The following is a 72,089-nucleotide window of genomic DNA, read 5'->3' as shown; positions in this document are numbered from 1 at the left end:
GGATTGGTGAAGAGGCTGTTCCGAGCTGCATCACAACCTTCACACCTATCACAGGTCTGGAGGTTCATAAAGCTGGCCTTTGTTTGTTACACTGAGTATCAGACTCGAGGGGATTGTTCTGGGAAGCCAGTGTGTGTCATTTAATCTGGTAGGTTGGGCAATAGATAGAGGACAATGTGTTTTAAAGCCAGGATAATAGCAGTTCTTTGCAAAGCTCCATTTAAAAAAGAGTCTACAGAGACATTTAATTACTTTCAACAGATACAGGACATGAAGCCTGTTCTCAAGGCTTTATTCCACATGGATTTCTTCCTGCTTAATTTATTCTGGATTAAGCTAAACAATGGCTTACTCTGAATGAGAACATCTTTGTATAAATAAATCAGGAATAAGAAATAGCTGTGTGTAGAGACAAGCCCATGGGTCCCATCTGTGACCCAACAATACACCTCTAGCTGGTCTTCTTCTCCTGGATATCATCCTGACCTGTTCCTTGTTTTTATTTGGAATTCAGCTCTCAGTGCATCAGCCTGGGGAGTGTGCCATGCTCTCAAGGAGCTCTGCTTAAGATGAAGGGATTTGGAGGACCACAGCCCTGGACATTTCTGGAAGAATGCACAGCTTTGCTCACAGCAGATATTTTTTATTCCTCTAATGCTTCATTGTCGTACAAACCCCTGTTTCGCTGGGAAGATGGTGAAAGTTAAGCAAGACAAAGCCCAGCTTGCATTCAGCTGGCACTTCAGTTTAACCAAAAAGTGAATTGTGCACCCTCTGCTCCCACTGTGATTTGAGAATTAATTCAACAAACACCAAGCAAGAAAGGAGTCAGGTCTCATGACAGAACACGGAAAGATCTCACCCGAGAGAATTTCAATTACTTACATGCTTACAAAAGGGCTAGGCCTAAATAAAATTAGCATTTAAGGTGCTTAGAGGACTGGCTTCCCAGGCTCTGAGCTTTTTCTTGATGCAGTGTAGGAAGGCTGGAAAAGGACACCAGAAGAGCTCGTCTTCAAGAAGCAGAAGAAGAAGCTAGCAAGGGAATTCCAGAGCAGTCAGGTCACTGAATAAAAATGAATAAATAAATAAACGGATTCATTAACCAATTAAAAATTTAAAATATCCTAACAGTTGGCCAAGCTGATGAACAACAGTCAGTACTAGGTTTATTGGGAACAAATCTCGTGCAAGCAACCTAATTTATCTTTTTTTGTGGCAAGGTAACCAGTCTCATGTAATCCCTCCTCTCCTGTGTGTGTATGTTAGCAGGGGCATCACAGAGGAACTGTGCTTATTCTGCTTCATTGTCTTGCAGTATTTCCCAGTCCTTTCAGAGAACAGGATTCAATCCAGTGCTTCAGCTTGGTCTTTTTGGAATTAAATGCTTCTAAAGGGTTGCTTGGCACGAGTGAACTCAACCAACCCGGTGCTTCAGCAGGTCACAGGGCACCTTTGTCCTGTAAGTTAGAGCTAAAACATTTTGCTTCTACATTCTGTGAACAGAAAACAGCAGGCAACCAGCTAATAGCATTAAAGTTTATATAAACCAGCACTAACTTGAAAAACTATTAACCAAAAATCGATCTATTTATCCAGTCTGCAAATACTTAGCTGCGCTGGGTTTTTTCCTACACAGATGGTGCAATATTGCAGCTGGGTTGAGGCAACCCAAAGCTCTGGAGGAGGCTGCCATCCCCTTCTTGTGCTCCTGTCCACACGGCTGGGTTTGCACTCACGTGGTTGAGCAGCAACTGAATCAGCTCAGTGATCTCACTTGAAAAAAACTTCCCTGGTTAGCTTCCAGCCAGATCAGAAAGCTGGCCTGGCTTGCCAGGTGCTCCTGAATGTCAACAGCACGGCAGGCGAGTGGGCTGGGAGGAAACTGCCTCCACAAGGTGGTGAAAGGGGCAGGCTGGGCTGGAGAAGATGCTGGAGCTCCTTGCTGCTCTCACTTAAAGCACCCTCACCAAGCATGGAGAAGTGTGGAGATGGAAATGAGCAGTGTGGAGATGGGGAATTCTGAAAGCAGCTTTTACCGAGGAGCATTTTTCAAAAAAAGCAAGGTGCAGATAATCCTACTGAAGTCAATGACACGCTGGAGCAGGAGTGCTCTGGATGAGTTTTTGTGAGTTCAGATCTGAAGGTTATGGCAGCTCTGCCTGCCCAGTACCCCAAGAGTCAGTTCCTTTATAAATTGGTTTGAATGCACAAAAGTTAAACCAGGAATAAAAGGCAGGAGGAGGACTGTGAGAACCCCGGGCTTGGTCTGGGGTCTCGTGTGGTGGTAAAGTTTTTCTTTTAACTTGTGCTTTTAAAGAAAAACTTTGTAGCATTTTGTTGTTTGGTCTCAAGGCAGTTTATTGCTAGTTATTTAAAAGATTGTTTTTTTGGGCTGTGGCTGTTTGGTTAGCGGCTCAGGCAGAGGCACGCACACTCTTGACACCCTCTCTGTCTGCTGTCTTCTTTTTATTTTTCCTTGCTGTTATTTTTTATATGATATATTACGTGTTTTATGTTTACAGTTTTCCCTTAATACTTACTATTTATGTTACAAGGTGCTTTTCTACTCTAAACTAATCTATAAGTGCCAGCATCACTAAGAACATGGAGGTAAGGAAGAAGAAGGAGGAAGAACAGGATCAGCCCACTTTCCTCCATCTTAGAACTTCTGACCCCCATGTACAAAGTAAAAACCCCCCTGTACAAGTGTTAAACCCCCCTATACAATACTAAAAAAATTTCTCCTCTGTTTTGTAACTACTTTTACTATACTATCCAACCTTTTGTGACTGCTTGTTCCACCTCCAAAACTGGTAACTCATTTCATGGCTCAAACTCAAAATCACAGCTGTTTCCAGCTGCCTGCCAGGGTCTAAAATGCTTCTGACCAGGGCCTGGAACCTCTAAAAATGTCTGAGGGACATTTGGAGCTCCAACAGAGGACCACACTTGGGCCTTCATCAGAGTGGTTTTAATGCTCGTAATATCTGCACAAATGAAAGCACAGGTTAATAAAAACCTTGTGGCTTCCTTGTAAAGATGAGAACTCTTCTTCAGAGGCAGAGAACTGAGGCACAGCATCATTTGCTGCAGATCACACAATCTCCTTGCTGTAGACAATAACAGAACAAACTCTGGATTTGATGTGATCTAGTAAGAAAATTACTGCTTTGGGGCTTTAGGTAGGCACTGCACATGGCTTTCAACAGGCCTTATTTCATGGAATTATATGCTAAAAACCATACCAGGGCAACCACTCCTCTCCCAGACACCAAATTTTAAAGCCTGTGCAAAATAATAGCACTGCTTAGTGAACCAGCTTTGAGATTCTTTTCTCCCAGAGACAAATACTGTGGTTTTTCTCTACTGCTTTCTTAGAAACTACTGAATTATCTTTGCTAATTTTCTTCCTCTAACAGAATAATAAATAATAAAATAATAAAATAAAAAATAATAAAAAAGCCCTACAGTGTCCTGGGGTAGGGACAAAGCCTAAACCAGGGCGTTCATGAACCTAACTGAGAAGTATTCAACCCAATTTTTACATGCACCGTGTTATCAGTTCTGTTAATGATGGAGAGCCTATACAATGGGAAAAAAATAGTAATTAAAAAAAATTAATCATATTTGCATTAACAGCAAATGACTAACACAGTTGTTTTTGTTGTATTTGGGAGAAGAATGCCTAGTTTTAAATTTTAATTCTTAAACCTCTGAGAACAGAAAATGCTTTCTGCATGATTTCTTCCAGCTCAGTCTTGCTCTGCTTGGCAGCCACGCTCATTTTTCAGGTACATTTTTTTGGTACATTTTTCCAGGTACATTTTTTGGGTACATGTATCAGGCATATTTTTCAGGGTTTTGTTTTTTTTTTGGCACATGTTTCAGGCACAGTTTTTTGGCACATTTATCCGGGTACATTTTTCAGGTACATTTTTCCAGGTACATTTCTCAGGTACATTTTTTGGGTACATTTTTTCAGCTACATATTTCTGGTACATTTTTCAAGTACATTTTTTGGGTACATTTCTCAGGTACATTTTTTTGGCTACATTTTTCAGGTACATTTTTGGGGTACACTATTCAGGTACATTTTTCAGATACATTTTTTTGGGGCACATTTTTCAGGTATCTTTTTTTGGTACATTTTTGAGGTACATTTTTTGGGTACATTTTTTCCAGGTGCATTTTTCAGGTACATTTTTCTATGTACATTTCTCAGATACATTATTTAGGTACATTTTCCGGGTACATTTTTTCGAGTATATTTTTTTGGTACCTGCTTTTGGGTACATTTTTCCAGGTACATTTCTCAGTTACATTGTTTGGGTATATTTTTCAGGTACATTTTTTCAGCTACATATTTCTGGTACATTTTTCAAGTACATCTTTTGCATACATTTTTTGGCTACATCTTTTGGGTACATTTTTCAGGTACATTTTTCCGGGTACATTTCTCAGGTACATTTTTTTGGCTCCATTTTTCAGATACATTTTTCAGATACATTTTTTGGGCACATTTTTCTGGTATCTTTTTTTGATACATTTCTCAGGTACATTTTTTTGGTACATTTTTCAGGTACATTTTTTCGGGTATATCTTTCAGGTACATCTTTCAGGTACATTTTTTAGGGTACATTTTTTCAGATACATCTTTCAGGTACATTTTTCCAGGTACATTTCTCAGGTACATTATTTGGGTACATTTTTCAGCTACATTTTTCCAATATAATTCTCAGGTACATTATTCAGGTATATTTTTCAGCTACATTTTTGGAGTATATTGTTCAGGTACATTTTTTTGGTACTTTTTTTTCTTTGGGTACATTTTTCCAGGTGCATTTCTCAGGTACATTATTCGGGAACATATTTCAGCTACATTATTTCAGCTACATCTTTCAGCTACATTTTCCTGGTACGTTTTTCCAGGTACATTTTTCAGGTACATTTTTTCAGCTATATATTTCTGGTACAGTTTTCAAGTACATCTTTCGGGTACATTTCTCAGGTACATTTTTGGGGTACATTTTTCAGATACATTTTTCAGGTACATTTCTCAGATACATTTTCAGGTACATTTTTTCAGCTACAATTTTCTGGTATATTTTTCCAGGTACATCTTTCAGGTACATTTTTTCAGGTACATTTCTCAGATACATTATTTAGGTACGTTTTCCAGGTACATTTTTTCGGGTATATTTTTTTGGTACCTTCTTTTGGGTATATTTTTCAGGTACATTTTTTGGGTACATTTTCCTGGGTACATTTTTCAGGTACATTTTTTCTGTTACATATTTCGGGTACATTTTTCAGGTACATTTTTTCGGGTAGGTCTTTCAGGTGCATTTCTTGGCTACATCTTTTGGGTATGTTTTTCAGGTACATATTTTGGGTACATCTTTTGGTACATTTTTCCAGGTACATTTCTCAGGTACATTTTTTTGGCTACATTTTTCAGATACATTTTTTTGGGCACATTTTTCTGGTATCTTTTTTTTGGTACATTTTTCCAGGTATATTTTTTAGCTAGATTTTTTCCAGATACATTTTTCCAGGTACATTTCTCAGGTACATTATTTGGGTACATTTTTCAGCTACATTTTTCCAATACAATTCTCAGGTACATTATTCAGGTATATTTTTCAGCTACATTTTTGGAGTATATTTTCAGGTAGAATTTTTTGGTACTTTTTTTTTTTGGGTACATTTTTCCAGGTACAATTCTCAGGTACATTATTCAGGAACATTTTTCAGCTACATTATTTCGGCTACATCTTTCAGCTATATTTTCCTGGTACATTTTTTCCAGGTATATTTTTCAGGTACATTTTTTCGGGTATATCTTTTGGGTACATCTTTCAGGCACATTTTTTCAGGTATGTCATTCAGGTACATCTTTCAGGTACATCTTTTGGATACCCATTTTTTCCAGGCACCACCTCCATGGGCATGGTCAGAAGGGCTCTTTGGCAGCACCTCCTGCCTTTCCGAGCTCAGGGCTGAAATCCAGGAGCGAGTTCCAGCGGGATGCTGTGCCAGACACCGCGCTGCTTTTCCAGCCAGCTCCTTCCTTATCTGATGCTCGTCCAGAACTGGTCCCGGTGACTCAGGGCCACCTCATCCAGGAGCTGTTTTGCAGGCTGGATCCCACAAATCCTGGCAAATGATGCCTGGTTCCTGGTGGAGCCGCCTCCTCCTGGATGGAGGGGATGTCGGACCAAGAGATTTGCGTGGGTGCCTCCCCTATGGGGCAGCACTTCACACTCTAAATCAACTTCAGATCATTCCCCAAATTAGGCACGACTGTTGGAACTCAAAATGTCTCTCAGACATTTTTAGAGGTTCCAGGCCTTGGTCAGAAGCATTTTAGACCCCGGCAGGCAGCTGGAAACAGCTGGGATTTTGAGTTTGAACCATGGAATGAGTTACCAACTTTGGAGGTGGAACAAGCAGTCACAAAGGGTTAGATAGTACAGTAAAAGTAGTTACAGAGTAGAGGGGGAAATTTTTTAGTATTGTACAGGGGGGATTTAACACTTGTACAGGGGGGTTTTTTACTTTGTACATGGGGGTCAGAAGTTCTAAGATGGAGGAAAGTGGGCTGATCCTGTTCTTCCTCCTTCTTCTTCCTTGCCTCCATGTTCTTGGTGATGTTGGCACTCACAGATTGGTTTAGAGTAGAAAAGCACCTTGTAATATAGGTAGTAGGTATTGGGGAATAACTGTAAACATGTTATATGTAATATATCATATAAAAGAGAGCAGCAGCCCTGGGCAGGGGGAGAAGAAGAAGACACAGACAGAGAGGATGTCAGGGTGTGTGTGTGCCTCTACCCAGGCTGCTGACCAAGCAGCCGCAGCCAGAGAAGAAAATCTTTTAGATAACTCACAATAAACTGCCTTGAGACCGAACAACAAGAGGCTGTGGAGTTTTTCTTTGGAAGCACGGCTTGGAGGAGAGACTTTACCACCACACAAGACCCCAGAGCAAGCCCGGGTCAAAATTCTACTCTCCAAACCCAAATGGGTTCACTCACAGCCGTTTCAGCACAAAAAAAAAAAAAAAAAGTTAAAATTTGCTATCAAAATCAAGGTGGGGAAAAAAAGGCACACCTGTTCACCAAAATGCTTTTGAATGGGTATTTTTTTTTGTACAATCACACCAGCATCTTGGGGTGCTAATAATCTTAACAAAATATTATTTCATAATCTTAACAAAATAATATTTTGTTAAGATTATGAAATAATATTTTGTTAAGATGATGAAAGATTATTTTGTTAAAGTTATTAGCATTCTAATATCCTAAAATATTCGTAACAAATTATTATTAAAATCTTAACAGAAGATTATTAAACTTTGCGCATAAGATTATTAAAAATGCTAACATAAAAATTGAAAAAAACACGTTGAAATTATCTTAACAAAATATTATTAAAATACTGGCATAATATTATTAAAATTATAGCATAGGACTATTTAAAATATTAACATAACATTTAAAAAACGCTGAAATAATATTAGGAAAAGATAATTTTAAAATTATATTATTAAAAATATCATTAAAATCTTAACAAAATATTATTAAAATTTTAACTTAAGATTATTGAAAATATTAACATAAAATTTGAAAACACCCTGAAATTCATCATTGCTATCTGTTTTTGTCTATTAGAAACATGGGTGTTAGCAAAACCTCTGTATACAAACTAATACAATACTGTAAATTCTAAAAGTGATTACTGACCAAAAAAAGAAAAAAAAGTGTGTAACTTTTATCTTTGCAAACCCCTTGTGTGAATGCAAACTCTGTAAATAATAATGAAATCAGCCAGGTACCTAAGCAATAGTGGAATAAAACTTTATAGAGTGTCATTAAGCAGAATAACCAAGAGCAATTATTTTTAAAAATTATTTTTTAAAACAGCTCTCTATTAATAACTTATCACCTCATTTAGTCTGACCCCAAATTTGATTTTGCCTTAAAAAAAAATTCATTTAATAGGCTTACAGGAAGAGGTGGGAATTTTGGACTTTCAAGCTGTATTCTTGCTTGCATTCAGCTGCACAGCACAAGTACAAACCAAATAAAGCCGTGTTTTTATTTGCCATGAGAAACCCTGAATAGCTTTGGTGTAAATTAACCTTGGTACCTGCACTGAAGGCATGGGGAGTAAAAAGTGAGATATTGGATTAGAGACTGCAGGTGAGCTGCTGTAAAAACCTGGGAAAGGCTCCTGTATGTTCTGGCTGACTAAATCTTTCCATAATAAAGGATTTTTTCCCTGGGAAGGGTTAACACCTCTGCTCTTTGATATTTAGCAGGGGAAATCCCAGAGGCTATAGAGGTACCACATTGCCCAGGGAAAAGTGAGTCAGTTCTACCTGCCCAGGAAAGTCTTCAGAATTCTGCCTGCCTGATTCAGACAGATTAAAATCAGCCTGACACCCACGTGTGTCTGGCCTTCCCCCCCTGCACAGATGCTCAAGTGCCCTTGAAACATCATTTTACAGCCCAGCATATTTAATGAGATTAAAACCTGAGCACGGAGATCTCAGCTGCCTGCAAAGCAGGAGCAGCCATGGGAGGAGATTTTTACATACGCCCCTTTATTGTGATTAAATTTGTGACAGGGCTTATAAATTCCTTTGCAATATTTCCATCTCTAAATAACTCCTGAAATAGTTTTAAAATCACTAAATAAAGCTAAGAAACCTGCCAAAATTTTAATATTCTTTTATACACCTCACAAGCTGTTATCTAATTTCTAATAAATAACACAATGGGCTAATAAAAAATGGGATTTTTACCTACCAACTCAAACTCTTTGTCTCCTGCATTGGCTCAACACTCTCTGCATGGTTTTAATAAATGAATGAACACATATACATGCTATATGAATATACAGAACTTAAAAGCTTCTTCTCAAAAAGGCCATAAATGAACATAAATGAATGTGCATGGCATTGTGTTGATCTGGCATATATTCTCTAAGCACACCAAAATAATTTAACAAGAAAGCTGAGAAAACAAAATATTTTATATGAGATTTGACAAGGATAAAAGTGAAAACTTTAAAACTTGCCTTGTTTAAGAAAGCAAACCTCTTCCAAAGAGTAAAAAACTCATCTTTTTTCATAGTAAAAATCCAATAAAAGGATGTTTTGCTAGAAATATATCTGAATTCCCGAGCCCAGTTCAATTCCATCTCTGCCAAAACTGTTTTAATTTGATCAGAACTTATTTGTCACCATCTAGAGATCCTGCCCCAAACCTTGGCTGCATCCAAACTCCAGTGACTTTCATTGTCATCTTTATATCTAAGGGGAAAAAAATGAAAATAACAAAAACACAAGCTACAAACATAGTGTTTGCAGCAGAAAATAAGAATAACATCCAATTACATTGCCAAAACTGATAATGTCAGCAATTAAAAGATGAATTAAGTTGTTGTTTGCTATGTGGCACTCAAACAAAAGACACCTTCTGTGATGGAACACCTGCAAGAGAATTCCAGTAAGGAATTTTTATCAAATATGCAGCATGTAAGAGAAAATAGGAGATACATATTCATAACAATATTTTATTTGTTGGATTTTCTTGTCCCAAAGTGCAGGGAACAGATTGTTTATACTGCAGAAGCTGTTCATGTATTTCTGTACTCTATTCCATGGATACAACTTGCAGGGCTAAAAAATTTCTTCTAAAAACACCAGTGACAAGATTTTCACAGTTGTAAAAGCTATAAAAGCAAAAAAGTCCTTTATATTTCATAGTTAAACCATCTTGTGTTTTACTACCATGATGAAAAACCCTAAAGAAAAGTAGTAAATTGTTTCACATTCAGAATGTCTAAAATGGAACCAAACTTTAGAAAACTTTAAATTCATTATCTGGATCTCTGAATCAGAATGTTTTAGACAAAATACTTTATGGTCTCAGCAAGAATCAGCTGAAATACCTGAAATGAGAATGGCTGCTGAGTTTATGAACTTTTTGAAAATGTTGGGTCAGTGAATTACTCCAGGAGAAATGTTTTGATCGATAATGTAATTTATATTTCAGAATTACTCTTGGAAAGGAAGACTTTTAGAGTCATAGAAGGCTTGCAAATATATATGACAAAAAAATCAATCCCCTGTTGAAAAGGGGGAAACCACACTAAATAGCTGAAGAAGTTTTGAAGTAGCTTCCTAAAATATTTCAAGTTTATGGCTGTTAGAACTTGTCTGATTAAGGAACCCCAGTGAATGTGGAAATTCTCTGCACTGGCCATTGCTACTGCAGATCTCCAGGAGCAGGGTGGGAGCAGATCCCACTAAAATATATTTATTTTACAGCACAGGAGTGATCACAGCTCAGGAAGCTGAAGAAACAGGCAGCAAGCATGCATAAATTGCAGCAGCCCAAACTGGATTTGAATGTGTGACCAGCTCACATGATGAAGTTTCCCTATTTTCAGGTAACATATTAGTTCTAAGTATGGAGTACCAATCTAGAGAGCTGATGTCGGATTTTAATCCCTGAAATAGTTTGCTGTTGACATTGGAATTGGCACGTGTTTTTTTTTTTCCTTAAAAAAAAAAAAGGAGATGGGAGGAGGTTGGCCAGAGTTCAAGACTCTGAGAATTCAAACTGCATGTACCCACAGCAAGCACTCAAAAGGAGGAACCAGGTACTTGCATAACACTTCCAAGAGTCTTAGAAATGTGTGCAAATAAATGCTGGATTTGATGCAAAAATAAAATATTTCATTAATTCACACGAAACCAAACGCACATCAATTTGAAACTTCAGCCTCATTTAGAGAAATATATTTTATATATTTCTCTAAATAATAAAAATATAAAATATACTTTCTATAAATAAATTTTATTATTTTAAAATATATTTTATCCTGCTGTTTAGTACGCTCAGCACATGCAGTCTCTGGCAGTGCTGTCTCAAAGGTGGTGAAGTCCATGAAATAAAACCACATCCTCCAACATCACAGCTGCAGGCACCTGAATCACCGTGTGTTTCAACATGTTTATGTAGATCAGAGGCACTCTGAAAACTGAAAACAAGGTAAAACAAATAACAGATATAATAGTACAGAGGAGTAGCCTTGTGGTTAATGTTTAGGACTGGGAGGTAGAAATTTTTGGCTCTCACAAGGACAAGTGAAAGTGGAATATTGTAAATTGCTCCTCTGCCTCAGTTTTTCCACCCGTGGAAAGGGGATAATACAGAATTCTCTTTGATGTGCTCTTAATTTCTTTTTCCATTCCTTCTTTCTTCCCACACATCCACACCATGCCCAAATCCAGGTTATTTTTCCACAGCTATCACCCTTTCTTTATATTCATACAGAGAAAATTCTTGTCCATTACCAATCATCCTCTTTGGTTTAGAAATTCCAGTTATTTCCTTCTATCCACGCACAATGTGAACTGAAAAGTACTTAAATATTGATGCATTTTGCCCCATTTCCAGCATCCAAAACTGAGACCTCATTTTCTCAGGAAAAGTTAAAATAATGTACTAGTGCATAAATGTGCAACTTGGTTTATTACATCACCATGCCACGAGCCTCAAATTTTCTTGCCTGCTGTCACAGAGGTGACAATGGAATTCTGGTGTCAAAATTGGATGTGTAAAATAATAGAGAGAAAAAACATACTTCTTGTTCTTTATCACAGCTTCACCAGGATTTGGTCTTCTACATGACCAAAAAAAAAAAAAAAAAAAAAAGAAAAAAGAAAAAATAAAATGTCAGTTTAAAATTATAATTAATATAATATAATATAATATAATATAATATAATATAATATAATATAATATAATATAATATAATATTTGATATGATATAATGTAACATAATATAAATTTGATGTGATATAATGTAATATATACTATACAATATAACATAACATAATATACCATAACATAAGATAACATAATATTGTATTATATTAGATGTTATTATATAATATATTATATACATTATATATTTATGTATAATTATATATAAAATATATTATATAATTTATATATATGATATTATATTATATATTGTATATTTTATATTATATATTTATATTATATATTCTATTATATATCATTATATAATATATAGTATATATTATATTATTAATAATTATTAAATTACTATTATATTATAAAATTAATAATTATATTATAATACACTTGGAAATAAAATATACAGAGAAAGAAGGAGATCAAAATGAAATGCAGATCCAATAGAGAGGGCAGAGAAATAATGGTTCATTTACAGTGTTTCAGGTTACTTCCAAAAAATAGATGGTAAGATCATGTTTCACCCTCTAGGCCCTCCCAAAAAGGATGATTATTTTTTCCCCATCCCCCAGTGGGATTTATTTCCTGCAGGCACAGCTGTGCCCAGGCTTTATAGGAACTTTAAAAGCTGGCTTTTATAGGAACTTGGAACTTTTCATTGTTTTACAATCAGCCCACTGCGTTACAAATAAAAAACCAGTCATGTTGTCTCAAAAAAAAAAAAAAAAAAAAAAAAAAAAAGAAATATAATGCATTGCAATATTCCAGAATCACTCCCTGCACAGGTATTTTTCCTCATACCTTGTCTCAGACCAGGAATTTTGTTTTGCTTTTCTCCCTAACGTAAATAGCTTGGTGTGGAAAACCTGTCTGGAATAACTGAATCTGCCAAACCGTGTCAGTGGATTCAGCAGGCTTTTGGAATGGGAGCAGCCAATTTACTCAGTTGTCTGCCATGTAAATATGTCCACGTAGGGAGCGATTTCAGAATATCTACAACATTTACATTCACATCACAGCTTATTTCAGAATAATTTCCTATAGGTTAGCAAGCTCTTTACGAGGGAATTTCAGTATTTATCAGCGTGATGTTATGCAATAGGAATATGGGGATGTCATGTCTGCACTGGCACTCTGCAGCAACACGCAGACGTGAATTCTGCTGCCAGAATTGCTAAAGAAAGCTGAATCATGACCCAGGGACCTAACTGGCTGCAGCACCTGAATGGATTCAGGTTGTGCCTGAGCAGCTTGGGACCCTGGGATGCCTCCCAGCTCCATCAGCCAAATTCTCTCACTGGGACATGACACAGGTTCCCATCAGCCTTGTTCCTACTCCAGCCACCTTGAGATTTTCCTTGCCTGTACAGCCAGAATTATCAGAATACAAAGACAGCCAAGCACACTGTGCAATTCAGTTTTAATCACAGCCAGAGTACCCAGATACAAATAATTCAGTTAGCCACGTGCTTTATTTAATATATCCTATCTTAATGTGTTATGCTTTAATTAAAACAAAAAAAACCCAGCATATTTAAACAGCTTCATTAGTTAATAACACAAAAATAAAAATCTCAATTTGGATTTATTGCCAATCTCTTTTCAAAAGCACCTTCAGTCGAATCTAATGAAATGCAGCGTCTAAGCATCAATGTGTGGAGTTGTAGTCAGTGAAAAATCACGTTTCCTTAAGAATGCAGCTGGCAAGCAGAATCTCCCCTGACGGAGCAAGTCTGCACAAAGCTCTCTGTGTGTTTGTACAACCTGAATGTCCCCGGGTCTGCCTGCATGGCTGGAATATTCCCGTTCCCAAGGCACAGAGCCACATTTCCTGCGTGTCCCACAGCAATGGCCCGGCTTTCCTCCTGCTCTGATGCGGGATTCTTTCCCAGCGAGTCATCGCTGCCTTGTGGGAATCTCCGGGAGCCTAGGGAGGCTGTGGTCAGCTCAGGGAAGGACCGGGCTGTGTGAGTGAGCCTGAGCAGCTGGAACACACCTTGGGCTTTCACCCAGCCCCGCCTCCTGAAAGCAAATTGTTATAAATGGGCGTTTATTCAGCCAGATTAAAAATAAAAAATCATTTTATTAGCGGTCAATATTCTATCTAGCCAGCCACAAGGAAAGAACAGAGCCGAGCCCGGGCATCGACCCTGGGTGTGCAACAAGGAGTCAGCCTCAGCAGAGGTTTCCCCTATGCCCACACACCTCCATCCTGGCACAAGTGGGTTTTATAGGGAAAATTCCGCCTGAGGCCAAGATTTCAGCAATCAGTCTTTTCTTCTATTCAGAGTCTATAGGTTAATAAGATTTTCTTTTTTTGGTGATGAGGAGGAATAATTCAGTGTCCAGAGTAAGTGAATCCCTGATGAGATTTTATGGGAAGGCTGCATTCACATGGATCTGTCTGAGGACTTCCATGAGATCCATCTTGGGCCGTTTGTGCGATGATCAGCACCGATGATCAACACCTGGATTCCCGATGGTGAACACCTGGATTCCTGATGGTCAACACCTGGATTCCCAATGATCAACACCTGGAGTCCCAATGGTCAACACCTGGATTCCCAATGGTCAACACCTGGATTCCAGCCATGGCCCATCTCCTGGCCCAGCCACATCCTTTTACTTGTAAATCAGCTTCCAATATACACCCAGGCTCGCCTGCAAAGGGGGGAACTAATACAAATGGGCATAATCTAACAAGTATCCAATATTCCATATTTCATACAAGGAATGGCGCAAATTATATTTACAACAGAGGTTCAGGAGGGGAATAAACATCTGCAAGAGAGAAAAGCCCCTTGAACTTTATGGTTTGAAGGCACAACAAATGGAATTTCCATGCCTCACAGTTCTTACTTTTCCAGCATTTGTAACACAGTTACAAATGTAATTAGGTTCATATATCAATTTTCTTAGCTGATATAACAGTGCTTGTAACTCTGTAGTTTATCTGACCTGTAGTTTATCTAACCTTGAGAAAAGTATGTTTTATTTTAACTTACCATGTTTCCTCATGTGATCTTGTAGCAGCCTTTCATTGGCAGAATGTTTCTGACCGTTCTGTCAAGCAAATTTTTTTTCTGAATTTAACAGGAATTATTTAGCGGCAATACAAATAACTTTTGAAAGATTTATTAATTAATAACATTATTAATTAAGCTGCCAGTTTTGTTAATATAGTCATATATCATTGAGACAGTTTCAATATTCTTTTTCACTACTAATTCAGTTTAGAGGATTGTTTATCAGTAAGCAAATATCCTAAACAGAATAATTACCTGCTCAAAAAACCAACAAATTTGAAATTTGTGATATTATGTCAATGCACCCACTTCCTATCACCAAAACATCCACAAATCCTAAATATATTCCAAGCACTTAAAACCAGAGCAAAACCACCACCCGTCCCTCCCTTTTTAGCTTGCAGGAAAGCACACCAAGTAATACACATTTGGTTGAGGTAGGGAGTGTTCTGGTGAAGAAAATACTCACCAAACACACAGAAGCAAGAGAATTTCTGTGCTTCATGAGCACAACAACCCTCCTGAAGCAAACTCTGCTGTCATGCAATCGGCTTCTATGCAAGGAGAAACATTTATTGAATTACCCATGCACATTAAATGAAAATCATAAAAATATAAACAGAAATGAGAGCATAACCCCCTGCTGTTTTCTGAAACTTGATTCTGTGCATGATAAAAATACTCAAAAATGTTGTTGACCATCCCTTCACAAGTAGGACATGCTACAATTTTTTGTTTTGTGGGCGTTCTCCACCTCCAGCTAACCCTACACCTTCCTTTAAATACACCTAAACAACCTGAACCAACCAACCAAAAGAAAAAGCTGCACATGAGGACTGTGCTTTCTTCTGCAGAAGCAGAAGAAGTTGCATGCTTATGTCTGACTGTTATATTTTTAGAAATACATGACCTACTTCTTTAAAAAGTAAAATTCTTGTTGGCAGTGTTGCAAAGAGCACAGGACATTTAACCCTGCAAATGTCCATGGCATAGGGCTGTATCCAGACAGTTCTGGAATATCTCCAGTCTTCATAGTCTCTGGAGCATCAGGGTGATGGGGCAGTGAATAAATGTCAGCTGTACATCTCCAGAACTCCACTTACTGACTCTTTTTGTTTAAATCTTTTCACTTTCTGTCTTTATATTTAAGTTCACATAGTGGTTAACCACAAGCGATCAGCAAGCCACCAGATAATCTTTGCATTTAAAAAGCTCTGTCCTCAGATCTCCTGAGCTCAGGAGCTCTCTGATACTGTGGACACAATGCAATTTTAACAGCAGAAGGAGAAAGCTCTGACTGTTGACATGTGACAAGGGGAAAATCCCAAGTGGTTTTATGTTTAGGTGTAAATAGAGTTAAAAAACTGCATTCAGGGGAAAACTTCACACATATGTAAAGGAATATCCTATCCTCCCATGCAAGGAGCAGCCACAGGTGCCTCCCATCTACCTAACAAGGGTGACAGCTGTGCAGAAATCTCCCTTTTTAGAAAGGTGAAATCACAGCCTGCACCCAATCAAAGACTTAAGAATCAAAAGGACTAAATACAAATTCAAGAAGAGGAGGCAGGGAAAGAAAATATTCTTGATGATAAGAACTAAAATGACACTTTGGATATCTTTAGGTCTCAGAAACGAATACATAAAATTCATTTGCCAAACAGGACTTGTCTGGCTCATGTAACCAAGCGGGTGCACAGCAAGTCCATTTCTGCTCTTCATCAGGACGTTCTCTCAAGAAGAACAAGAATATAAAACCTTGATCACAGCCCACATCCACTCCAGTGCATGGAATTTCCTGGCACAGAGTTCTGAGCCACAGATTCATGTATTTATTAAAGGGTCAGAACCCTCAAATCTTTATTAAAACACAGGAAATCCTGAAACTTCACCTGCAATAGATCTTGCACCTCTCTTGTAACTGATGCTCATTACTTCTCATCTTTTCTAGCACAGACATGGAGGTCAAATGGTTTCACTGTTCCTAAACATCTTTGAAGACACACCATATTCCTTTCCTTCCACATCTGACTTTTCCCTATTCCCATGTTTAGGCTATACAACCAGAGGAGTCCCTCCATCTGTCCTAATGGGCTTTATTTTCTAAAGTTATGATCCCCATGATGTGTGATTTTTACTCCTCTTAAGGACTAGAAATTTCACACTCTCAGGTCGCTGGAGTGAGTTGAGTTCTCCAGACAAAATATAATGCATCTGTCAGCTGATCTCCAGAGGGAAAATGAGCACATTTGTGCTGCCTTGCATCCACTGATGGGATTTTGTCATTGATAGCTACCCCAAAAAGCAACTTCAGCCCATAAATCGCAGAGACACCTATCTTGTGGCTGCACCGAGGGGATTCCAATGAAATGTGGGCTCAGTTGACACATTTTACAAAAGAAAGCCAAATGGATTCGTTTACAGCAAGCAGAGAACGATCTGTTCCAGGAGCAGAGTCCCACAAATTGCCTTATTACCCTTCAGCTTTTCATCTGGGGAGGCTCTGCTCCTCCCCTGCCCAGCTCTGGAGCTGAATGGCACGCACAGCAAATGCAGCCCATAGTTTAGCCCTTACTCAAACAATGCAGGCATCTGCTATGAAAGGCTGCCACTGGAATGTGGCTCCAATACAGCCACGGGCAGGACATCACCTTTGAAGCCACGACAATAATTTTAACACAAGAGGTAGCTTGCAATATAGAGGATGCATTAAAAATGCTCTTTCTTACCACAGAGTTGAGAAAAACTGGGGCAGCGGTAGGTGGGTGTGTTTGCCTTGATTTGAAAGGATTAGGTGGACAGAAGGAATCTCACCATGAAATATTACCATGAGGGAGACAGCTCTGGCTGGTAGAAATAAGTAAAAAAAATCTGCTGGGATGGTGGATGCACTGTCACCCACAAGGAGAATTGTGAGGAAAACCAACCCTGTTCAGCTCCCAGTTCCTCTGAGTTGAGAGCTGCCCATGGATGACAGGACCTATCCTACTTAAATCGTGGTGTCCATAAAATAGAAATGTTTCTGCAACTATTTCACATAGGTGAAAAAATACCTAAAGATCTCTCATAAGTTCCTATGCACACAGAGCACTAAGTGAATTTTATAAGAAACATTTATATGTGAACTACTTTCTGAGCTCATGTGTTTTAATTTTTTCATGAACTACCTTCCCAGTGACAATAAACAACATTTTTTTTTTTTATTTGTAACAGTTTCTTCCTCCTTATCAGAGGCATGAAGAGCAACATGTTCATAAAACCACACTGGGTTACTTAAGGTAACATAAGCCAAAATAGAAGACAAGATGGTTTTGGCAGAAAATCAACTGACAGGAACATAGAATTAAGTGATTTTAAAAACCGAACAGACACCAGTAAATATTGCAGTAACATTTAATTAACTCACTCCAACACAGAGACAATTACATCAACTACAAAAAAAATGCTGAAAATTTTGCAAACAGCACAAACCAGCTCCTGCATTCTCACCCACCATCTCATAGTTGAAAAATCTGTCCAGACTAATTGAATGAATGCTCCTCATTCTTTTGAGCAGGGATGTGCCTGTTCGTGCACTTCTGTTGGTTTATTTCTCTGTATATTTTTACCTTGTCCCCTCCCTTCACTTCTCTCTGCTCCTAGTCAAGGTTTATGAGGGCAGTGCAGGTGATTCCAACAGAAATGGGAAGGCTGCACAGTGATTAAACTGAATTGGGCTTTCATGGGTTTATATTTGGTCAGGATGCTGCACCACATGAGTCAGGATTTATGTGACAAGGGGGGAACTAAACCTTAATTAGCCTCTGCCTCAGTCCACAAACAGCCCACACCTGAGAGTGGAAGTGGCTGTACATTGCATTTCTGCAGTGTGAAACAGGGTGCCATTCAGCAGCACACTGCCAGCAGCCCAAATTCAAAGTATTCCCCTCAGCTCCCAACAATCTGACCCTCAGCCTCTGATTTGGCACAATTTTGCAAGGCTGCACACTGAATTTGGGGCAAGGAACTGCTTTCAACCAAATCCAACAGCAGGGACAGCACATGGGAAATGGGTGAAACTCCTTAGGAGGATAACAGCTGATTAAAATGTAAACATCATCCAGGTTGTTTAAAGAAAAAAGACATAAATGTAAACAGCCTATTTTATTTAGGATTACCCGGTTTTAGTCATTCTAATCTTAGCAGAGTGGGTTAAAGGAAGCTGCTGAGCATTCTGTGTGCAGAACAGAGCATCCCCACAAGGAGTTAATGCAGGCAAAGCGCTGCATTTTAAATTCACACTCCGCTGTATTTCACAACAGCTCCCTGAGGCAGACCAGCCCTTATTTCCTCGGAAGGGCTTGAAACAGGATCTGAGAAATCTAAGGTCCTGTGTATATGGAAACACAGAGGCACAAAAAGGTGAGTCAACTAAAATATTGAGCTAGCCAGATGGAAAAACACCCCTTGATCAGAGCTGCCACATGGGGCTTTGCTGCTCTGATTTTTAAGATTTTCTAAAGCTTTCTGAGTTTACATTCTGTTAGAAAACTTTCCCACACAATTTCTATAAACAGCATATTGTTTTGCATTCCTTCATAGGGGTAGAGAAACTTAATGTACTAGTAGTTTATCCAATGGCTTTGGAGAGGTGGCCCATCCCCTCTCCAATCCAATGTCACCTTTGGAAAAGTATAAAAGTTGGAGTCAGAAAATAAACTTTCTTCTTTACCTTGCAAATAGCAGGTGGCTCGTGTCGTGCTTTCATGTGTCCTATAGCAACAGGGCTTAAACTCATTTTAATTTGCTGGCACCAGGACTTGGTGTGTTTCAGTGGAACTTTCTTAATTATTCTTTAAGTGTGAAGAGGAGAGAAGATTTTGGGGCTCTTGAGTCAGGAGATTTAGGTGTGGGGAAACCGAACCTGACACAGTGAGAGGTACCACAAGTGTCAGGGGAAGCTGCATGGGTGATTTTTCAAAGAGAATTGTATTCATTACTGTGGGAACATATTTGCAGGCAGGTGGGAAAGGTAAGCAGTTTTCCCTGCCCTCAAAATTCTCTTCTTTCATAGTGTGCCCTACCCCAGCTCCTGGGGCTGGTGGAGAGCCTGCCTACTAAGTTGGGAAACATTCTTCTAATTAATAAAATTCACTACATAGCTGGAACTTGAAAAAACATGCAGAAAAAAGATTTGGCAGAATGCTGTGGACTCAAGGGTTCCATCAGCCCAGCTGCCCACTAACAAATGCAAAAAATGGAATATTAAATCAATAAGCTGAGGTTTAATCCTGTTTTTCAAGCAAAGAATGTGCTTAGCGACAGAGGCAGCAAAGCAGAATTCTGAGGGCTTTGAACTTTGTCTGAACCTTCTTCATTTTTAAAATAAATAGACCAATCATGGCAGTATGTGAGTAAAGACTGATTGGTGTGCATTAAAGGCCATCATTATCAAAGATAACCACTGCAAGAAATATAATTCCTGTAAGACATTAGACATAATGGCAACAAGGTTTATTTGTAACAACTGTAATCAAACTATGCAGACAATCCAAAAGGTATCATAAATCATGATCTGTATTATATGCTTAGTCTTATAGATTTAAAAAGATGACAATGGGGTACTACATGTGTAATCCACTTGTAAATAAAAATTTTTATTTACAGCTTCTCACATATTGATTTAACAGCAGAACTACCCCTCCCTATAAACAGAATTTGTATGTCATTCCTTATTTCATTTAAGGAAAGATTAACGAAAAGAGAGGTATCAGAGCATTAGGTGAATATAAATAGTCTAAATTTAGGGTCATAAAGATATTTTCAAACATTCTCAAACATTCTATCTGAAATGTTAAGATGAAACTGGAAATTCTTATAGACCCAGTAAGGCAAAGTTTAATAAAGCAAAGCATGGACTTTAGGTACCATCAGAAAACAGAACTGACTTTGTTCCACCACTGTATTTATTCCAATAAATACTGATATAAATACTCCAATATCACATTGATTCTAATTCTAGTATGACACACACGAGAAATAAAATATCTTTGTAAAGCACCACCCTTTGGTCTGACATTGCCTTGCATGGAAATATTTTCATCCTCATTAGTGTTTCTTCTTAACCTCAAAAAAGATAGTCTATGTCATTAATATAATCACAAACTTTGATATGAAAAAATAATAGATAATAGAGAATGGGATTTGAGGATGATAAGCTATGAATATTTGAAAGACATAGAGAGACATAAGGAAAAAAATATCAAAAGATTCTGAAAAATTATTTTTTTTGTATTGATTAGTTGTTCACTATTTCAAAGCCAACATCAGATTTGTCCATATGAGGTTTGCAAAACTGTTTAGTTTCACCGTTTTTCAGTAACTCAATTCAGTTGTTTCTTCTTTGCCATTATTTTTTCAGTTATATCACTTAAATGAAAGAGCAAAACCCATGAAAAAAATTACTGTGGACCAGATAAAAAAATATTGCAGGAAATTATTTTATCTAAGAACTGTCTTGCTCAAGAGTTACACCCAGGGAGATGGTAAGGAAAGGGACAGAAGGTGTCCCCATAATGTCATAGCAATAGGAAGCCACTTCTGATCAGGATTGAACACCCTCAAGATGCAGGAAAAACAAAATTAAATAGGCATTTATGTTAATTTTGTTAATAAATATATAGCAACTGCTCTTGTCTTGGTTTGCTTGGTACAGAAAGAGCACAGAATGTATAAATGATTTTATTTAACAGGACATTAAAAAGTGGTCAAGGTACAAACCATTTTTAGTTGAAAATAATCTCGGCGATGTTTGAACATCAAACTTAAAAGAAGAGCTCGGTGTAAATGTCTGATTTCTCTTTGAGCAAAGAAAAATTCCCAAACATTTCTAACTAACCAGGGAAACAGATTTTGTTGCCCTTTTTTCAGACGAACAATAAACATTCTGCATCTGGCTATGGTCTACAAGTTTATCACTGAATTGGGTATATTAAAGTTTTTCACATATGCTCTTATATATGGAAAAGTTGCATCTTTGCCAAAAAAAAAATTAAAAAGATAATTTTAGACCCGAGAAAGAGAAAGAAAACTTGAATTCAAGGTCACAAATGTTATGTAAATATCACAGAGTGGGTCAGGCTGGGAGGGACCTCGGTGGCTCATCTGGTCCCACCTCCCAGAGCCCAGGATTTGTCCAGACACATCTGGAATATCCCCATGGGGCAGCTCCACGCCCTCTCTGGGTGATCTGTTCCAGTGGTTTTCATTTCTGAAAAATCTCTGCTACCGTGGTAATCTCCTGTTGCAAGGATGGTGGGACAAGGACTGAGCACAAACTCCCCATTGGGAGCCAAATCCAAAGAATGCTGAAGTTAGGGGAGGAAAAGAAAATGGCAATCAAGAATTTCACATCACAATTTGGCCAACTAGAGTAGTAACTTCCTACTCTGTGGGCTGCCTCAGCAGAGAAGCTGCTAATTGCTATCTACTGATAATGCACCAAGTAAAACTTGCAAATCCCAGTGGCAAACAGATTTCCCACTGTCCCACAAATGCAGCAGCCCCTGAGTGCTTTGTACCTTAAAGCACAACTTTGTGCACAAAGGCACTTCATAGATTCAACAGGAAAATCTTGTAAAAATCAGTATTTTCTTTGGTATATACTACGACACTCTTCGACTCAGGTCACAGAAGACATTGTTGGGCCAATTCTACTTTTTTCACCTTTAATTAAAACTCATTCACCTTTAATTAAAATGTCTACACCTGTAATTACACTTGATTACAGTGTAAAGACTAAAAAGCAGGATACACAAGAGCCAAACCAGCTATATTAAAAAGTCTGGTACTTTATTGCTATTACATCCACAGTCTGCCTGTAATTTTCTGCAGAATCAGAATTTTTTGTTTTCTTTTTGAGTACATTTAATGCTATTTGAAAACTGTAAAATACAATAACCATCATGATAACACCAGTGTATTAAGGAAAACACCATAGAAACAATAAAAGTTTCCCTTTTTCTGTAAAGATTCCTACAAATCCTAATTTAAACTTAAAATTCTTATCCCTGAAAGGGAAGAAAACTCTGCCATTAAAAACAATTTGTCAAAATCTGCACCTGCTGAGGCCCTGATCTTAGAAAAGAAAACCTCAGCAGAAGTTCTCATGACATCACCTCTTCACTGTCATTCCAAATTAGTAATAGCTGTCAGTACAAACAAAAATCCAGAATAATCAGGAATGAAGAGAAAAAAAACAGGTACAAAGCCTTGTTGAAGGGGTTAGCAAAGCTCAGGTGCAGGTAAACTGAAGTCAGTGTTATTTCCCAGGTAAACTAAAGTCAGAATTACCTCCTAGTCTTGGAATATTCTCCCACAGAATCTGTGTGAAAGGTGAGGTAGGAATGATCTGCTCTTCCCAGCTGTAGGTGCTCTTTCAAGTGCTCCCCAGTGTGATTGCAAAATTCCTCCCTGCATTTCCCTACAAAGCAGCATTCTTCCCATTCCCATGTGGCAGCATCAATCCATTCTCAAATTTACTTCCTGGGGCCATTGCCTAAAAGTTTTAGTTCTGCTACATTTCTGTGAGTTTCTCTTGTAAAAGTAGCAGTCAAGATTAGAGTCTCCTCAATGACATGAATGTTTTTTGGTGATTTTATTTTTTTTATTACTGGATACCTTATTTTAAGTATCTAAGGCCATATTTTGCAAACATTTACACCTTGCCAGAAGCCACAAGTTGTAACATTTTCATTGCAACCACACGGTAGCAGTCCTACGATCCCCATCCCAAACATCTGCTGAGGGTGCACAACCACATCTGCTTCACCTTTCCTATAATTGAACTCCATGGCAGGGAGTAAAACCTCTTTGTAAAACCTCTTTCCACGCAGGAAGCCAAAGCAACCATCACCAGGAGTGCAATTCCAGTCACTGACACCAGAGTGGGATCCCACTGAACAGGGCTGGCTCCATTTTCTTGTTCTTCTCAGGGTGCAGCTCTGGAATTGGCACAGCTGCTAAATTAATGAGAAAATTGATGGAAAGGAAAAAAAGAAAAAAAAAAAAAAAAGGGATTTGCAGCTGAAAGAGCTGGTTCTTATGGGGGAATGATATGAAGAGAAATCAGTTTTCTGCTCAAGTGGCTGCATGGTTGTATGAAGGAAGCCACAGGAATGAAAGCCAATGAGAAATAGTTCCACGGGGTTTTTGCTACTCTGAACAGATACAACAAGAGCAAACTTCATTTAAAAAATTCTTCTGGCCCATTCTCCATGGTTTTCCACCTCCCTCCTCTTCCCTGTGTTACTAAAGAGGTGCCAGATCAGCTGCTCTGAGCCACTCCCTGCCTTGCTTTTTGCCAGCACCCTGGATTAGTTTTTAGGGTTTCAGGAGGCTCTGAGCAGATCAGCTGACGGATCTCAGGCAGACTTGGGGAAGAGGATGGCAACAGCAGCTGGGAGGAGGTTCTGCACTTTCTCACACAGATCTGGAAGCCAGAATCTGCCCAGTAGCCTCAAGCATCAGTGTAAAAGCCTGACTGTGTCTTGCCTGATGCTCGTGCTGATCCCACTGATTAAAAAACGTGGGTGCTGACATAATTCCGGGCTGAAAAAAGGGAGTGGGAAAGTGGGAAAACGTGCAGGAATCGCTGTGCCAGCTCCATGGTGACAGACAGGCACCATCCACACAGCTGGCTTTGTACTCTTTGTACTTCCAGCTACTAAAAATACCCCTCTGGAAGTGTTCCCCTACCAGAAGGGGAAATACTGGAAAGCTTCCCAGAGAAACGATGGTCTGGTATTCCAAGTGGGAGTCTCCTCACGTTGTAACAGTTCAATCCAAACTTCTACAACCAACCTTTTCCCTGGAACAGGAACTCCTGGCATCCTTAAAGACAGAGGGAAAGGCAGGAAGAGTAGTGTTTATGCTGGACATTAAATAATCTGTGGTCAAGGAACTTTATTAAAGTTATTCCAGCCACGGTATTAATACCACTGGAACAAAATATCTCAAGTTATAATTATTCTAATTGACCAACACCATTATCCACAATATCCCAAGGACCAGAGGCAAAAATCACCACAGGGAAAACTGTGGGAGAAACTCTGAAATCCTCCTGTCCATAATGGCACAGCCTCGCCTTGTCTGTACATCCCACCTGAGCATCCACATCCTACTTCCTTTTCCCTACATCCCACCTGAACCCCTCACATCCCCTTCCTGGTTTTTATATTTTATTTGAACCTCCCACATTGCCCTTTCCTCTTCTCCCATCCCACCTGAACCTCTCACATCCCCTTCCTGTTTTTTTTTATTTTATTTGAACCTCCCACATTGCCCTTTCCTTGTCTCCACATCCCACAACTCTCCCCGCTTCCATCTGTACCCCACCCACCCTCTAATCCTTCTGTTTGTCCTTCTGTTAGTTTAGGCTCACCCCCACTATTTTCAATATCCTTCACCCCAAACAGAGGCACGTTTAAAGGCATGGAGAGCTGGAAGCATCCTGGAAGGATTTGCAGCCAAGCACAGACCACACACATTGATTTGGTGCTTCCAGACTGATAAATTTCCTGTGCAACCAGAATTTGTGATTTCTTTCAAGCATTAATTGATAACAGCAAGTTCTTGCTCTACTTGAATTACTCCTTAAACCACTCTTCCTTTTGATAAAATGCTTACAACTTAATTTCTAGACACCTTTCCAAGTAGGCAGTGGCTGCACTGTGAGAAGACAAAGTAAATTAAGAAGGAAATGTGTGTTTTGTATAATTAGAATGACAGCTATCCCCTTTACTACCTACAAATGCTCTCAGGGGTGAGTGCATGACTTTAGAACAACAGCAGTAAATAGACCACTCCTTTCCAGCTCTTTCTGCTGGGAACACCTCATATCTCTATTCAACCCACTTCTTACTTAAATAACCACAGAACTATATCATGCCTAGGGGAAAACTTAGTGCAGGTTGGGATTTGCATTTATTTCATGGGAAAAAAAGTAGTGAAAAAGGGAGGAGAATGAATAAGAAATAGGTGTATTTGCCTTCAGGACAGAGTTTCCATTTTTTCTCTTTGGTTATGCAATATAAGATCTTCTCTTTTTTATTTTTATTTTTTTTTCCCCATGTCTTTAAAAATGGTGCTTTGTCACTGATTCCAGTCTCTTCAGCAAAAATCTGCTTGCATCAGCATGTACTTCACAGGAGAGCAATAAAGCAGCTATTCTTCACTTTTAAAGACACACACAGCCCCAAAAATTACCCACTCCTGCCCAAACACCCCCAGTCTATGCACCCATATTTGCAGTTCAGCAATCCTGAATTTTACTCCCTAACGAGGGCACAAGTGCCATCCCTATGTTGGTCAGACAAAGGTGTTTATTCCTTTTCAATTAAATTCCTTTTATTCCTGATGAGGGTCAGGGCATTGGTGTGGAGAGAAGGGAAAAGGATCATGAGCAAGAAGTTTATTATTTTTTGTTTACCAGCCAGTAGTATAACAGACTGAGAGTCATTCTTTTGTATCTCCCTTGGCAGAACAAGGATCTGGGGTTGGTACTTCCCCACCCTTTCCGGTAATAAATCGATATGATTTTTTAGAGGTTTTTTTTTTTTTATTGTAAATCCCCCCTTTCCTCCAGTGTCACCCCCTTGAGAAGTCTCCTGTGCCTGACTTGCATGCAGGCATCACAGAGGTTTATTCTGTGCGTGAGAAAGGGCAATGAGAAAACAACAACCTCACTTCCACAATTCCCAAAAGCCATGAAACGTGGGCCTTCCTCATTCTCTTATCACTGGGCATCTCCCTGCTTGCTTTCTGCATGTTGCTGCACATAACAACACACGGAGTGTGTGAGTCCAAACCTTTGGGTTTAATTGATGGCACATTTGCTGAGCACACATCAGTGCTTCTCCCTGTACAGGTGACAGAGCACAGGTTCTGTGCAATAATCACTCATTAGTGAGCAGCCCTGCAGCCAGCCAGCAGCTCAGCACAGCAGGCTCAGCTTGTCTTCTCTCACATATTTTTTAGCTGTATTTCCAACGTGCCTCGTTGTCCCTCAGGCCCTTCTTTTCCCCCCAGTTTTGAATCCCGTTCTTGATGCTGAGAATGTTGTGGCTGTTCAGCTTGGGGAGGAGAAGGTTGTGTGGAGAGCTCAGAGCAGCTTCCAGTGCCTGAAGGGGCTACAGGGAAGCCAGAGAGGGACAATTCATGAGGAACTGGAGTGACAGGACAAGGGGGAATGGGTACAAACTGAAAGAGAGTAGGTCTAGTTTAGATATTAGGAAGGAATTCTTCCCTGTGAGGGTGGGAAGGCCCTGGCACAGAGCAGCTGTGGCTGCTCCTGGATCCCTGGCAGTGTCCAGGGTCAGGTTGGATGAAGCTTTGAGCAACCTGGGATAGTTGGTGTCCTTGCCCATAGCAGGGGGTAGAACTGGGTGATTTTTAAGATCTGTTTCAGCCCAAACCATTCCATGATAACCAAGAACAGCACAAGAGGCCTCAGGCTGTGCCAGGGGAGGCTCAGGTTGGACATCAGGAAGAATTCCTTCACAGGAAGGCGGTCAGGAATTGGAAGAGCTGCCCAGGGAGGTTTGGAGTGCCCATCCCTGGAGGTGGCACTCAGAGCTCTGGGCAGGTGACAAGGTGGCCATTGGGCACAGCTTGGACTCGATGGGCTGGGAGGTTTTTCCCAGCCTAAAAGGATTCTGTGATTTTACATGCACTGAACATGAAGGACACAAATCCTGAAGACTCTGAGGTTCCCCTGGGCTCTGTGCAAGGCTGTGCTGGGAGAGGCACTGAAATGAGCTCGTGGCTTGAGGGGAAGGCTGGCAGAGCTGGCTGCTCTCAGTAACAGCACCCTGCACATCCTCATTCTACCATTACTACTCCTTCCCCCCCCCCCCCCCCCTTTTTTTCTTTTTTTTTCTGGGATATCTTAAAATATCCTAGAATCTAGGATATCCTAGAATCAAAACCTGCATGTAAACAGAAAAACACAGGAAAGCACTCAAGTGACAAGAAAGATGTTAGGACTGAACAACTCGGCTTTAAATTAAATAAACCTCCAAACCCAGTATTTTTTCTTGCTTTTCATATCAGCTGCTCTATGAACATTGCACCCAAGAATCAGCTTTTCAAAAGTGTCAGCAGCTAACCAAGCACTGGCCAACACAGCTCCTGGATAAAGCAGGAATACAAGGGCATTACACCCCAAAATGTTGATGGAATTCTTACTCTGAGGGCAACACTGAAATCTCCAGGACACTTTCTGCTCAGATATTGGGAATTTAGCAACAGTGAGCTTGGACTCTTTGGATGAGTGATCCAATGTTTCAGCCATGAGCAGCTGTGCAGGAGAGCTGCAAAGGGACTTTAAATAAGGGTCTGTAGTGACAGGACAAGGGGGATGGCTCTAAACTGAAAGAAAGTAGGGCTAGGTTTGGTATTAAGAAGAAATTTTTTGTGAGGGTGGGCAGACCCTGGCCCAGGTGCCCAGAGCAGCTGTGGCTGCCCCTGGATCCCTGGCAGTGCCCAAGGCCAGGTTGGACACTGGGGCTTGGAGCAGCCTGGGGCAGTGGCAGGTGTCCCTGCCATGGCAGGGGGTGGAGCTGGATGATTTTTAAGGTCCCTTCCAAACAGAGACATTCTGAGATTTCAGATTCTACTGCAGAATCCTGTCTGAACTGAGACAGCAGCAGTGCAGATGCTGAACAGCCCTGCAGCACCCAGGAGGGAAAATAAATCCAGAAGAGCTTTCTCAAAGCATCTGAGCAAGAAACATCCTTTCCAACCATGGCTGCACTGATTTTTTAACAGCTTCCTGACATGAACAGTGCAAAATCAACACTCAAGACAATCAAGTTGATGAGAAACATGATAGAAATAGTTTTTCCCTTTATCCTGCTGCTACCATGAGACTTTGGGTTTGCTGTAGGGCAAAAGCCCCTGTGTGGAAGCAAACCTTGGTAACTCCAGAGATCCAAGTCACTTGGCTGCATGTTTGTGTCCAATGAAAGCTTTTCAAGCAGTTTTGCTGTTCATCATGGTGTGGATGAGCAGATCCTCCTCCCACGTTCATCTCCTTTTACAGACGAGGCCAACTGTGAGAGGGCCAAGAACACAAGGGTTAAAGAGTTTCCAACAGGTACCCCCAAATCAATGATAAATGCCAAAAGGAATCAGGACTGACATTATTATTACTGTAAACAGCACCAAGGAAATCTCATCACTGGCCAAGCATTCACAAAGGTATTCACCCCATGCATTTGCATGGGGTACCTAGAGTTTGGATGTGCTGACACTTGGATGTGTGGGATTTATTCCAGTCCTGGTTTTCCAGATGAGAAATTGAGACATCTTTGTGTATGCAGAACAAATCACTGACAACCTGGCAGGAAATTCAGTTCTTGAAATAAATCCAACTGTTACCTGGATGTTAACTTCAGGCAATCTCTGGAACAATAAAAGAGTACAGAAATGTGGCTGGTTAGACTGGCAGGAGAGTGGCTGGTGGGTTTCTGCAAAATACTCACTTTTCATAGTGCCACAGTTAAAAAAATAATTTTAGAAAGCGTAGTGACACTTGATACAGTCAATTCTCCTGAGAAAACTCAGCACAAAAACCATGAAAAATTCAGTCTCTTTTGCTTTCTCTTATTACCAATAACAAGCTACAGAATAAATATTTTAGAATGCTACCCCTGTGTTTCTCTAATTTGGGATGTACAAAGTTCCACAGGATGAGGGTTAATTTTACTGCTTTTGGGGCTAATCTAAGAGATCTGAAGGAAAAAAAAAATGTTTGATATCTTAATTAAGGAACAGTAAAGAATAACACTGGCAGAGAAAGGGTTCTGTACCTCGATGCTCCTTTACTTCAGAGCCCAGTGTGCCACAGACAGCATTCAATTAAATAATAGTCTCAGTAATAAACAATGACAATACACAGAACACCACACAACATCACTCCTTTGGCTCAAAGTAATTCCAGTTTGTGACTGAACAGCTGTTATGCAAAACAATGGAGCCTTCACATCCTACAGCTGAAAAGGCAGGGAACAAATTGGCAGAGGAAATTTAGATTGCACATCCCTTATGGAGTGGTTTTATTTCTTGTGCAGTTTGAAAACAGCATCAGTACAACTTTGGTATTCACCTGGAAAAGGCTTAGTTGGGAGAGCAGTCACTGCTTGTCCAAGGGAAGCTCTGTCTGAAAAGGCAGCAATTTCCAACAAAACCATTTGAAACAAAAAGCAAACAAAATAATTTGTTCTGGATTTTTTTTTTTTTCCCCATGGTGCAGCACACCCAAGATACAGTTGTTTTCTCATAGGGATGTTAATAACAGGAGTAATAATAAAATCATGCTGAGAGACGATGAGGCACCACAGCAAAGGCTGTGGAGAAACTCACAATCCTGTCTCAAATGAGTTCTCTGGGAAGATCATATTTAGAGAGCTTTCTACTGCCTGGCCTAACCAAAGCCTTTCCAGTGGTTATATTTTCCTCTCCTGAACATTATTTAAGGTAATTTTTACAGTAAAAATAATCAGCCACTGAAACAACCTTCCCAGAGCTGTGTCACTGGAGGTTTAAAAGATGCAATTAGACAGGATGTTGGTTAATGATGATTTTATGATTCTGTCACCTCACCTATGCTCCCTCTCCCCAGAAAAGGGCTGGACAAGATCAATCATCTTTTGAGGTGCCTTCCAGCCTGGGCTGTTCTATGATTTTGGGGATGCTGAGAGACTGAAGAGGGACATTTCTATGTGAAAACCAGCATGCAAACACTTACTGTGGGGTCATTCCTTCTAAAATCACCTGGAATCAACCACTGCCAGAAAGAAGGATCCTATTGCCTGGATGAGGTCACTGAGGCCAAGTGGCATAGCAGGAGTGCCAAACCTCATAAGAGTACAGAAAACCAAGGAGTTATAATAGGATAAAGATTTTGTGAAGCCAGAGAGGTCTCTAGAGGTTGATTTCCTCTGAGTGCAACTCTTATCAAGCAGGAAATTATGTGTTAAAATAATGCAGGTTGATTAAATGCAGCACAAATGCCACTGTCAGTAGTATCAATATGGAGAAGAAGGGCTCTGCTAAGGTAAAAAACCTCTTCCTCCCCAGTTAAAAGCCTAATCACCATTTACATGTGTCTCAACAAAACTTTGATTGTGTAAAAGTTCTGTATTTACCACAACAACTCAGCCCAGGAGCTCTCAGTTTCACAGAATCACAGAATTTGCTTTCCTTCCCTTTTTTCCATGCTGACAAAAGATAATGCGCCTTCACCAATTAGGCACCAAACGCAGGGGAAAATAAAAAAGTTTCAAGTACATAAACAATATATTTCATAAATAAAACCTGGCTTCCTCTTGCCTATTGGTTTGGTGTGAGACAGAAGTATTTGTGGACAGGACAGCTGAGGAGAAACTGAACTAGCTCAAGCCAGTGGTGAAATAATTCAGGAACTGTACTCAGGATATTGGGAGGCTAAAAAATTACATGATCTCACAGTATTTGTGTGAAAAGTACCTAAGGAAGACAGAAGTGAGCAGGGAATGAAAAATTCTCCTTCCCACACTGCTAAAAGGTACCTTTCTTTCTGATATGCATCCTTGTCCCATCAAATACTGGTCCCTTCCATGCAGGTATTTTATAGACCTGTTGACATTTAATTAAAAGTAGTTCTGCTCCTCTGACACCCAAAATCTCTCACCAGAAATCCCTTTCCTATCCCTGTCCTGCAGCTTTAAACAAAGCCTGGTATACCAAGCCTCTGGAAACAGCCATGGCACCAAGAAAACCACTGGAGGTTAATTTTTATATCCAGACATTTATACTTTGGGAGAATTTGTTGTAGAGATTGTAAGGCAACCTTTAGGGATCAAGTAGTCCATGTTAATAGAGACTTTCAAAACTGAAGTCATTCCTACTCATATTTCTGCTAAAACATAGAACTTTTTCATAAATACAATAAGCACAGACAGGATTTTTACAACCACCAATCCATCCTCACTGTCAAGACACAGCAGCTGCTTATCCTCAGGGAAAAATAAAACCATTCAGCACAGTTCTGTGGCTCAGTCTGCTGCCCCAAAGGACCCTGTTCTTCAGCCACAGTAGGGTTTGCCCTTCAGGATTTCAAGCAACAACATTATATATATATATATGCATATTATATATATATATATATATATATATTTAGTTTATTCCTTTTTGCTACCAGCTCATTTTCCCTGTGGGAATAACACTATCTTCTTGACATGCAAAAGTCCAGACTGCATATCCATGGATGAAGAATGAAATGAAGGGGCTCTGTCAGCACAGACATGTTTGACCCAACCCACGCTTTGCATCCCCAGCAGTCATGCAAACCTTGCCCATCACACACTGGGGCACACTGACTCCATGTGGCAGGACACAGAATATGCTTCAGACATTCCTTTTTCTTTTTCTTGCACTTCACACAACCTTGTGTGTGACTGTGAACTTTGGAAATAAATTTTGGGAACAGAAGGAACAGAATCCATACATTTTTCCCATGAGAATTGGTGACATGGGGATGAAAGAATTAATGAATGGTGTTGGTAACAGTGTTTTTCACACAAATACTCACCAGGAACACAGTAAAATACAAAAGCTATATATATATATATATATATATATATATATGTATATATATATATAAAAAGAATGCTTTCTCAAATGTTTATTACAGGATGAAATAAGTCTAATTGAAAAAAATTCACATCCTGAACTTCATCAAAGGGGACTGATTGCTCTTCAGGCCTATTACCTAAAAGCAAGATTGAAAGAGCAGGTTTGAAAAATTACATAAAACTGTATCACATTCTTCTTTCAATTTGTAATTTGTTTGATTAAACTTGACTAGAAGACCAGAAAAGTTTGCTTCAGCATTAGACCAGCTCTCTGGCTCAAGTAGCACTAACTCTGCCTGATGGGTACAGGGTTTTTTCCATAACTAAAATGGAAATAATTCATAATTTTTTCTTCCACACCACGCTCATGCCCACCCCAAAACCCCATATTCCACCTACTTTACTGATGTTGTTAGATACAAGACCTAAAGAAGATAAGAAACAAAGACAATTCCTGTTTTGCCCCTTTGTGTCTTCACGTTCCAAGTCTCTACCATCTGACCACAAGGACATTCCACCCACTGTGAACAAGGTCTTCAGATGTCATTTCCAGACTTGGAAAGAAGTGACATGGTATGGCTGAAAGGGTTTTTGTACATCACAAGTGCCGCAAAATTTAGGATTTCCCTGCCTTGGTTAAGGTGTGTGATGATGCACCTGTCAAATCTCAATCTTAGTGCACAACTGTAAGGAGCTGCTAAATTTGTGGTGAGATTTTTTTTTTTTCTCTCCTTTCTGTTATTTTTTAAGACAGTGCAAGGCCTAGACACAGCATGAGAATCTCAGACAGGGGTGTTGCAGGGTGATCTGCCAATTTCAGCTTAAATTTCATCGGATAAACATTTTCCCATCTCTGTTTGGTATCCAGCAAACAATCCTAGTAGAAATTTTCCAAAGGTCCGTGTGGTTGTGTCTCTGAGTACTGCCCGTGCCAGCACTTCCCCAAGTATAAATTAGTAGCTGTACATCTGCTGCTGCTGCTGCTCTGTCTGAACGGGCTGCTGGCCCGGCTGCTGCGGCGTGGCCGGCGCCGGGGGCTGCAGGACATCAGTCTGAGGCACTGACCTCCAGCTCAGGGGGTGCTGTTCTGACATCTGGTTCCCCAGGGGAGCAATGGAGTTCACCAGGGTGGTCAGGTTTATGAAATGGGCCACGGACTGGGGGTTGGGCGCCTCGGGCTGCGGCGGGAGCTGGATGTCGCTCTGGCGGTTGTGCAGCACGGCCGAGCCGCTGACCGTGTCGAAGGTGACGGTCAGGATGGAGTTGTCCAGCTGCAGCTGGCGCTCCGGGGTGCCCAGCTGGCCCACGGCCACGGGCTGCAGGTTGGTGAACTGGGTGCCAGCTGCCGTGGTGATGGGGGTGACGGTGATGTTGGTGAGTCCCACGGAGCTGGAGGGGGCTGTGACGCTGGGGTCATTGAGGGTCACCACCACCTGAGGAGAAACACAAAGGTGGCCTCAGCCTTGTAGATTCTGATTGGGAAGTGCTCACGTGGTGCCAGCAAGAGAAGTCGCACACAGATGGGAAGGTAGGAAACTTGGAATGGACCAACTTCCAAGTGTAGAAGTAAGATGGTGATGGGAGACAGATATGGAATATTCAGAACAAACGGACAAATTAACTTCCATTCTTTTAATCCAGCTTCAGCCAGTGATATCTAGCAAACAAGTTGATGCTAACATCAGAAGATATGAAAACAAATTGATGCTAACACCAGAAAATGTGAAAACAAACATGAGGAGCTTATTGGTCCAATTTCTTGGGTCTTTAAACCCAGTTTGGTATTACCACAATTTATCCAATCATCTCCAAATGTTCAAACCGGTCTTTTGTAATGTTTTTTTAACCAAAAGAAGGGTCATCCCTCTAAGCAATGTCACCCATCACCCTCCTCCTGCAGCTCACCTGTTGGATGCTCTGTACAGCTGAATTAGTCTCATCTCCAACATTCCCTGTGAATTCACCTTCCTTCTCTGTGTATTCACTGAAGGCAGGGTCCTCAGGCACTTGAGCTTCCTCCTCCTCACCTGACTTTTGTTTTCGTTTCTGGCCACGTTTAGGAGTTTTTATGTGCTGCTTCCCTTCTGGTAGTTCACCCTGTTCCAAGGCTAATTCCGGCTGGAGCAACACATTTCCAAACAAAACATCAAGTCCTTTTGCTTAGTGAGGTTCCAAGTAAGACACAATCACCTGAAGCTGCTTTACTGTCAGTTCTCAAGCAAAGAAACAAACTTTAGCAAAATCCTGACTCCAGGGATTGAGACCTCACCCTGTAATTACATTCCGCCTGTTATACAGCCAAGCAGATCAGCAGCTTGTGGCTGCTTGGACATGTTCCATTGAGGCTGACTCTCTAAAAAAGCACCTTACCCATCAGTTCACACCCAGCTGTGTTATGTACCCAAAAAGTGCTGTCCCACCTCGCCCTGCAGCAAGCCTGGAACTCACCTGAACAATCCCAATTGAAGAGGCATCAATGGTGGTTGTCTCTGGCAGCGGCTCTAAATCATCAATCCTCACTGAAAGAATCTGAACACAAAGAGGTGTCAGCTGCAGAACTGCAAACCACAGTCAAACAGCACAGCATTTCCCTAATAAACTCCATCACCAAGCCAAAGTGATGTAATCTAACACTTTACACATAGTACTTAATACAGGGAGTTAACTGTGGGTTTTTTAAATAACCTTTTGGCATATCATCTTTTCCCTCTTGTTGAAATCCAGCAAAATTTAAACACAGTAAAATAACATGTCCATTTTCATATTCTAGACAGAACATAATCCTCTGGGAAGTGATGAATTCTACAGAAAGTAATGTGTTTGGAAAAAAATAAGTATTATGTTAGCATTGCAATTTATAAACCTATCAACTGTGTCCTACTACTTCATTATTTTCAGATGAATCTACACATCTCAGCTCATCAAAGAATAGAGACAAATTGCCCTCTGGATTTCAGATATGTACCTGCATTTTAAATCCCTAAATCAATAAACAAAGCATTTTGTTGGCTTCCTTCACAGTCATCATGATAAAACAACAAAGCAGTGCTAATGAAAAATTGGTAATGAAAAATTTTTTTAAAAGCTTCAAAGGGAACAGACAAGTCTTAGTTAAACCTAAACAAGAAATGCTGAGGAGAAACACAATATTTAGAACACAGAAAAATCCCTGCTGGGGGTCAGATAAAACATCCCTCTAATCCAGATTCTCTTCAGTCAGCATTCATCTTTAATACTGAGAATAATTTTGCATCATCAGCAAATGCTACCATCACCTCTCTATTCACCACTTTCAGCTCACTTCTGAATACAGAGAACACAATGGAGAAAAAAGAATCCATTACACTCACTAATGGATGGAGACAAAACATGAAAAAACATATATTTAAGCTGGGATAGAAACGGAAAAGAGATTTAAATAAGCTTTTAAAATAAGCTTATTTAAATAGCTTAAATAAGCGTTAATAATAAATAAGCTTTAATTTTAAAAAGCTTAAATGAGCTTTTTAAATAATAATAGATATTTAAATAAGAGGAACTTCATTTTTAGGGACTGAGAATCAGATAGCAAAATGGCTGATTCAGTTAAGTCCATGTTTCACAGACACTACTTAAAATTGAGCCCAAAAGAACAGAGAAAAAAAAAGAGAGGAAAAGACAGAAATTCTTTTCAAGTCACTGAAGGCCATAAACATTCCTTTTTAAAAAAATAATTATTTTAATTCCACAATCCACCACTCAAACTCATTCACCTCTGGGTGTTTACGCCTCATGTGTCGACTCATGGATGCTCTGGTAGAAACTTTTGTCCCACACAGCTGACAGCTCTGGGCTTCCACCTTGTCATGGGTGAGCTGGATGTGCTTCTGCAGCATGTAATCAGTGACATACTTCTTATCACACACTGAACACGTCCACTGTTTTCCTACTGGTGGCAGAGGGAAGGAAGGAAACCCAATGGATGAGCATTGGATTGCCAACACCTCAAAAAGAGCAACAATTTATGTTTGACAACAGGATGTGCAACATTAGTTCCAAGAGTGACCAGTCTAAATCAAAATTAAGGAGCAAAATTAATACTGGATACTGCTTTTTAGAGGGTTTACCTGTATGAATCAACTTGTGAGTCTCCATTGTGTTTCTCTCGCTGAACGTCTTGCCACAGAGCTCACACATGAAATCTTTGATTCCTGCATGAAAAGCACGTTTGGCACCTGTGAAAGCAGCCTAAAGGCATCTGGGACAATTCTGAGTTTTGTGCTAGTTGCATTAAAAAAATAAAAATCACAGACAAAAAAAGGCAGAAGCCCAGCTTCACCAGCTATTGTTAGCTAAACCATTCCACTATATCCAGCAGAAAACAAATCCCAGAGAAATTGATGTAGGAAGTAAAATTTTGTTTTGGGAAATCACAACCTGAAACTAAGTTAAAAACAAACCCAACACTGTAGAGTTACCCAAGACCAAGAACCTTAAAAAAATAAAAGACAAACTTGAAATCAACTAAACTGCATTTATTTGTAGAACACGTGGTCCTGGTTGAGGACAGGACAAAAATCTCACTTTTCAAAGAGCAGAAGACGCATATTTTATTAGTTTTTGTCATACTGTCTGACTGTTCTAGGCAAGAGTTCTCCTAGGAAAGATTTAACTGATTCAGTGCAGCTTTTGTCCATCTTTGGAGTCCTCACCTGTGTGTCTCTTGTAATGTTTCAGCATGTTGACTTTCTGTGCAAATTTTCGGTGACATTCCTTGCACTCGTATTCCTTAATCCCCTTGTGAAGCTTCATGTGGTGACGAAGAGCATGTTTTGTCTTCATTCCTGTGAGACAGAAGGCACAGGACACTTAGTCCATCACTCCCACCTTCAGGGGAGAACTCAGGCTCATGTTGTTAACCAACAGCTCTATTTCATATTTGCTGCGAGTCCACAGTTGTATATTTTTAATTGTTTATGTAGCAATGCACTTCATCATTATTATTTTAATTCCAGAAAAAAAGCTCTGGAAAACATCTGAGTAATCACTGTTAGAGAAACAAAACAGCAGGGACAAGCAAAGATAAAACATCCTTAGAGGTGTCAGACTTACTACTGTCTTTCACTAAAATACCAGCTCAGACTTGTTCAAGTTATAACACAAGAAATTAAAAAAGTCAAAGTGACTTTGACTCCTAAGGTTCTTACAGAGAGAAATTACTCTATTTTTTAAGCCAATAAACAGCTCAGAATGAACAAATCAACTTGTATTCACTTTTGTGCTGCAAATCAGGCATTCCTCAACCTGACAGAAACAAAAGCTACTAAAATCAGTGTTGTCTTACAGGCCATGAAACCAAACTGTACAAAATTAGGGCAGCTCATGTAACAACAATGCACCTGATTAATACATTTTCTACCTCTCAAAAAAGCAGGATTTACAGCACTGCCACTATTCTCAGCATGGAAGTTGTTTTAACTCAGATATTCACCTGCTACTCAGTATCACAATGAATGGAAAACAAGGCATCAGACATACCTTTGCCACACTCTGCACACAAGTATTCTCGGATATTATCATGGACTCGCATATGTTCTTTTAACATGTCTTTTCTAGCAAATGATTTGCCACATTGCTCACAAGCATGACTTTTTACACCTTGAAAATAAATTTAAAAGACAACGTAAATAAAAAAAAAATGTTAATGAGCAATGTGCATCTCCTAAAAATTGATTAAAGTGGTGGATTAGAGGGCAACAGTCCACCTATACTTACAACCTTAATGGATATGGTAGCCCAAATTAAATTAGAAGACTTTGAAGAGAGAGAAAAGCTAGCTTTTTGTGAGAAAATAAAATTAAACCCTGAGGTAGGAGAAGATTGAATAGCATGAAATAGTAATGAGCTGTTAAAAATGATTTTGCAATAGCAGGTTTCAGCCTGTGTAATGGCAAGAAGGTAGCATGGATAAGAATTTGGGGAAGAGCAGAATACAGAATTAGGTGAATCCTACAAATATATTAAGTAGGAATTTGGATTGTGTGTCCAGATCAAATCTCTTCATTAATATTCCCTGCTTTAGAAAACTGGTTTACTCTAAAAGAATAAATATTATATTTGTCTTATTGTAACCCTCTAGAGAAAAAAAAAAAAAAAGAAAAGAACAAAAGGCAGGCACTGGCTACAGAAATTTCTCTTTAGTATTGATAATTATAAAGAAACAGATCATTTTTACCTGTATGTATAAGCTTATGTCTTTCCAGATTTCCTATACTGTTAAAAATCCTGCCACAAATTTCACATGGATGGATGTATCTGAAACCAAAGAGACCAAAATCTGTGAGTCTTCTCTTGAAACAGAGGTGATTCTCAGGCATCTCTGTCACTAAGTATATTTCATTTGCTAATGCTAATTATTCCAAAAGTTCCTTGAAGCACAGGTTTTTCTAAATGAGCCTTAAGAAACCCCCAAGTTGACTGCAAGCTTGGAGCAGTCCGGCATTCCTATAAACTCTTTTTTTTTTTTTTCCAAAAAACATTATTAAAATCATTGATTTGCACTTCGCGAAGTCCAAACTGGGAGAACAAGCTTGGAGCAGTCTGGCATTGCAATAAACTCATTTTTTTTCCGAAAGAAATTATTAAAACAATTGATTTACACTTTGCAAAGCCCAAACCAGGGGGGCTGCTGACCCATCAATCTGTGTGAAGCCAACCACTAGCGACACGCATTTCAAGCTCACAATAAACTTTTTAACCCCCCATTTCACAGTTATTTTAGCACAGCCAAATTCTCTAAGAGCACCCCAGGTGGCAGAACCATTAGAACTCTGAGCAGACAGCTCTTTTCAGTGGAACAAGCCTTACTTCTGCACGTTGGGGTCGGGCAGGTTCTCCCTGTGGATGACCATGTGCGCGTGGTACGTGGCCTTCAAGGCGAAGCGCCGGTTGCAGATGCTGCAGCCGTAACCCTTCTCCTTGTGCACGTCCATGATGTGCTTCAGGTACTCCTTCCCTCTGCCAAAGGTCAGCTGGGGAATGAACCAATAGTGAATGGAAGGGGGAAGAAAGTCCTCGGGCATAGCAATGAGGGGGTAACATCGAGCAGACATAAATATCCTGTGTGCCACTGGATGAAAAACCTGTGACAGCTGGGTTTAGGCTCCAAACTCTTTGGACATTACAGGCACGCTGCTACAGGATATCAATTCACTCAGTTTCTCTAGATGGAGATGGTGTCTCCACCTCTGCAGAAGAAGAGGAGCTCGAGTTGTTCATGCACTGTGGAACAGCCATGTTTAACCTCCACCAGCTCACCGCGAGTACTGTGAGCAGTTTTGATCACCACAGTATAGGGACAATATTAAGCTATTAGACAATGTCCAAAGGAGGGCTACAAAGATGGTGAAGGGTCTGGAGAGGAAGCCTTGTGAGAGCCACTGAGGGCACTTGGTCTGTCCAGCCTGGAGGAGACAGATGGGAGACCTCATTGCAGTTCCAACTTCCTCATAGGGGCAGAGGAGGGGCAGGCACTGATCTGTGCTCTGTGGTGACAGTGACAGGACTTGGGGAAATGGCCTGAAGTTGTGTCAGGGCAGCTTTAGGTTGGGTATTAGGAAAAGGTTCTTCCCCCAGAGGACGGCTGGGCACTGAACAGGCTCCCCAGGTTCTGGTCACTGCAGCAAGAAAGAGCTCATGGAGTGTTTGGACAATGCTCTCAGGCACACGGTGGGATTCCAGGGGCTGCACAGAGCCAGGAGCTGCACTCAGTGAGCCCTGAGGGTCCCTTCCAGCTCAGCTTATTCTGTGATTCCGTAGGAGTGAGGACATCACAGATGGAGAAAATGCCTGCTGGGCTCTAGGGGCATGGTGAGCTCCTGCTTTGGCAGCAGCTCCTGAAGGGTTGGAATTTCCAGGCACGGCAGGGCAGTGACTCTGGCTCAGCTCCTGGAGGTGCTGCAGCTATGACAGACAGGTGCTGCACTACTGAGCTCCAGATGTGCACATCCAGATGTGCTCCAGCATATCTGTGTATGCTGCAGCATGCCAGGGTGAAGTTCCATAATGACATGGTATTTTGCTCCAATTCTGGAACTAGTCAGGGCATTTCTAACAGCACTGCACAGCTTGGTGAAGATGTACTCTGAGACCAGGAAAACTAGACTTTTTAAGAGCTCAGAAGAGAGATTTCTCCAGAAGTTACCTGTATTTGTTCTCCCTTTGGCTGTTCATTGTCCCCATCTCCTCACATCAAATCCCATTTCCCACAGCTGTGCCCTTACACAACTGTTTACTTCACAAACACCTGCAAAAGCGCTAAAAAAAACCCAACTTCCAAAAAGATCTTTCTGATTTGAATGGCCCAACTGCCTTCACTTGGAAGCACTCAATTTTATATAGTTTATGACACCATAAGGTGTCAGGCAGGAAAATCAGCACAGTGAAAGCAAGAACATGATGAACTGCTGTGGCACCACACCTTCACATGTTTACTGATACAAACTTAAAATCAGTTTACACTGAAAACCAGCTCCCAGATAAGAAAACTGAAATATTATTATCTGCAGGTCTTAAAATTAAGATAAACTAAGAACTTGCACCACATTAAGTGTGGGCTGTGAAATAAGCTCTGATTTCTAGGGGTCAATTCAGTGGCTGAACAACCAAAAATCCCCTGTCCCTGAGTCAGTTTTGCTGTTTTCACTGAGTTGTTCTGCACCACACCAGCACAGAGTGGTCACCCAGGGAGGGCACAGAGTCCTTAAGGACCCATTATTTCTTTAGAAAATGGCAAAAGCCACACAGTGAGAGATTTACAAAGTCTTCCCCTCTTAGCTGACAACTGAATTAACTACATTCCAGCAGCACTTCCAACACCATCCTGTTAATAATGGAGCAGGGCAAGAATAAGCAGCCACACTGAGCATAAGCAGAAGTCTTTCTCCGCCAAACTGGATGTCCACTAAAGATCCTTCTGACCTCACAAAAATTAATCAATTTGTGAACTCTATCAATCAGAAATGCTGTAACCATTTAAAGCTGCACATAATTGAAAGGTAGTTTGAGATGTGAATGTTCCTTTATTGATCCTTCCTCCAGTTTTGCTTGTTTTCTTCCTCACAGGAAAAAGTGAATGTATCCATCTTTCCTTTTTTTTAGTGTTTATCATCCCCCTTACTAGACACCACCTCAATTCTTATGGCATAGCCTCAGTTCACAGATTAGAAGTAACAGCACTGCAGACAACAACAGACCTTTGAGAGCCCTTAATGTTATTTAAAATACTGAATGATTTATAAATCCCTCCACACCCTCCTCCATCCCAAAACAAGTTAATTTGAAAGTATTTAAAGCTACCTGGCACCTTTTGCAGCTATACTTGTGAGGCTCTGAATCTGCACTTTCATCAGAATTGTCATCGTTTTCCTCTGATGAGATTCCAATTTTACCAATGAACTCTTCCCTCTGGTGATCGTCCATTAGGGCTATATCCTGTGTAGAGTGGAAAAGAATATTTTGTTTCAATTAAACTTCTTCAAAAAGTAATGCCTAGTCACCTTTTGCTGCCATGTAGACTGCTTTGCATTAACTGCTGTAATATTATTTATTTCAAATATCCTCCTGCTTCATTCAATCCAGAGTTTCTCTGTCCAGGACCACATAAGGAATAACTTATTCAAACAACTAATATTAATTTGTTCTGCATATAAAAGGAATTTCAATGTAAAGAGACTCAGCTGGTACAATATTACATCAACAAAAGCATCTTTATGAGCACCACTGAGTGATACAATTCCCTTTTAATTTCATTTAATTCCTTAAAATTCAGTGTTGACAAAACAATCTGCCTTCTCTAATTGATTATTAACACAATACCTTAAAATGGACATGAATATGATCTCTCAAGACATCCACCCTGAAAAATTTACGTCCACATATCTCACAGGTGTATTTCTTGTCTCCGTGTGTTAGAAGGTGTTTGTTCATATTGCTCCTACATGAAAATACCTAAAAGGAAAAGAAAAGGAAGGAAGGATTTTTTGATCATGTCCAGCAGGGCTACAGTTCTTTGCAACCCATCCAGTGGAGAGCACAGAACACATTTACTGTCTTTTTTTATTCCTTCTGGCCAGAAACATGCAGGAGATCCTGTTAGCAGTGTGCCTCAGAACTGCTGGCATGGCAAAATCCAGGGGCACAGTTCCAAGGAACTGACTGAAATTAGACATTTGTCAGGGGTGGGCTTCCAAAAAGAAAGCTGCAGCAGAATTACACAGAGTAGAATTTGAAATATTTTGACAGTGTCTTTTGAACCACAAATGTTCCATCTCTAAAAAACTATAGTCAAAAAATCTACCTTGACTGATATGAAAGATATTCAAAGCATCAAAATAAGAGGTCTACACAGCAGCTTAAGAGTTCTTGAGTACCTTTTGCACCATGAATCATTAAACATTTATAAAATCACAAGTTAAACCCACACTCCTTGTGACAACAGTGACTTAGGATCACGAGTGTTGAACATTCAAATGCAACCATGCCATGACTACACCATGAATTCACTTTTATTCTCCATGGAAAAGGATTCCCAATGCACACAGTCAACTCCAGCTGTTTACAACCAGCCAGAAAAACTCTATTTTAAATAACATAAGCCATGAGATTCCACTGACACACACAGTGGCCATGTGACACTCTACATTGTGCTGCATGTCCTGAGCAAAGTTCAGGCCTGAAATTCACTTTTGTGCTAACAGCTCCCACCATCCATGGCCACAGTGGGCTTGGATGAATAATGGAGCTACAGGTGTTTGAAGAGGAATTTCCTGACTGGACTCCACACCCTCCCTGGGCAGCTGTTCCAGAGCTCTGCCACCCTCAGTGTGAGGAATTTCTTCCCCATGTTGAGGTGGAACTTCTTGTGTTTTATTTTATGGCCACTACTCCTTGTGCCATTGCTGAGCACCACCAAAAAGAGTCTGGCACCATCCTCTGACACTCCTTGGAGATATTTAAATGTATGGATGGATCCCCTCAGTTTCCTCCTCTCTGGACTGAACTGCAGCACCCCTGGAAGCACAGTGCAGCGTTTCTCATGGCTCACTGGCACAAGCTCCTACCTTCCCACACACGGGGCACCCCGAGGGCTCCTTCTTGTAGCGAACCATGCTCTCCGTGCTGTGCTCAAAGTCTTCTCTCTTCACACGCCTCACCCCTTAACACAGCAGTCCCCATCAAAAAAAACAAAACAAGAAATAAACCATGGCTTTCCACTCCAGCCTGCAGGCCTGCTCAGGAGGAGATTGGGAAGAAGAGTGAAACACTGGGAAAGGCCTCAATGCAGGGTTTAATTGCTAACAAAAGGGTGATTTCTAAATTAAACTGTTTTAAGAATATAGAAGCAGTCTGCCAAAGTGATGTGTTATGGCTTATTGGTTATTAAAGCAGCTGTAAAGTGACTGAAAACACTTTTGTCAACACCAGGAAACAGGCAGATCTAGTTGGCACTTCAATCTGGTATCTGGCCCAGAAATTCACCCTCACTAAGAAAGAGAAGTCTCTAAGGAGAGATGCAACCATCCAGCATCAGCTGTAATGCTCAGAGAGGATTTCAGACCTCTTTCTCTGCTACTGTCTGTAGGGCAGAGGGCTCCTGCTCTTCTGTGACAGCTGAAAATGAGACACTGCCAGTGCTATACAGCCCCTTGTCCTCTGGTTCATGACACAAAATAAACAATCTGGCTGGTTATTTTTTTTTTAAATCACTTTTGGTTTTATCATCTAAGTCACTAACCACATTCTAGTACATGTTGAGCAATGTACCAACTTTTTCCAGTTTTTGAGTACTTAGATGCTTGAAATTTTGAACAGCAAACTCTCATAATCTCATTTTCATATATTCTCAAGTGTTTCAAAGCTATCATGCCACTGACATTGTATTTCTGTAGTAGACACTCACAGCTGTATATGGCAAGTTAACTCTCTGCCTTCAGATTTTCAAGTTACCACACAAATTTTAAAAAAGGAAGAACAGGATGCAAAGAAAGAAAAATATATACTTAAAATAGACAGTCTAAACTGCTGCCATGACTGTTTATAGCTCTGGACCCACTATTGTTATTTTTCATAAATGTCACATTTTGCTGAAACTTGAAATTCTTAACCAGGTAACTGATTAAAAAAAAGACAGCCACCATTCAAGAAGATCTATTGCACACTATCATTTCCTTAACCTGCCCACCTCCACTGCTGTTTCAGGAGAAATAATTAGGTTCATCTGCAGTAAATTTACCTTCCAAGTGCCGCCTCTGATGGTCCAGCATGACATCCTTCCTGTAGAACATCTTATTGCAGATCTCACATGCAAACTTCTTATCCCCGTGCTTTTTCTTGTGTTTTGAAAGGTTGCTGTTTGTAGAGAAGAATCTGAAACACATCTCACACTGGAATGTCTTGTCATCTGTAAGCAAGAGAAATCATGCAGCTCTTTACAGCTGGAAAGAGGTTTTGTATGTTTGTGAGACAGGTGGTTCCTCTGTTGGATCTGGGTTTTCAACATTTAATCCATCACTATACTCTAAGGGCAATTATCTGTGTGATTCTGGACTGAACATTATTGTGGGACCATAAAAGTAACCAGGATGTAATTTTCTGAGCATAAGATCACAGCAGAAATAATATGAGTAACCACAAGGGATGGCTATGGGAGAAAAGGACAGGTTGGATTGATACAAAGAAAAAAACATTTAGAGACTACTGCAAGTATAAAGCTGAAGAAAACTGTAATTCCAGAAAACTACAAATTACCACTAATACTGCTCCTATATTCAGTTCCTCTCTTTCAGAGGAGTGATGTGGAACTTAGTTTCAGGGAAAAAAGTTAAACAGAGATGATGAGACAGATTATCTGTGAACAAAGTGAGGATATTACACAGGTGAACAGGAGATACTAAAAAAACCCAGTTCCTAAGTGGATGTATTGCTCTACAGATCACTTTTCTTACAAAAAAAACCAGGTTGCTTGTTGTGATGATGACAAAAACCTAAATCCCTACTCCCCTTCTGCAGTTTCTCTGCTGAGATGGATTTGGGGACATCTTCCCAGAATGGAGCAGAGATGCCAGAGGAGCAGTTACCCACGCTCACCTGTCCTGCAGTTGTGGAATTCCAATGCACTCTCTATCCGAAAGGCCTTTTCACATGTGGTGCACTTGTATCTGTACTCACTGTCCACCTGAGCATCAAAAACAGGAAAAGCCAAGTCACAATTGACAGAGAAATTCTAAACCTCAAGTATCTCTTCAGTTTTCTGTCCTTTCCAATTTTTAATCCTTCAAGAGGGCATTTATCTACACAGTGGTGCAAAATTCTGATGCTGTCTTATCCTGCCATGTTGCTACATCTGAGCTATTAAAAAACTCCAAGGACTATGCTCCTGTGTGGATGTGGAATATCTTCCTGATATCCCCCTGGTCGAACACAGAGAAAGAATGTTTGAGAAGCAAGATTTGATCTGACTCATCTTCCAGAAGAGGTGGCAGCAATCTGAGAGTTAAGGACCCTGGTGCCAAGCAACAATGGAAATTTTCACTAATAAGGTGCCACTACAGCTGTGCTTAATATTTCTACAGCAGCAGCATCAAAAGGCAGAGTTCACACATTAAGGGAATGATAAGTGGGGAGAAATCAAACAGGACAAGCAAACAAGAATGGAGCAACCCTATTTAGCAGCATAACTCAAGTCAGATCTCACTTCTGTATCATGCAGGTCCAGCTAATTCCAGCTTGTCTTGCTGGAAGTGATGCCTGAAAGCAATTTTCTATAGGAAAAGGGCTTGCACATGCTCAAAATCACTTTTCAAATCCATCAATTATTCTAAGATAAGATGTTGGCATACCCTCTCTGTTCTTTCTCACTCACATGGGATACCTGCTACCATGAACTGGGCACGCTCACACCTGGAATCTCTCTGTGCCTTTCCACATAAACCCTGCAAGAACCCCTTCCACTCACTTCATTCCTGCTGTGCTTGTATGAAACGTGCTGCTTCAAGCTCTCCTTCCTGCTGAACAGCTTTGCACATTCCTCACATTTAAACAGTTTGTCACCTGAGGGGATCAATCAAGATGAAAGGGAAGTAGTCAGTGATTGATAATAACCAACTCCAGGCAAGGCAGGGGAAACTAAAGCACAAGCAACTGCAAACAAACAGGCTAGTGATGAAAAATTTAGTAATTCAAGAGATCTAACCAGTGGATTTTAACCATTTCCAACAATTTTGGTTTAGTTCCCCCACCCTTTTTCAGTGATGATTTTTCATGGAACCCTTAGAACAGGACACAGACCCCTGGAACTGCAAACCACAGGTGGAAAAAACCTGTCATTTACACAGCTATGTTACCCATGTGCCTGTGAAGGTGGGGGTGATATTTATTTATCAATTTAAAGGCAATAAAAGCTTTGGAAAAAAACATCACATCCTTGCCCTCATTTAAAAGAGGTACCTAATTCTAATTTTAAATACTTTCAATTTCAATTTTGGACTATTATCTTCTCATGCTTTGGTCTGAAAAATTAAAATAGTTTCCTAGAGAGAGTGAAAAGAAAGAAAAAAACAAAACCAGCTCTTATAAATACATATCCCAATACCTAAAACGAGCACTGCTGTTTAACTCAAAGGTGGAACCAACACACAAAAAAAATCAAATCAAAGACACAAAATCAATGCCCAGGCAAGGGAAAATCCAACCCACCATGAGAACGGATGTGCCTGCTGAGGTTGCTGCTGTTCTGGAAGATCTTACTGCAGATGCTGCACTGATAGACCCTCTTGTGCTCCCCCAGCTGCTTTATCAGCTTCCGCCGAATCCCGTGTCTACTGGAGAGAATTAAACTTCTTTTGAGGGACATGGTGTTTTGGTGATGAGCAAACCTACTGGATTAGAGAGAAAGGCAGGGACTGAAAGCTATCCCACAGGTTGCAACAGAGTTCCACCAGCTAGCAAAAACTAGAGGAGTGTTAAACTCAGCTCCTGGCAGGAGGGAGGGGGGCCTGGATGGAGCTTCCCCAGCTCCAAGGTGCTCCCCTGGCCACCCCCTGGAAGCTGCAGGTGTCACTCATTCCCAATTTTCTTCACCCAGAACCAACGAGGCAAAAAGCAGCAGCAGAGAATCTCTTTGCAGGCCTCTCAGAGGAACAGAAAGTGCTGATGTTTTCAGAGCAGAACAGATCCTATCTCAGCTAGGGAAGCCTGGCAGCCCCCATGTAAAAGCTGTATTTGGGCAGAGGGCAACAGAGTGCCAAGCAGCACTGTGCCATTTCCCAGCACAACCACCTGCTGAAATGCCTTTTTGATGGCTCTGTGTCTACTAAGGACTTCAATATATACCATTACTAGCCAATTCATAAAAACTGAGTGCTCTATAATACAAAATAAAAGAAAATTCTAAAGGCAAATTTTACTAAGACAAAAAGACATATAAGAATCTGAATTAATCATGTGATACTGAAGAGTCTCCCTGAGGTTCTGTTATACTGAAGTTTTCCCCTCCTACTGCTCTAAATCTGGAGTATTACATGCAAAATCAACATGAAGTCATTCATGAGCTAAGATGACAAGCAAAACTGAATAATAATAATGATTAACATATTCTGAAAGAAAAAATCGCTTTGCCTGTCTTATCACTAAAATTCAATGGGAGCAAATTTCACCTTGCAGCTGCAGGAGGCTTTTGGAAACACAGAATAAAAGCAGTAACACGATGAAAAAATAAATTTTCATTTATATTATGTTCCAAAATCCTACCAGTGTACAAGTGGCACTCAAAATCACCTCTTGAAGGAGCAGCAGCATCACATAATTTTATGCTGATAAAAAAGAGCATCTGTGGGCCCAGAAGTTGAGCAGAACTGTTGCATGCTACATCATCCCAGAACACTTACTTTGTCACTGAGCTGATGCTGTTTGTGGTGCTGGGCATCTTTCCTAAAACCAAGTCCATAATCTTCTCTTCTGGAGCTGGAGGCAGGGCCACCTCCTCTGGAGGGACCTCGGTGACAGCGTCAGCCACACGTTCCACTACACACACACCAAAGAAATACAGACAGCAGTAATGTGAACAGCTGGAAATAAAACCTCAAATGCAGGAGTTGTAATTAGATGTGGCACTGGTCAAATGAATTGTCCACAAGGAAAGAATTCAAAGAATCATAGAACAGTGTGGGTTGGAAAGGATTCTTAAAAATCTAACCCAACCCCCTGCCACAGGCAGGGACATCTCTTTCTAACACCTTTTTCTAACTTCTTACATTTCCAATCTATTACTCAGGGTCAGTTAACCAAGGATCATGAAATTTCCCATTAGACATTCCTTCAAGGAAGGTAAAGCCCTTTCCAAACTAAACTTGAGGTAGAGAAAGATTTGTCCTCTTGAGAGGAAGGATGCTTCCTCTCCTGTTCCTTCTTGCAGTTCCAAAAATACGACCCTGTGTTACTCCAGGGCTCTCTACAAACCATCACAGAAGAAGGCAGGTGACTGGCTGTAGGTGCTGCCTTCAAGGCCCTCAGAAATAACTAACAAAACTTGTAAATTGGCAGCTTTAGTGATCTAACTAAAAACCTCCATCTTGTCTCTCACTGCTTTTTAGGCCTTTCTTTAAAGAAATTGTCAAAGATGTATAAGCAGATACATTGCTTAGCATTTTCTATATTTCTGTTTTACCTGCAGAATCTTTCTCTTCATCAATGACAAGAGGTGTTTCTACTTTTGCTGTTTTGGCTTTTCTTCCCCTCCTGGCCTTTCTCCTTGAGTCTGTGCTGGCACTGGCTGCATCACTTGCCACTGGCTGATCTGCTGGCACAGCCTCTGCTGCCTTCTCTGCTTTCTCAGCATCATTTTGGCTGCTTGGGGAGGCACCTTTGGCTTGTTCCAGGTGACTCAGCAAGTGCTCTGAAAGGACAGAGAAGAACAAGAGATTAAGGAAGAAATTTTCCTTAAAATTCTCAAATGGAACTCACTGAAGCCCATCTATCAGGTCCATTTCAGTTTGCAGAGACTTACTTCAAATTATTTCAAAAGCAGCCACAATACCTTCACAAATCAAAGCCTACAATTTATTCAACAAGAACTGGATTTTTAAGATTTGTTGATATCACAGTAAAAAGTCTGTGTTTCTAACAATGGGTACGTTTTTCCAAATGCCCAAATTATTTACTGACCTAAGTCCCCTTTTCAAAAAAGATTCACCAAATGGCCAAAGCTTCTAAATAATTTTAAGCTCTTCTGAAAAAAACTGCATAAAATAGCTGCAAATGAAATGCAGAAAAGAAACATGTCCTTCATTACCTTTACTAAATCTGTGCCATAAATGAACAACAGATGGACAACATCACAAAGTATAACCTGGCATCACTGACCTTTACACTGCTCATGCACCTCCCCATCCTTGAGCTTCCTGCCAGCCACATCATCTTCTAGATATCAGTTTTATTTTTTCTAGATTCAACATTACAGCTGTTTGTCCAGAGACTGAACACTGCCATGGTCAAAACATCCAAAATATCCTTGTTCTACCTTCCCTACTACTGCTTTCCTTAGAGGAACACAAAATTTAATTATTTTGTCTTACTGCACCATGGATGGTGCATGGCTTCACAGCCATGGGAGAGCAGAATTCTGCTGATGATTCTCAGTGCTCTCCCATGAATTTCTAGCACTTCCTACCTGTCAGCAGCTGGGGCTCTTGGAAAGCAGATGAACACACTTTACACGTCCACAGGCTGGGCTTTGCTTCTGCTGTTCCACTGCCTTCTGGAGTGTTCACTAAATCACAACAAGAAATACTGAAATACTCTGAAAATGGGGAGGTGGTAAAACCCCTGTAGCTTTGTTTATCTTGCAGTAATTCCCTGACTATCACAAGGTACAATTTAAGCAGCAAGAGGCCCCTGGGGGCAACTGGGACCATTTCAGGATTCTCCCAACATGAAGAGTTGAACGATCAGAAGATATAAATTATACCAGGAGAGAGTACCAGTGCCCTTGTAAAATCCTGAGGGCTCCTTTATCACTTTCTAAAGAACTGTGTTCATAAAAGCCATGACATAAAGCAATTTTTAGCACTTTTAAAAACAGAGCTACCAGTCTTCTTATGGGTTAGCTGAGGACAGAAGCATGAGAAATCTCTGTGAAGGGCATTGCAAAGTAAGAACATTTGGATTAATGGAAGTAAGGGTGAGGACAATGAAAACCCACATTTCAGCACTTTCATTAATTAGATGTGCTACGAAATCACCATACTAATACTTTAATTAACACATCAACTCAAGAAAGGTGAAGAACTTAGGGCAAAAATGAAACTGGAATTAAAAAAAAAATAGGAAGAGTAACTCCGTTCACAGTCCTTTGTATTTCAGTCCTTATGTGATATCTTTGAAGCTGTCAAGAGGATCTGATAAATCTGGACTGATTCAGAGATTTTTTTGGCACACAAAAAGATGAATAAGCCTCCTTCTGCAGAGGAGGAGGATGACACTGAAGTCAGGGTAAGTGAATGGCAGCACAGGGAGTTCAAATTGTGCCTCAGTTTCTGCCACAGATTTCCTAGATGATCATTACATGCCAGCTCATCTTCTCTGAGGACCCCATCTGTAAAGGGACAGTAAAGTTCCTCCTTCTTTTCAGTGTTGGTTCTTAAACTAAAATAAAGGATTTTCTGAGGCAGAGGCTGTTCCCTGCTGCAAGATACATTCAACATTCTGCACTACAGAGGTGTGATCTCATCCATGCTGCAATAAATAAATTAATAAAAAATCACTTGGCAATACAGCAACAAAAATTCCCTCTTCACAGCTGCATAAAGAACTACTTGAGGACTCTGTCCAGGAGGACAAAAGCAGCAAACCAACATTCTGTGTAAGTTCACTGTGCCTGTCTCTGCACTTCCCTTGCTCCTTAGTTACTCCTTTACTGGTTTGTCAGGAAGAGTCAGATCCTTCTTAAGTTCCCACTTCTTCAGGCTTCCAAGGCAACTTGGCTGACTTGGAACCACAGATCTGACAGCTGGCAACTGCTTGGTATGACTTGAGGCAAACAGAATCAAAAGAAGAAAATTTTGTTTTGGAAATACCAAATCAGTGGGAACACCTCAGGGTTCCCAAAATATAAAGGCAGCATTTTGTTTCTACTGAAGTTGAACTTTCAGGCAGTAGGGTGAAGGATGTAGTAGGGGCTGCTCCAATTCTTCATTTTACCTCTGAAAAAATCAATAATGCCAAACTGAAAGACAACTCCCCAGTCAACTTCACAGTTTAGCTGTGACAGAACCCAAGCTGAAAAATGGATCCTCTGTACACGCCTGCAACAACTTCCCTCCTTTCCTCCCAGCTACTTTTAATAAGAAAAGTTTAGGAGAATAACCTCTCAAAGAGCAGACCTAGAATGGTTTTATTTTGATCTTGTGTACTCTGAGTGTAATTTTTGAAATTTGTGTCAAGTGGGTTCTTAATGTCACTGTTCCACTTTGCAGAGACTGGGTGGAGGGAGCAATGCTTTGTAATGAATCTTTGGGACATAGTTCCTAAGACACTACCAGATATTTCCTAAGCCATGTGTTCTTTGTCAAGAGGATATGTATTACTTATAAGTTTATTGAAATTTGAGTTTCTGTAATTTAGAACAGTCTGAATTCTAATAGTGGCATATATTGTAATTTGGGGATGGCCAGTGTTCTTGTCATTTCCAAATATTTGAAATGTTTTCTTCTAGAACTTGACCTGATTGTTTGAATTACTATACTTTGCACAGGCAGAATGAAGATTTTCTTGGGGATTACTCCCATCTAGCACTAACCACCTCCAAAGTCAGAAGCACTTGTGGTTTTCATGAAGATAATCTGCCTAGAAGTTTATTGGCCTTTCTGTAATTTTTTAACCTGTGTATGTACTTTAAGTACTGTGCCCGTGAAAATGAAATGAAAAAAATCAGGATTTTAAATCCTCTCTAAATTGTATTTGCCAGAAGTTATATATCCATAATACACATGTAGGAGTGTTGCACCTAACAGCTCTGCAAACCTGTATCCTTTATCTTCCTTAAGAGCACGGTAATTTTGCATACCTGCTGGATCAGCTGCTAGTATGCTGGATTTCTTGTTTTTCTTATGAGGTAAGACAGCAGATGAAGGTTTTGAAGAGACCTTATTATTCCCCTCTTTATCAGACTCCATTGCTACCAAGGATGTATCTGTGAAGAGGAAAAAAGAGTTCATCTTCTTTACTGCCCAGACCCTTTGACTCTTGCTCTGTGCTGAGGGCAGCAACCACAGTCAGAAAGTTTTAATCTGTAACAGGCCTGCAAATAACATTCTAATGGAAAATTTTAACCAGGGCATTCTTATAGCTGAATCTCACCCACTGTGCCTTAAATATTCTGGAGTGTATGTACCATGAAGTGCTGAACAAAGACTGCAGGGCATACATCAACAGTATTTTTAAATACCCACAATCCCCAAAACATGCATGAACAGGTTAAATTAAAGAGGTAAAATATGAAACCTCTCAGTTAATACCAACTGGAAACATCTCAGAGTTCAGAAACATATCAACTGCATCGATTCAGATGTAGCACTTCAGACTCTGCTTAGGATCAAGGGCAACCATAAAGCTGACACTGGTTGCAATGGCCTCTTTCCAAATTTGTCACCCCAAATTATACCCAGCAGAGCAGTAATAACATCCAGGGAGTACTCCCAGCTCAAGAGCAGGAAGAAAATGCCCTTTCAATACTAAAGGATCTTGCCTTTCAGCTGTAGAAAAGTAGGAGAAAACAAAGGGGAAAACACTGGAACTTGTGGCAATTCTAAATCAGATCCTAAAATATCTGCTGCCTTTCTTTCCAATGCACAGCCACGTGAATCTTACTCTAGTGGGTCCCATGCAAAGCTGCTTAAGAGAAATCTATTTTTTTAGAGCTGTGTAACAGTTCTGTGCAAAACAAAACCATTTTCACTGCAACTGTAACATATCTGTGCAAAACAAAACAATTTTCACTGCAACTGTAACAGATCTGTGCAAAATCAAACCATTTTCACTGCAACTGAAGAATGGCTTTTTTAGCAAATCTGCACACACATTTCTCTGATAATTGAGCTCCTTTGCTGTCCTACCCAGAAATTACTTGATACAACCACCAAATCATTAGTTAAGGACTATTTATCCAGTCTGTCCGCTCTGAAGAGGATGAACCATTAACTAGGCCACCTGTTTTAAAAAAACCTGGCTGTATCACGGTGAAGAATCTCCACTTTCCTCTTGCAGAGCACCCACGTGTGCAGGCTGGCCTGACTCTGCAGGATAAGAACCTACTGGATAAACAGCACTGTCAACTCCAACAGCCAGGGACTATCAGTCCCTGCCAGCACTGGGCCCTTAGGAAGGAAGAAAGGCCCCCACACATACCATTGGCAACACTAGTGACCTGCTTCAGCACTGGCTTTTCCATTTTTTTGGCGTAAAAAGCTGCATACCACACTCGCAGCTCAGTCCCTGGGGGGATGTCCTGGCAGGTGGTGAAGTAAATGTCATTGTCATGCTGGAAGGCTGTTAAGTTTTGATGCTCATACTCGGTGGCTGGGCGCACCATCATCATCCAGTTGCAATCATCTTCATTTGTGGTGTCAAAATACACCAGGGGCCCTTCCTTCTGGAACACCTGCCAAGCAAAATGTGCATGGAATAAAAAGCCTAAGAAGTGATACAAAGTTAAGGGAAAATGAGTTATTTTCTGCTTTTGCAGTGGTTTCGTTTCAGAGGACATCAGAAACGAAGCAAGCCTCAAGTCCTGCATCAGGCATCTTTCATTTAGTCACACCTTCAGATGAGACAGAAGACCAAGAGCAAGATGGGAATAAACTGAACAAAATAATCCCAAGAATTCTTGCTATAGCCACCAGTTTCCCAAAAAATTACTGCACACATGAGTGGAACGGTATCTAAATAGCCAGCAGTCCAAGGCACATTTCTAAATCTTTACTTCTGAGGACATTAGGTATTAGTGGAAATTAAGACTGAATTCCATTCTTAATGTAGCATTTTTACTACCAAAACTTGTCAAGAGAGGAATAAAACAATGCAGGACAGAAAAAAGTCCCACTTATTTTGCATGTTCCGTAAACCTAATGCATATGTGGATCATTAGGCAAATTCAATCAAATTGAAGAGACTCATTAAAAGTACTGAGCTTCTAGTTTGGTTCTTCTGTTCCTTGCCCAGAGAATGTTTGTTTAGCTCATTTCTTACAGGGCACAACTACAAGATGTTCCAAATAATCCCCCTTCATAGCATTAGCATTAATTCATCACACATTAAATTGACTCCTTGCTATTTACTGTTTTACAAATTCTGTGTCTTACCTTCAGGGGGAAAACTGATTCTTTCTCCAGCTTGAGAACTCTCTTGCATTCAAAGGGGCCAAACTGGGTACGTTTCACCAGCTGAGTCAGAGCAAACACTCCCTCAGTCCCATCCTCCAGCTGTCTTATCTCCAGATTAGAAGGCAGAGATGATCTAAGAATTTAAGAGAGAGAAAAAAAAAAATCACAGAACTGATTAGGTTGGAAAAGACTTCCAAGATCAGGAAGTTCAACCTTTGGCTGAACACCACCTCATCCAGTAAAAGTTAAGCACTGCAGGAACCCGTGGAAGAAAGAAGTCAGCATTAAACACAAGTGTTTCTGTGCTCCCAGCCTCTCTTTACTCTTTTCCCAAACTGGCTTCTGAGAAGAACTAGATGTAGCAAATACTGTTACTACATATAATACACAGAGAACATCTTCCCAAAAATTCACATGACTGGCCCCAGGGTATTGGTTTTACAGACCAAATGCAATTCTGTTTTTTCATGTGTGTGCTAACAGATGAAAAGCTAGAAATAATCAGACAAGCTACTGACCACCCTGTAGAGGTTGATACTGGCAGAACTGCTTTACTGCCTAGATAAAAGGAAATATAAAAAGATTGCAATCACAGTGATAAGAAAATGAATTGAAAAAATATTTTTATTTTGAAACATACAATAAGTAGCATTAGAGACAGGGAAGTTCAGCAGATGTTTCTCTACACTTCTTTTTTAACCATAAAGCATCCATTTTATTTTTTCAGTAAGACAGAAGGAGCAACAAACATGGTTAAGCAAGCAGACTGTTCTTAAAAGATTCATATCCAGTTTGTGGTTAAACTTGCCCTCGACCTCAGCTAACTCATTTTCAGTTACTGTTACCCAGATGTAAAGGCTGTAATTAAGTTTCTTCCTTCCTTTTCTTATCTAACCTGATTTCAGCTGAAAACTCTTCAGGAAAATAAATACATTTAGCTGCAAAAAAGTCAATTTTTAATTCTGCTTTCAAGTCTATGGTCCAGCAGCCCACACTTCCACTAGGGAAAACTTTGCATTTGCATGTCAAAAGGAGATTGAAAACCAGAGCATGCACCATATCTGCAAACATTCCCAGCTGGAACATCTTGACATTAAAGTGCAAGCTAAAAAATAGAAAAAGGTAGGAAATAGTAGTTTGTCATGGAATGTGTGTAGTACAGGCTAGACAATTACTGCACTGCACATTTTTTTGTATATAATAAAAGCACCTCCCTTGCCAGCTTCTAGTATTCCAACGGGTATTTTTAAATTACCTGAAGCACCTGTAGTGTCAGGGCTGTTAACCATTAACAGTCGCTGGAGAGGATCATCCAGGGCAGGTTTCCAGGCACAGGAAGGCAGTGCCTAGCAGGAACTGCAGGGAAATTCCTTTTCTGGGAAGGCCAAGAAAAGCAGGGGCAGCTCCTGCACAGTGCAGCCACTGTACTTGGTGGGACACCAGGAGCATCCTGCTGTGGCCAAGGGGTCGTGGCACCCAGGGGGCAGATCCAACACACCACTATTTGTTATAAAATGATGCTGGGAATGCACAGCATGGCCTACACAGCCAGGATGTGCCAGACTTGCTGCCCACGTGCCTCTTTTCTGCCTGTGACTTCCCAAGAAGAAATATGGAAGCCCTGCACACATTATATAACACACAAAGCCATCTGAACACTTCCCTTTTTGGATCTGTATTACACCTTCACAATGGTTGGCTCTTTTCCTTAGCCTTACATTCTACACCTTAATATGAATTTTGCTGACAGGGTCTGATTGTCTCTCCTTGTAAAAATCACTACTCAGTGTTGTTTTCTCCCAACTAGATTGAGTCTATTTGCTTCTTTTGGCAAACACGAGTGTTTCTGCTGCGCTGTCACAGATTTGCTGACAGAACTATTACCCCTAATCATTTGCAAAGACCCACAATAATGAGAACAACTTGTTTTGCTTCTAAGTGGAGGAATGAGAGAGTTCATGAATGAAAAATTCTCACGCACTTCTCTGAAATGAATCTAGTGTATCTAAAGGGGATAAAAGTGGCAGGTACTCAACCACGACAGAAGTCATCACCCCATCTGGCACCACCTGACTTCTTGCCAGAAACCTCAGCAAAGAAACCGAGTCCTGATGAGCAGCAAGTTATTTTTTTGGCTTCTATTCAGTGCAGTACTTAAGTGTGTGCATCAATTTTTCTATTTAATCAAGACCATGTGCTTTCCAAGGATTTCTGTCATCCTCTGGGACTTCAGCTTCCAGCTGTCAGTGTGATATTGACTGAACAGCAAATATGCTTTAAAGGACTAACATGGGCATTGTGTTAGTCAGGATTAACAGAAACATTTCTTACCTTGCCCTGCTCAGTACAAAGGAGTCTTTGACTGTCACCACTGGGCCCAGCTCAGGACACTCTGAATCGTGGTACTGCCCACAGTCCTCGCACCCTGCAAGGAACCAAACAGAAAACGTTGGTGGAAAACACTTTTGTAAGACAGTTCCCTCCCTCTTTCAGGAGAAACCTAGCACTAGGTAAAATACATACATAGAGAGGCAGATATTTATTTATATTGCTTAAAAGAACATAAATAGTTGAGCACTGAGTGGATAGCTGGCAGCTCTGCAGGTGAGATAACACACACTGTGATCAGCACCATCAGAAGACAATTGTTTAAATTCTCTCACAAAGGAAAATAAATGCCTTATACCCACAGTAAATATTATGCTTGAAGATGGCATTATTCTTCAGATAAAGAATAATGCTGAAACATGTAACAGGTAAAGGAAACCACATCACTGCCTTCCTCAGGAGCTGGGCTGTTATGAACAGCTTGGGCAGTGTGGTACTTCCAGTGAGAGGAGGCACAAACCCAGAACCAGCAGCAGAACTGGCACAGGGCTCAGCAGGGCAGCAGCATGTCCTGAGAGCCCAGCTCTGCCTGGCCACACACACTTCTCACCCACAGGCCAGGACAGAGACCTCCAAGGGACCTCCTGGTGCCTTTCCAGACAAGTCAGCTGGCTGCACAACACACTCTGGCCATCTAATTCACCATCAGCTTAGCTAAATTAACTTTTAGTTTATCTGGCTGTAAATTACCCAGAACTGAGTGGTTCCTAAGAAACAATTTTCAGACAAAGATAATTTGAGGCTTTCTAAAATAAGCTAACTTAACAGGATTCCAAATGCTTATACACTGCTTCACTGTGAAAAAAATAGCTGTCAAACTGCCCTGCTTGGTCAGCTGCTGACACAGCTTCAGGAGAGATCATCACTCAGGGGTTATATTGCTGTGGTGCCTTTTGCATCTGAGCTCCAAGCTTATAAAGGCAAGTCAGGAAAACCTTAAAAAGGTGGAATGTAAGGGTCCTCACACCTTTTTTTGGGAAGACATAACAAAAGTCAAGTAATTCCAAGGTATATCCCCTCTGGCAAAGCTACTTCCTAACTGGAAGCTTCTCCCCCCACCAAGCATTCATCCCAGTGAACAACAAGATTTCTAAAACAAGGGATTCCAAGCTGCTTCACATTTCTTCTGGCAAGAAAACCAGCTTAGTAGTGAAAAAATACATATATTTGACAAACAGCATTTCTGGCTGGTGCAACCCCCAAGCCTGGTCACTGCCTCCTGTTGAGCTGTTTGTGCTGCCTTCTGGTGAGCCAAGGAATGAAACAGCCAGCTCTTTACATGATTTTTCAGCAGAAGGAATTTCCCAGCCTGGTTTGCTGTACAGAACCAAAGAGTTATTGTACCAGAGGAAAAGATCCATGGGCAGGTACTACTCACGGAGCACCAGCAGCAAAGCACAGCCTACAGCTGTCCTGTTCACTGTTTCACCATTCCTCTGCTCCAGGTGTGCCCTTAATATTACTGAAATAATCTGGGATAAAAGCAAATTTCCCAAACCAGAGAGGGCAGAGGAATGAGAGAGGAATGTGTAAACCTGACTGCTGAAAAGAATTGGACTGTCATCCATAAAGGGTTGTCATAACCAAGGAGACAGGAAGGAATAGCCTGAGCAACAGTTTCTCCAACAAGCTTTGCTGTCCAAAGGAAAAAAGCACTTTCTCATTTTCCTCATCTCCTGACTGCATCAGGGCATTCCTCACTTCTGCAAAGCCTCTGAAAGGTGCAGACAGCACTGCCCACAACTACAGGCAGGAATAAACCAGACATTCCTCTCACTCCTCTGCAGAGGAATGACCAAAGCCAGGGGAATATGACAATGACATTGTGTGGCACAGCTCAATATCCAAGAGACCCCCTACAGCAGCCATTCCCCAAAGCTTTTACACCCACCATATGTGACACTTTCAAGAGATTACAGCCACGGGAGAAACACAAAAATAAGCATGGGAATAATCATAAAATACCCCAGGGATGCTGTAGTCACACACTTAATAAAAAGAGAAATTCCAGAATTCTCTTGTCTATGAAATACATATTCAAGGATGTTTATTATTGGGAGTGCAGCGTCATTTATAGTAACTCACTTTTTCAGAACATAAGCAGGCCTCATATCCTGTGGGAAAAACTTAATTGCAGAGAGCACAAGAAAAAGCCCAGTGACCACAGTCCACACTGGAAGGAAGAAAATCATGTTGTGTGACACCTTCTATCTAATTAAGAGTGGTATCACATCCCCACTCTTTTTGCTGTCCACCAGAATCTTTTTATGAAGGGGAAGACAAAGTAACCACTATTGGTATCTGCATCTCAGTAAAAAGGTGAAGAGTCAACACTATTTTTCAAGGAAGCTGGTGGAGGGAGACAATCAACTTTCTGATAGTTGCCATACATGCAGCTGTGGAACCATCAGAGGTAAAACACTGTGGATCAAAAAACCCAGGACGTGCTCCATTCTGCTCCGCCCTGACTGGATCCACAACATCTGGGCCCTCTCTGCTCACATCCACATCCCTTAACTCTTTTCCACTGTGACACCAGGTCCTGCATGTGCAGGCTGCTGACAAAGGAGAGGATTAATGTGGGAGCCAAGCCTGCCAGCACAGCTGCAGCAAGCATGGGACACTGCCCAGCCTGGGCACAGCAGTGCTGCAGCCTTTCCTCACCCCCCAGCACCTCAGGAGCCCAGAACCAGTCACAGAGCCCAGCCTGGCACTCAGGGTTACACAGAGGGCACAGCAAGAAGCACAGGCAGTGAATGCCACAAGGGATACCTGCCAGGGCAGCTGGTGCACCTCAAACTGGGCTTGTTCTGAAAGAATTATGAGTCTGCCTGGCCCTGCTGTGGAGGTGCAGATCCCCAAGTGAGGCCAGAGGTCAGAGTTATCCCCAGACACCCCTGGCTGCTAGAGCTGCTTGTATAAACAAAGGGCTTACATGAGTGTTAGACCTTCAATCTCACTTCAGCCATGAAAAAGCTGTGCTGGTTACTCACATTCAGAGGTTTCATTGTGTGTTTGCCAACAGCATCAGAATGTGTATGCTTAAATTACACAACCTCCTCTCTATTCACCCATTAGCTGTTTGAGCCTCCTTTACAAAAAGCAATTTTTCTAAATGAAATCTTAAGTCTGGTTTAGTCTTTCATTTCAAGCATTCTGAGTAGACAAGTCACACACAGTGAGAATTAGATCCTTTTCCTAATACTTACAAATAAACATAATCTCCTCACTGCCATCTTCAGCCATTATTTTAAACCTGCCAAAATACAAAAGACAAAGTTAGTTAGTAAAATTGACTTTTACTTTCTGTATAATATAAACATCTCTTTGTGAAGTAATGGTGCTGACTGACCCAGAGCCCACTCAAACACATTAATGTCCCTGCATGAGTATCCATGGAAAATTAAAGAAATTGAAGTTTTTAAAAAGCCCCCTGGGACTGCTGTATCATTACATGTGTTGCAGACAACACTACCAAAGAAGCCTCAATGTCTGTGGGTTCTCAGGCATTTCTCTGTGAGGAAATGTAGTCTCCTGCTGCTCCCCATCTCTGACAAACTTCCAGCCACTCCTGCATCCCCTGCTAAAAAGCTCCTGTGGAGCCTCAGAACATATAGGGCTAGAATATAATCCAGGTCAGCAGCAACCACTGCAGGAACAAGGCCCAGTGCAACATTTTATTGAACTGTAGTTTTAAAAAATAATCTCTGAAAGGCAGATTACTTATTTAATAAACACAGTAATCTTAAAAACTGCAGATACAGTCACAGATCTCTTCCAGAGGCAAAGGGATATTGTGGTACTGAGCACCAGAAAACCTGGGGAAATAAAATCTTGCCTCTGTCACTATCCTTCTGTGCAATGATAACTAACCAATTTGATTTCACAGTTAAATAAGGTTAATCTATATTCACTTCATTAGTGTCAGTCTATATTAAAAACTTGCATGAACACTATTGCCCCTCAACAATTAAACTATAGCTGGCATAAATCCTGATTATGTATGGCTAAGACCATAATACAAGCAGGACCTAGGAGAGAGTTTTTCCCTTTTTTACCCCAAAAAAGCTCTCAAATAAGCAATTTTGCCAATGCCTCAGAAGAGAGGCAAAGCAACATGAAGATCATGACCCAAGTCTGAGAGAGATGAGGCTGCAAAACAGCAAGTGCATTGGCTAAGAGGAGAACAGGAAGGAGTAAGAGCCTGAACCTGTGAGAGGGAGAGGAAACATGACAAACCAAACTGACAGAGCCCTGTTTGAAAACAGATAAAGCATTTGTGACTACAGCAACAAAAGCCAAGCCAGAAATGTGGGAGCACAGGCAGTACTCAGGATTGGGACTCTTCAAGCCCTGCCCTCCCCAACTCCACTTGTCTGTCAGCAGCAGGATCCCTCCCTAACACTCACTGCTGTAAGGGGCAAACACTCCCCATCCGTGCCACAAGCTAGCCCCTTCTGGGCTGCAGCTTTTGGGAACTAAGCTCAAATAACAGAACAAACATTTATATAAAAGCCCGATGCTGAGCATGAACAGCAACTCAGGAAATTTCCCCAAAAGCTCTTATCCTGAAAGCAAGGTGAAAAATGCAACAGGTATTTAGGGGAATCCAAGCACAGCACTACAAAAACAAGTGGTGTAAGTTGATATCAAGAATGGTTTGCTTTGCTTTTTAAACAACACTTTTTTTTTTTTTTTTTTTGGATGCTTTGCACTATTTCAAGAGGGGCATGCCCTGACAAAACTTTAATCCAAAATATGGCTGAATTTATAAATAATGGCCCTGGTCAGTGGTCCAGAGTCACAGTGCAGCCACACCAGCAAAGGCATTCACCCTCCAGGATGTCGCTGTGTCGCATCCTTGGCAAACTGGGGACAAGTGACATTACAGGAGCCTTCAGATGAAAATAGCAGCCAAGGGGCGGAGGAACCATCAGCGTTGTTCAAGGTGATGGGGAGGAAGCGTGAAGGGCCCTCACAGGTGCCTCAGGCAGCCTCAGCGATCTGCATTAGCGCACTCCCTCTCTGCAGCAAGGGCTTCTGGTGCTCTACAGCGCTCCTGATCCCTCCTCGCCCCTCGCTCCCAAACAAACACTGCTGCCTGCTTTACAATCCCCAATTACACCCATGTGCTTTACAACTCCTCCTCCCTCAGCTCAGCTGCATTTCCCAGGGGTTTTGGAAATAAACGACACCATGCCACCCGCTCCAGCAGGTAAACAGAGTCACGATGTGCCACTCACATGATGGCACTGAAGACCGGCTGCAGGATTGTTTTTGCCCTCATCTGCTGTTGCTATGGGCCACCTCTGATTTTTTTTTTTTTTTTCCTCTTTTCAAACATTTGTAACAGAAAAAATACTCCATGAAGTCACTCATCCCACTGCTCCTAATTCTGTTCTTGTCTTGCAGGGATAATCAAAGCTTCTGGGAGTTCCAAGTATTTTTTTATATAAAACAGAGAGTAATCATTAGCAGTCAATAATCAGGAGAAAAGCCACGCAGACAAAATGAGACCCAGTACAAAGCCTAATTCTGACGGCAGTAAAAGAGCAGAAAACCACATTTTTTTATAATTAGACGAGTGATTTTATGCCCGAGTGTAGAGCCACACAGCTATGCACAAAAATTCCAGCTGTGACACAAGCCTTGGAGCACACCTGGAACTTAAGGGAACCCAAATGAAGACACCGAGGAGCTGCAGCATCACATGTACCTGTGCTTGCAGCCCATGAGGTGCAAAGATACTGTCAAGGAACCATTTGAGCTGTAAAAATTTAAAGAATGGATATAAAATCACACTTTCTCCTTATAAACTGCTGAAGAAAGATATCAGGCTCAAGTGCTAAGTTGAGCCATTTTGATCTTGCTAATGGATTAAAAAAAAAAAAAAAAAGCAGGTCAGAAAAATTAACAGAATGCCTGAAAATCTGTATTTGAACTTAATGATCAACAAGGTAGAATTAAAATTACCCTTTCTTCAGTCTGAGAATGCCGTGTGTGTGAATAACTTGAGAGCACAAGCAGATGGGTGCTGCAAATATGCATGTGGAAGGATGCGCTTAAAAGCGCAGTTTTCCTCATGATGTAGCAGAACTTGTTCATGCTACCGCTCAAAGGAATCGCAGAACATCTGGTAAACTACAGTGAGGCCTTGTGTTTCTTCCGAAAATTAGGGCCATTCTATCAATTATTATTGAGGAGGGAGGCGATTTCTAGGCCAGCCGGGGGGCAGGGAGCAACGCAGCAGCTGGCGGGGTCTGCGCCACCTGCCCTTCCCAGCACTTCCCGCGATGGTGCGGATAAACTACACGCAAAGTTTAATGGCCCCGAGCAGAAAACGAGCGTACTGCAGACAACCCCACGTGTGCGAAGCCCCGCAGACCGCTGCTCTCCTCCTTTTGTCTCTCCCAGGGCACACGGCGGGGCAGCGCAGCATCCCCGCGCCTCCCTCCTCCTCCTCTGCCCTCTGGATCACGCCCTCGCACCTGGGAGCTCCAGCCCCCTCCACCCCCAGCCCCCCGCGGCCGAGCCGGGCGCTGCCCGCTGCCGGCCCCGCATCCCCGCCGGAGCCCGCCCGCCCCTCAGGGACCCGCCGGGGCCCGGGATCCGGGAGCGGCTCCGCCGGGTTTTGCCTCGGACCCGCCTCGCCCCCTCCGCTACCGCCCTCCCGGCCGCTGTAACAAAGAACAGGCGGCCTGGAGGAGGCGGCGGCGGCGGAGGAGGAGGAGGCGGCGGCGCGGCCGCAGCCAGCGCCGCCGCCCCGGGAGCGCTCGGAGCGGCCGCCGCGCCCGCCCGGCCCCGGCGCGCGGCCCGGGGGCGGCGGGAGGAGCCGCGGCGGGGCGGGCGCGGGGGGTCCCGGGCGGGGGCGGCGGGGAGGGCGCGGCGGGAGGAGCGCGGCGAGCCGGCGTTACCTGCCCCGGGAATGGCCAGACCCGGATCGGATCCGCGCTCCGGGTTCCGATCCGCTCCGGAAACCACGCGCCAGCGGAAGCCGGCGCGGGCGGGCGCGGAGCAGGGCGGGAAGTGTAGTGCGGAGGGGCCGGCCCCGACCCCGGCCGTGGCCCTGCCTCACCGCCCCACCGCCTCACACCCTCACACCGCCCCACCGCCCGGGCTGCCTCCACCGCAGCCCTCCCGGGCCGGGCGGTGGCCGCGCTGAAGGCGGCGGAGCCCCCGGGTGCCCCGGCCGTGTTTCCCGCTCCTCTCGGGCAGTGCTGGCTGGAGGGTTGGCAGAAGCAGAATCACAGATGGGATAAATTGGGGAAGAGCTCCAGGAGCATTCAGGCCAAGCTGTGAGCCAACACCACGCTGTCCGGCGGACCACGGCACTACCTCCAGTGTTTCCTCAAACACATCGGGACTGCGCCGCGTCCCCGAGCTGCCCGCTCCAATGTTTTATCACATCACTTGTGAAAAATGCATATTTTATGTTTGGCTTTTTGCAAGTGTTACAATGAATGTTATATGTGTAATGTTAGAATGTTATGCTGTATTAATTCTCTTAAATAGTGTGTTGAATATAGTTTGGGTTCCAACATAATGTTAAAATAGAGACTATGTATGTGTGTGTGTGGGGGGGGGAGTTTTTTTTTTTAGGAATGAGATAACTCACTTCGAGGAACACCTTAATCTTCCAAAGGACAGGAATTTATGGCTTCTTATCAGAATAAATTAATTTCTTCAGGCCTTGCTCAGACACAAAGACACTATGTGGATTAAAGGAAACAGCTGACATACAACACAGTTTCTTGTTTTAGATAGAATGTATGCACAACCATGAAGGATATATGAATTTGCAACAAGTGTATTGGTTTAAGGGTGATTCCTTTGTTCACAAGACATGCTTTTCGCGACTTAGTATCCAAGAGCATCCAGACATCCATAATTCTTTGCTTTTTATTGTCTTGTAATTGTCCTAACTCTAAACTTTATTACTCAAAATTGTATTACTATTTTTATAACCATTTTATTATTATTAAGCTTTTAACATTTTAAAAACCAAGTGATTGGCACTTTTCACATCAGTGAAGAAATTCTTCCTGATGTCCAACCTGACCCTCCCCTGGCTCAGCTTAGGGCATTTCCCCTCGTCCTGTCCCTTGTGGGAACAGAGCCCAGTTCCCACCTGGCTGCCCCTCCTGCCAGGGAGCTTTAGGGAGCAGTAACATCACCCCCAAGCTTCTTTCCTGCAGGTTAAACACGCCCAGCTCCCTCAGAGCTGAACACCCTCAGCTGCTCCTCAGAGCTGCTCCAGACCCTTCCCCAGCTTTGTTGCTTTTCTCTGGGCAAAAGCCACACCAGGCTCCCAGCGAGCCAAGCCCTGGCCATGTACACAGCCTGTGCCTCCTTATCCAAGCTCACTGAGGTTCAGCGCTCCAGGGTGGGAGAGGACATAGTCTCAACTTGTACCAGGGGAGGTTCAAGTTGGACGTTAGGAGGAATTTCTTCACATAAAGCATAATTAGACATTGGCAGGGCTGCCCAAGGAGGTTTGGACTCCCCATCCCTGGAGGTGTCCAAGGAAGGCCTGGATGTAGCACTCGGTGCTCTGAGCTGGGGACAAGGTGGGGAACAGTCAAGGGTTGGACTCGATCTCCTTGGAGGTCTTTTCCAACCTGTATTCAAGCAAGAGGCCCCAATTTTTTGCTCTGCTGAGAAGTGTTGCCTGCAGTGGAGTCCCCCCAAAGCTTTATGCAGTGCTCCCTGCCACCATGGTGTGACTGCTCAGCCTTCACTGTCACAACACCACTAGAGATCAAAAGGTGGTGGGAGGCTGGCACCAGCTCTTGTTCTCTCCAGGGAATGTGCTCTTCTCACATCTGGATACATCTCTGACAGCTGGAAACAGCCAGAGCCTTTCTCAGTTGTTACCCACCCCACAAACCCAAGTACCAGTTTCAAAAGAGACGTGTGGAGAGTATTGTGAGAATGAGTCAGGCTGGAAGGGACCACAGTGGGTCACCAGGTCACATCTCCCTGCTCCAGCAGGACCAGCCCAGAGCACACAGCACAGGAATGTGTCCAGATGGTTCTGGAATAACTCCAGCAAGGGAAACTCCACAGCCTCTGTGGACAATCTCTTCAGGGCTGTGTCACTGCACAGGGAAGTTCTGTCTCATGTTCAGGTGGAACTTCTGTGCATCAGTTTCTGCCCGTTCCTCTCATCCTGTGGCAGAGCCCGGATCCATCCCCTGGCCATCCCCCCTTCAGCTATTTATACACGTTAAAGAGGTCCCCTCTCAGGTGTCTCTTCTTTAGAGAACAGCCCCAGCTCCCTCAGCCTTTCCTCATGCTCCACACCTTTATTTTATCACCTTCTGCTGTGGCAGCTCTCCAGGAGCTCCTGGCCCTGCTGTGCTGGGGAGTCAGAGCTGGACACAGCACCCAGAGGTGCCCCCAGGGCTGGGCACAGCACCCAGAGGTGCCTCCAGAGCTGGGCAGGGGCAGGGTCACCCCTGACCTGCTGGCAATATTCTTCCTGATGTTCCCAGGGTGCCATGGCCATACAGGCTGTCTTGTCACATGCTTGGGGAAACCAAAACAACGCAGCATTTGAATTTCCAAAATATTGTACTTGGCAAAAGTGTTCATTTCAGGATAGGGGACTATTTCTTCTTTCAAAATGACTCACCAGCAGTTTTAAATGACTACAGGAGTAATAAGGGGAGGTTTTTTTAAGGCTCTAACTCCATGTACAAATCATTTGCTTTTTCAAGGACTGAAGCTGACTAGTAGTTTTTATATAGTCTGCTTTTACTTATTTTCCCTGTATATCTCAGTGCATACTCACATGGACTTTTGCCTGGTTTTCTCCAGCATCCAGCACATCAGAGTGGTTTATCCTACTTGCAGTGCATTCCCTTTGTCAAAATAAGTATAAATTAATTCAGTATAGTAATCTGAATATTTACAATACACGAGTCTGGATCCTGCAGCTCCAAAATTATTTTGTTCAACATTAACCTCAGACTGTGAAATTGCATCTTATGCCAGGCTCACCTGAGTAGAGAGGTGAAAAATTGAAGAACCTTTATATTTATTGTTTAAGAATGATGAACTGGAGGGAACAGTATGGTGCCACACTTGGAGCTACATCCATTCCTGCTGTCCCTCTGACAGGTCTTGTCGCTTTTGCTAATGTACAGGAATGGCACAACACACGAGGTGAAAAAACTCCCCACAGATTAAAGCAGGGAGGAAAAGGATGAAAGTTTGTTGATAGGAGACTATCAGGAAATTTGAGCCAAACACTTCAATAATATGAAATAAACATGTGGGCAGTAACTCCCAGTAAGGGAATGTAACATTTCCTTGTAAAAGAACATACAGCCCTCAGCTTTGGAAGGGAAATATAAACATTATTGTGGTTATTTTCACTAATGCCTTTTACTTGTTTTGTTGGTTTTTTTGTTGTGATAGTTTTAATGTTGAGGTTGGGTTTTTTTCCCCTCAGTCTGGTAGGGCTTTGTGGCAGCACTGATTTACAACATAACCTTTTCAATAAAACCATCACAGGGGAACCTAATTCCCAGGCTGTGCTCATTCTAGGACTGGTGTCTTCCCCACAGGATCCAGGCCCTAAAACACCCCCACTTTGCCCCCTAATTCAGGATATTACAAAATAACTGAGAGAAAAAAAAAAATACTGAGTAACCACAATGAACTCCACAATTCCTTCTGCCATTAGATTCCCCACCCAATCCATGTTTCAGGTGATTTCCCAAGCAACAAGGGGCTGCCTGATAGGCTGGGCTTATCAGGAAAGAACTCTGCTCCTGAACAAACAGGTAAATGGTCTGTGTTAAGCAACAGGTCAAACTAGTGAAGGAGAGTAGAAAACCATCTGTTACACCTGGGTATGTAGGACAGCACACCACACAGAGACAACTGGCTTTTATTTTATGTACAGCAGGAGTTACTTCTTTTAAAAAATCCTCTTAGGTTTCTGTAGTGATATAATAAATCTGTACATCATAGATTTCATAATTGCACCAACTTGAGTTTATGTATGCACAGAAAGAAAAACACACCACAGAAGTGACTATGAGGTTGATGCTAGAAAAAACAAATATTTTACTCCACCTGGAATAATACAGAACATAATACATCATTGGGAAATATAGAGTTATAGTACTGGAAAGACCTCACATCATCCTTCCCAGCTATTTTCACACCATGCCAGCACCTTGCATAGTAGCAGTTTGGGTATCCTGAGTGAAGTGGTATTATTCACCCTTAACTTAAAGCAATCACCCTTGTTATATAATTAATCTGGAGTTGTTTGTCACCAAGGCTGAGGCTTAGCAATGTGCAGAAGCATATGCTGACTTTAAACACATGAATAAATCCACTTAGGTCCTGTTGAGGTCAGAGCATGAGGTCAGCTGTTCCCAGTCACAACAGGAATGCCTCAGCCTGGAGCTATGGCACAGTTAATTGTGGAAGCACTTCTCTCAAACCTCAGCTCTCCAAATCAAAGCCTGCAATAAACTCAGCTGAAAAATCCAGGCAGCTCTCACCTTGCTCCGTGTAACACCCAAAGCTCTCAGACCTAAAATAGGTGTTAAAACAAGATTCTTATTTTGCTTCCCCATCCACATTTGGTAACATTTTATGCTTTCAACTTTGTTTTTTTCTGTGATGTTTTGCACGTCAAGAACAGCAGAACTCTGCAAGAAATACACAGCAGAAAGTTTTCACTTGCAAAACACCTAGAACCAGCAAGGAGATGCAGTACCAGGAAATGCTGTAAAATTCCACTGATCCCCAAAACTGGTGCAACTGCCAGCCAGTTTCATCAAAAAAGCAGCACTGTAAATGCAATTCTCTCAAGAGCAAAACAGTACAAGGTCTGTATGGCCTGGAGCCCCAACCTGTCTCCCAAAGAAACAGCAGGGAAAAAGAAAATCTGTCAGAAATGGTAAAAATAAAACCCAGTATTTATGCCTGCACAGTGTATGACTTGCCCATTAAGCTGAAGAAGCTTGGCAAAGGTATTTTGTTTTCAAAATGAACTTTTTTCTACCCTGGCATTCCTTCTGCCTCTGATTCCCAAGTTTCATATATTGTTAGGAGTGAAATTACTCTAAATTCTTCCTGGGTCAAGTGGGATATAAAATACCAGTGACCTAGGCATAAAGTCTTCCCCTCTTTCAAGTGACTTTGAAGAGGATCTCAATCACTTTAAGAAACTTACTTAGCTTGTATTCCCTTTGGAGATATTAGGTAGTTTTATTGCTTTCATCTACAAAGAGTAATTTAATTCTTGTACTATTTGCTCAGTCAAAATTCACAATAAAGCTAAGACAAATCTCAGTGAGGATAGGGTTTGTCTCCACTGAGGCAAATTGAAACAGCATAAAGCAAAACAAACTGCAAACACAAATTAAGAAGTTCCTTTAGAAAGGAAATGCAAGCCTTCATCTCTTCGTCCTCATGAAAGAAATACCATGCTTTCTCTGCTGTACAGAACATCCAGAAACACAGAAGTGTGAGAAAAGGGACAAAAAGAATGAATATTTCATAGGTTATTTCCAATCTACTGTTCTGACAACATTAAATTGCAAGGCAGTAAACAACAAGTGTTCAATGTAATAAAGATTTTTTCTACTGTTCAAGTGGGTAGTTATTAAAATTCTCTGTAATTTTAATAACTAGACATTTAAACAATGGATCAAATTACAGAAGGTGTTTTGTAAAACAAAAACAGAACAGGACACATCACAGTGTTATTTGTGCCAGCTGCCAAATCCAGTCTTTCTGACCCAAAACTGCAGTGTGGATCCTGCAGGTTGTGAGGATCCAGCTCACACTGACCAAATACACAAGACATGTACATCCTCAGATCTCCTGATCTTAAATGTCAACCTAAGAAGGGAATGGGATTCATTATTGTGGGTCTTTGGGGTTGTCACCACTCAATTGACCCCTTGTGTTTAGTGCCTTAGCTTGTTTTTACAGCAGGACACAAATTATTGGCAGAGGAGTAAGATGAGGTGAGGAACACACCCGCCAGATACAGAGATCCAACATCAAACCAAACAATGTTTCTTTTCCTGAGGAGTGAAGGCAAATAAAAAAACAGATTCCCTTCTTACACCCAGTGCCTTGCTCTCCTCACCTGAAGAATTCATTCTCTCTTAACATGTGAGCCCAAACCTTCACACAGTTTGTAGTAACAAATGTCCTTCATTCCGAGCACTGAGACAAGCATTCAAGTGATCATCAAAACTTTAATAAGCACTTTTTTCATGTGTATTCATTCTCTGGGGTAAATTACAAGCAAATCCCAGTGCTATATCCTTCAAGTTACTCTGTGTTATTTCACTCCATTCTAGTATGTGCTCAAGCTTCTGTAAATTAAAATCCCAGCTCAGTAATTTTAGAAGACTTCAAGTAATGTTAGGTGCTGCCTCTACATTCCCAATTCCACAGCTCTTTGTTTTTAGGGTATGGATGCGCTACCCATGGAACACAGTTTCATTTGGGTTTCTTGAATTTAGGGAACAGTTGTGGTTTTATCCTTCAGCAACAAACACTGAGCATTTAAAAATGGCAGGGACTTGACACCCACCCTGTCCCCTAACTCAGAGAGCTCCTGGTAAAATCAAGAGAAAAAGTGTCTGTTGAGGGAACATGACATCAGGGGTTTTAATGCTCACATCTTGAACCATGGTAGAACAAATGAAGAAACAAAATTTCTACTTTGCATTAAATTAGAAATAAACAAAACTGTTCAGGCACATTCAGGCTGGACAAACCTGTATTACTGAACTGGGATTTCCAAGCACAGTACAGCTCCAGAAGATTTCATTTGTACCAAATTTTCAAAGTACAGAACATTAAAATGCCTTCAAGTGTTTTCATAACAAGCAGCATGCTTAAATGTACAACTATTTGATAGCCTGGTCTACTGAACAACCACAGTGATCTTAGGTTACACATAAACAGTATTTTTAAGCGGTTTAAAGATTTTGACCGTTCAGTTCTAACATTTTCTTCGTAAAAAAGAAACCAAACCCCTTCTACACTTTGATATTGATTTACCAGGGAACCTTGAGTATGTCAGAAATCCGAAATGTGTTTCTATTCTTCACTAACTTTCTATTTTTGATGAAAGCTTTAAGTTGGAAGCCCAAATACCTGCCAAAGTGTTGGACAGCTTAAAGGGAGGAAAGGGGCCAGGGGAAAAATCACTGTTGGCAAAGTAGGCACAAGGTCTATCATCCATTCAGGTCAGTAATTTAGTTGGAATGACTGGATGTTTTTCTTGGCTGAAGAGAATAGGCTTGGTCCTTTGTGCTCAGCAGGAATCTAGATGATGGAAAAATACAGGTAATGCATGAAAGATGGTACCTGTGAGAAATACTGACATTTTACTCTTCTTCATAGCCAAAATGAGAACTACGCCTTCAGTCCCATCATTTTTTCATTTTAGACTAAAGGAGCCAGCTGCAAAATTTAGCAAGGAAAAAAGGTTAAACAAATCTTATCTGACCAACTACTCAGCACATGACAATACTGGTAGATCTAGAAACTGAACTAAGGGAATTAATATTTTTTCAAAAGCTTTCTTCACAACTGTGTATTTTAAGATCTCAGTAAGTGTTTGGCAAGACAAGCTTTCCAGTGAAAAGCACTGTAGGGTTAACTATGCTCTACTCACCATTTACTGCTCCTAGCTTTGCATTTGATAGGATGGTTTATGTACTTCTTTAACAAGCATTTGGGAGAAGGAATTAGAGCCTCTTGGATGAGTTTTTGCACCAGCAATACAGCTTCTCACACATGGAAGAAAAGCTACAT

The 72,089-nt window shown here is 41.3% G+C and overlaps 1 protein-coding gene across 5 annotated transcripts; it reads right to left on the bottom strand.

Moving 5' to 3' along the window:
• Nucleotides 1–28,678: 28,678 nt before the first annotated feature.
• Nucleotides 28,679–64,320, bottom strand: PRDM15 (PR/SET domain 15). Of its 5 annotated transcripts, none has more exons than XM_021540336.3 (25): nt 64,196–64,319; nt 60,491–60,537; nt 57,225–57,318; nt 54,873–55,026; nt 53,920–54,172; nt 52,580–52,705; nt 50,186–50,284; nt 49,184–49,411; nt 48,405–48,540; nt 47,215–47,396; nt 46,475–46,569; nt 45,607–45,694; nt 44,753–44,920; nt 43,581–43,675; nt 42,337–42,468; nt 41,818–41,952; nt 39,328–39,491; nt 38,696–38,775; nt 37,999–38,118; nt 37,173–37,304; nt 36,588–36,671; nt 36,234–36,409; nt 34,930–35,010; nt 34,387–34,599; nt 28,679–33,914 (listed from the first exon to the last, which is right to left on the bottom strand). In XM_021540336.3, the coding sequence occupies exons 2-25, from the start codon at nt 60,525–60,527 to the stop codon at nt 33,435–33,437; spliced, it is 3,552 nt and encodes a 1,183-aa protein (XP_021396011.2). In that variant the 5' UTR covers nt 60,528–60,537; nt 64,196–64,319; the 3' UTR covers nt 28,679–33,434. The 5 variants fall into 5 exon arrangements, with proteins under 5 accessions (XP_021396011.2, XP_021396012.2, XP_021396013.2 ...); XM_021540337.3 differs by having other exon boundaries at nt 36,234–36,406; XM_021540338.3 differs by having other exon boundaries at nt 47,215–47,393.
• Between the last annotated feature and the right edge of the window lie 7,769 nt (nt 64,321–72,089).

This window comes from Lonchura striata, chromosome 2, assembly GCF_046129695.1.
Source record: "Lonchura striata isolate bLonStr1 chromosome 2, bLonStr1.mat, whole genome shotgun sequence".
NCBI lineage: Eukaryota > Metazoa > Chordata > Aves > Passeriformes > Estrildidae > Lonchura > Lonchura striata.
This window is presented reverse-complemented; position numbering and strand designations above follow the sequence as displayed.

Bases quoted from the DNA above. Each gene is read 5' to 3' on its own strand.
- PRDM15 (XM_021540336.3), bottom strand. From the start codon at position 60,527: ATGGCTGAAGATGGCAGTGAGGAGATTATGTTTATTT. The intron at 50,285-52,579 runs GTATGCAAAATT...GTTGTGATTTAG, and splicing joins ACTAGCAGCTGATCCAGCAG to TGAACACTCCAGAAGGCAGT. The intron at 38,776-39,327 runs GTAAGGCTTGTT...CTTTGGTTTCAG, and splicing joins CCCGACCCCAACGTGCAGAA to ATACATCCATCCATGTGAAA.